Source organism: Lotus japonicus, chromosome 1 (assembly GCF_012489685.1).
Source record: "Lotus japonicus ecotype B-129 chromosome 1, LjGifu_v1.2".
Lineage (NCBI taxonomy): Eukaryota > Viridiplantae > Streptophyta > Magnoliopsida > Fabales > Fabaceae > Lotus > Lotus japonicus.
In genome coordinates this window covers 101,793,668-101,865,756 of record NC_080041.1, presented here as the reverse complement: position 1 = coordinate 101,865,756, position 72,089 = coordinate 101,793,668, and the positions used below count along the sequence as shown (strand labels likewise).

General features: G+C 39.2%; 3 protein-coding genes, 2 long non-coding RNA genes and 1 pseudogene across 5 annotated transcripts; 4 read left to right on the top strand and 2 right to left on the bottom strand.

The window, feature by feature from the left end:
* Positions 1-863: 863 nt before the first annotated feature.
* Positions 864-1,799, top strand: LOC130715404 (uncharacterized). Its single transcript, XM_057565505.1, has one exon. The coding sequence runs from the start codon at positions 864-866 to the stop codon at positions 1,797-1,799; it is 936 nt and encodes a 311-aa protein (XP_057421488.1).
* A 19,044-nt stretch (positions 1,800-20,843) lies between these two features.
* Positions 20,844-21,234, top strand: LOC130728506 (uncharacterized). The gene is made up of 2 exons (XR_009015696.1): positions 20,844-20,896; positions 21,065-21,234. It is a non-coding gene; the product is annotated as an uncharacterized LOC130728506 (long non-coding RNA).
* A 10,459-nt stretch (positions 21,235-31,693) lies between these two features.
* Positions 31,694-32,639, bottom strand: LOC130728505 (uncharacterized). The gene is made up of 2 exons (XR_009015695.1): positions 32,411-32,639; positions 31,694-32,083 (listed from the first exon to the last, which is right to left on the bottom strand). It is a non-coding gene; the product is annotated as an uncharacterized LOC130728505 (long non-coding RNA).
* A 527-nt stretch (positions 32,640-33,166) lies between these two features.
* LOC130728504 (homeobox-leucine zipper protein ATHB-20-like) lies at positions 33,167-58,499 on the top strand (annotated as a pseudogene).
* Positions 58,500-59,578: 1,079 nt separating this feature from the next.
* On the bottom strand, positions 59,579-65,753 carry LOC130728502 (MDIS1-interacting receptor like kinase 2-like). Its single transcript, XM_057580001.1, has 2 exons — positions 60,522-65,753; positions 59,579-60,303 (listed from the first exon to the last, which is right to left on the bottom strand). The coding sequence occupies exons 1-2, from the start codon at positions 61,759-61,761 to the stop codon at positions 59,939-59,941; spliced, it is 1,605 nt and encodes a 534-aa protein (XP_057435984.1). The 5' UTR covers positions 61,762-65,753; the 3' UTR covers positions 59,579-59,938.
* A 1,709-nt stretch (positions 65,754-67,462) lies between these two features.
* On the top strand, positions 67,463-68,389 carry LOC130715395 (uncharacterized). The gene has a single exon (XM_057565497.1). The coding sequence runs from the start codon at positions 67,463-67,465 to the stop codon at positions 68,387-68,389; it is 927 nt and encodes a 308-aa protein (XP_057421480.1).
* Positions 68,390-72,089: the final 3,700 nt, after the last annotated feature.

Sequence of the window (72,089 nt, the reverse complement as noted above, 5' to 3'; positions counted from 1 at the left end):
GATCAAAATAAATTATTGAGATAAAAAAAGTTCTTTAAAAAGCTCAAAGTGATGCTAGGGTTAACTCCAGAACGGCTGAAGAGCTGCTATCTCTAATATTCCAGTCCAATTTCACGTCCCCCCTTGATGTTATATATCTTGCAAATATATATATCCTTGATAAGGTTATGCCAAAATCCTTGTCTTTTAATGCTGCCACGTGTCACCTTGCAATTGGTGGAGATTTTATAAGGGTGGAATCTAGTATTACGCAACCTACGGTATTATCGTAGACCCTTGATAAGGTTATGCCACGTGGTAGGAAAGGAGACAGCAACAGTTCGATCTTCTGCGGGTGCATGGAAGCTCCGTGGACTCTCAGCGGCAGATCAGCTCTCGTTACCTGATTTTCTCTTTTCCTTTTATTCTGAAAATCCTAAATAAAATAAAATCAAAATAATAAAATAAATCAAAATAAAATACTAAAAAGATAATAACTCAAAATAAAACATATCAATTATAAATAAAATAACTTAAATCCGAATAAATCTAAATAAAAATCATAAAAATATATAAAAATACAAAAAACCACATAAAAATAGTAAAATGCATGGAATAATCATGGAGTGATCTAAAATGACCAAAATATCCTAAATAATATATCCAAATGCATGGAAATAAACAAGAAAAATAGCTTAAACACCCGGGTCATCATATATTCAGATAACATAATGTCAGTCGAATCCCCAAGGAATCCGCACCAGGCTTCAGTTTCCAATGTAGGAGGTCGAAACAATATTTACCCTCAGAGAATGGCGGGGGTGAATGTCAACCCTTTAGGGAATTCCTTGACGAATACCTCTGTTAATGTGTTGAGGCAATAAATGGATGATAGTAACCATGAAATGGTGAACATGTTGGCCCAACAAATAGGAACTGTGTTTAACCCTTTTATCCAAAACACAAACGAGTCTTATCAGCAGTTGACCAGACAAATGGGTCGAATTGCTGACGCATTTGGAGTCCCTCGAAACGAGGTGGCGAATCCTTTGGGTGCAGCGGTGAATAACACTGTTGAAATCAATGCAGTTCCTCAGAATGAACCGCTTCAAGCAAATGTCGAAGTAGCAGCATTGCAAGGTGGTCGAAACCAATTGGATAACCCTGGTGTCCAAGTGCCTCAAAATATTGAAAATCCTATTTTAATAAATCGAAATATAGACGCAGATAGGATAGTCGAGAGAGTTAGACAAAATAACATCTGGGGGCATCAAAATATAGCGGGCATAGTCGAAAAATTATTGAACCAACATGGGTTCAATGTGGGCTATGCGAACCGACCCCATTTTGCTTCGGCTTTCTCCGAGTTCGTCCTCCAGACCGAATTACCTAGAGGATGGAAGGTCCCAAAATTTACTAAGTTTTCAGGGGACACTGGAGAATCGACGGTCGAACACATTGCTAGGTACCAAACAGAAGCAGGGGATATAGCAAATAACGAGAACTTGAAAATGAAATATTTTCCTAGTTCTTTAACCAAAAATGCTTTTACCTGTTTTACCACTTTGTTGCCTAATTCGATCCATAATTGGACACAATTGGAAAGAGTTTTTCATGAACAGTTCTTTAGAGGTGAGTCGAAAGTTAGTCTGAAAGAACTGGCTAGCGTGAAAAGAAAGTTTAAGGAAACCATAGACGATTATTTGAATAGGTTTAGACAATGGAAGTCGAAGTGCTTCACTCAGGTACCAGAACATGAGTTTGTCGAAATGGCGGCTGGTGGCCTAGACTATTCAATTCGTAAGAAAATAGATACCTAACATCTTAGGGACATGGCTCAACTGGCTGATAGAGTCAGACAAATCGAGAACTTAAAGATTGAAAAAGAGAAATTCAATAAGGTCCCGAAGAAGGGTAAAGTTGCATTCGTCGAAAGTTGTGAATATGTAACGCCCCGAATTTCGGGTGTCACTTTAGTAACCTATCAAAGTAAATATGCAATATTTTCCAAATGAATTTATAAAGCGAGTAATTTGTTTTCCTTTTGAATTGTTTTCAAAACATGTAATGCCTACATCCAACAGTAAATAAAATCTACATCAAGCCTTGACCAAGGCAAGTTCCCGAATGTATGAACGAAAGAACACAACTACAAATCTAACGAATGAAATCAGATCCAACAAGGAATCTGTCATGCCACGACACCCTAATCCGACCTACTCCCTACGATCTCCACACCGGGGAACCGCAAGAAAGCAATGCATCGGAACCTACCCGAATCTCAAATGCAAATTCCTAAAAATTATTAGGCAAGCTTAAACCAATAACGGTAAGCTCTCTAACCCAAGGCTCTAACCTTAAACCCGACTTTACTCTTCATGTCTTCCACTAATCTTCAAGTCTTCAGCTCCGACTCGTACAAAGGTCAAGTTTCATCGACAGTCCTCCATCGCCTAATAGCGTTAAGCGCCCAAACAACAAATAGCAAATAGAAAGGGTTAACTTCATGCAATTACCACGTATAAAAGGGAAAAGCATGCTATTAAAGTTTAAGTGCATAACATGACACATAAGCTAACAACTTAATTTCATAAAGATGACAACGTATATCCAACAACATAAAATCAAATCAGATATCAACACACAGAGATTTAATCAGATATCAGCAACATAATGATAGATTGAAATCAGTTATCAACAACCTCAACAATATAGCATCGAATCAGATATCAACCAAAACCATATAAGTGCCCTGTAGTACGACTAGGTGTTACTACCAAGACATATCAAATCAAAAGTGTCTCGCAAGACGGGACAATCACCTGGTACGAAACCCATTGACCTGTCACTTAATATGCCACGAAGGCCACTCAATACGCCACGAAGGCCACACAGTACGCCACGAAGGCCACACAGTACAACCCAACAACGCATGTGTACAAATATCAACACAGCATATAGCTACTTAGCACATGCTTAGTAGGTGATCCGTCCCAACATCAACCACGACAACAATCAAAACATCCACGCGAAAGCAGTAATGACAGAAACCAGTAAACGACCGAAGCCTCTCAGAAAATGGAGACACACGTCTCAATAAGTTCACTCGGCCGAAGCCTCCAGAAAACATTTTCCCAGTTCAGCACAACAGTCATAATCAAATGCCAATCAATTTAAACATCTTCATCTCAAGCGCAGGTAGTGCGATAAAAGCATGCAAGACTCAAAGACGCGCTAAAGCTGAGTTACCCTTACCTTCGTGAGTAGAAGTTGTGCATGGAAATTGCGAACCTAGAACAAGGAAACACAATCGTCAACACAAGCCCCACTAGAAACAACACTATCTAATAACACTAATCGAAATCATAAAGAAATCCTCTAAAGCTTCAGAGTTCCTATTTAGGCACAAATTGACAACGGAGACTTCGTTCGCTAAAACGAGCATAACTCGAGCTACAGAACTCGGAATGACACGAAACCAACGCCAAAATTTCGACAATCGAAAGAGCTACGATATAGCTCAGGTCATAGGGACCCAAAAATTATTTTTGGACACGGTACCCTAACAAATAGGTTTCGGCCACTCTCAAAATTAGGGTTTCCGAACTTTTTCTTCGATCTAAATCGATTCCTAGGTATTCTTAGGCGATATCTAGACCAGGGAAACTCTCAGAAAAATTATCGGGTCGAAAAATGTCGCAGGGGTATTTTGGTCAATATTTTTAGCTCGGAAACTCAAAATCAGAATTTCGAAAAACAAATTCGATGGGGTCGACACCAACGACGATTATGACGACTAATCCTACTAACGCTAAGCTCAGTCGAGAGTTTTAAGCCCAAAGAACGGAACTTTAGCCCAAAATGGGTATTTTGAGCAGAATCGAAACTCGGCGGCCTTTCGGCGACATTTGGCAAAATGTAATCCGCTAAACATGCTCAGGAGCACGCAGGGAATAAGTTTAGATAGAGAAATCAAGTTATTTGGACAGTTTTACAAAAAGCTCAAAACTTTGAGCACAGAAAAACATAGAGAAAAGCTGTCGAATTTACGATCAGAGGTAAGGAAAAGCATCAGTACCTCGAGGCCTACGCGTAGCAACGAACTGTGGGACGATCAGGCAATAATCGGCAAAAATCACTTCTCCTCCTCTCCTCCTCCTTGCTCACGGCCGTGTGTGTGTGTTTTGTGATGTTTTTGATTTTTCAAGCTATTTATAGGTTTTGGAAAATGCGGAAAAATGAAAATTTCGCGATTCCGATTTTTCCTGCGCATTCCTCTGTGAATTCTAAGATAGGTTCTGGCGACAGAAGTCCAAAACTCAAAGGAGGTTTCTTGGAATTAAATCAAACGATCCAAAGTCGGTGTAAATCGAGTTTACCCGAAAAACTACTTTTTGCAGTTGATGTCGGATGAGAAAACTTCCTTCTGAAGAAAGGTTGGAAACATCAAGAGAAATAGGTGTGCGCGTGTGGAATCTTCATTTGAAGCTCCGAATAGAAAAAGTCTTCATCGTCGGTTGATTTTAGGTTTCTTGAACTATCAGTGATTTAGTTTCGGCAAACCTCCGAGGATTAGAATCGGACGTTCGTACATTCCAGAGTTTCGTATCGAAACGCCTGTCATGGAAGGATTAAGAGAAGTTCTAACATTTCTCTGAAGATTTTTGGAATTAGTTTCCATCGTGTCTTTAAGTGTAAATTAGTCGTTTACTAACGTTTTCTTCTTCATAATACTAATCCAACCATCAAGTACAAGTCAAGTTCCTCTCACGCTTACACATAATCCTATGCGTGAGTTGGAAATTAATTATTTATTTAATTCTAAAATCCTGGGTCTTACAATACTACCCCCCAAAAAGAAAGTTTCGTCCTCGAAACTTAAGGTTTAACGAGAAGCTACGGACATCGTCCATTGGTCTTCTCCTTCAACTTAAAATATCATTTCTCAAACCACACACTATGCCACGCAGGCCACAACATCACGGCACAAAGCCCACATAGTATGCCACACAGGCTCCACACAACGGCACAAAGCCCACACAGTATGCCACAAAGGCTCCACTCAACGACACAAAGCCCACATAGTATGCCACACAGGCTTCCCACAACGGCACAAAGCCCACACAATATGCCACACAGGCTCCCCACAACGGCACAAAGCCCAGACAGTATGCCACACAGGCTCCACACAACGGCACAAAGCCGACACAATATGCTACACAGGCTTCCCACAACGGCACAAAGCCCACACAGTATGCCACACAGGCTCCCCACAACGGCACAAAGCCCACACAGTATGTCACACAGGCTCCCCACAACGGCACAAAGCCCACACAGTATGCCACACAGGCTTCCCACAACGCTCATCGTCCCCCACAAGCTAGGATTCTGAATACCACTCCCCAATATTAAGTTGATCAGGCTTAATATCTAGAAGAAGGAAATTTAGAAAATAGCTGGGAAGACCAATGAGCCACCCTCACAACAAACCAAATCTTAATCTCTTAATCTAAACCTGACAAGACTCCAAGTCTTACACATACCAGACGATAACTCATAAGCCCAAATTCTATACACCCGCCAAGAAGCCAAGTACTTAACATAACTTATCTCCCAATCTAGGCTAACAACTTTTATGTCAGAGTCAAACCTTCCCAACTTGCTATCACCGAACGTATAACCTGAGGTTAAATCCAGCCTATCCCACTACGACGAGTTCCTAGGTCTAGACAGTTCCTTTACCCCTACAGTGAAGCTATTACTACATCGAAATAATAATTAGGCACAAGTAAGGTATATCGCGATAATGAACACTAAAGGAAAATTCGAAAGAAACTTATGATATAGCTTGATACTTCGAGTAGTTAAGTAGAATAAGATTGTAGTATGAGACTTTAACAACCAAAGTAGTTAGCATACGACAAAACATAGAAACTCCAAAAGAATATCGCATCAGTTCGTAAGTCAACCAAAAGATCAGAATCCCGGCGACATCATGCTCTCCTCAGCCTGTGTTGGTAAATCCGCAAGTGTACGGAATCCACCCAGTTTTAAATATCGAACCACAGGGATTGTGAGTGAATAGATTCGGTTCAAGCTTTGAGTTTGAAGGCTTGTTTTATTGAGGCAAACAATGACGAAGTAGTAATAAGGAAAAAGAAAATATAAATTCAGAAATGAAACAGAGAAGGAAAAGAAAGAGTGATTTACTTTGGGTTCTTGCTCAACTAATCAATTCAAGCACATCATTCTAAGCACATGTTCTCATGAATCTCTCCTTGATGTTATATGTAAGATCAAGTTTTGATCTAGTAGTACAACTCTATGTTTTGATGATTACAAGTTAACCTTTTGATATGAACAATTGTGGTACTCTAACGTGTTTTTCTGAGTGTGCTATTTACAGGCTCTGACCTCAACTCAATCTCACACAAATCAGAAGCACTGTGTATAAAGGGTAACCCAAGCAACGCTTTCGCATTCACCATGTTCAGTATGAACAGTGGAAAAGCTTCAGAAGTTCTGAAGCTATACAAACTCTGATGTGGACTCAGTCGCTAGAAGCTCTGAAGATCCAGAAGTTCTGATAACCAAGAAACACTGAAGGTTCAGATGTTCTGATGGTGTAGAAGACTCTGAAGATCCAGAAGCTGAATAGTGGAAACTCTGAAGTCCAGAAGCAAGAAACTCTGAAGGCCATGTTCTTCCCTCTGAGTTCAGAATCAGAAGATACAATGGTCAGAGGATCTGTGCTTTCCCTCTGACTCTGATCAACCGGCTTCACAAGTTCCAATATGAAGTATTCCCCTGATCAGAAGTCTCCTAGGTTAAAAGGTCAAGTCTCTATCCAAGTACAAAAGCAAGTGTACCTTCCTGACGACCTACCTAACGTTCTCAGCCACAGTAGAAGCTGGATTTTCCAGAACTGCCCTCCAACGGTAGCATTTCCCATGCAACGCTCAACCCTAATCCTTGGAGTATATATAGAGGCTGAAGATTGAAAGAAGCGGCTAGAAGCAATACACACACGCAAGACATATTCAAAATATTCTAAGCTTTCTTTCATCTGAAATTCATTGTGTTTACTATTAGCTTTTTAGAAGCAAATCTCTTGTAAACAATTCTTTGATAAACAGTTTGTTTAGTTCCTTTAGGAGATCAAGGTTGATCGGATCCTAGAGAAGACTAAGAGAGTGAATCTTAGTGTGAGCTAAGTCAGTGTAATTGTTAGTCACTTGTAGGTTTCAAGTGCAGTTGTAACTCTTACCTGATTAGTGGATTGCCTTCATTCTAAGAAGGAAGAAATCACCTTAACGGGTGGACTGGAGTAGCTTGAGTGATTTATCAAGTGAACCAGGATAAAATTCTTGTGTGCTTTTCTATCTCTTATCTTTAGCACTTAAGTTCTCGAAAGATTTGTCAAAATCTTTAAGGTGGAAGTTTTGTTCTGAAAACGTTATTCAAACCCCCCCTTTCTACCGTTTTTCATACCTTCAATTGGTATCAGAGCGCAAGTTCTGATTACCACACCTAACAGTGTTCAGTGATCCGGGCCGGTATGAAAAACAATGGCTGCCACCACCAGTGAAACTCAAAGAGATGGTTACAACGCAAAGCCTCCTATGTTCGATGGTCAAAGGTTCGAATATTGGAAAGATAGACTGGAAAGTTTCTTTCTGGGTTTCGATGCAGATCTCTGGGATATTATTGTGGATGGCTATGAGCGTCCAGTTGATGCAGATGGCAAGAAGATCCCAAGGTCAGAGATGACTGCAGATCAAAAGAAGCTGTACTCACAACATCACAAAGCAAGAGCAATTCTTCTAAGTGCTATTTCCTATGAGGAGTACCAGAAGATTACAGATCGTGAGTTTGCTAAAGGCATTTTTTATTCTCTGAAGATGTCTCATGAAGGAAACAAGAAAGTCAAAGAATCAAAGGCATTGTCTTTGATCCAAAAGTATGAATCCTTCATCATGGAGCCAAATGAGTCCATTGAAGAAATGTTCTCCAGATTTCAATTGCTTGTAGCTGGCATACGACCTCTCAACAAGAGCTACACAACAAAAGATCATGTCATAAGGGTCATCAGGTGTCTTCCTGAAAGTTGGATGCCTTTGGTGACTTCAATAGAGCTCACGAGAGACGTTGAGAATATGAGTTTAGAAGAACTCATCAGCATTTTGAAATGCCATGAGCTGAAGCGCTCAGAGATGCAAGATCTGAGGAAAAAGTCCATAGCCTTGAAATCCAAATCTGAAAAGGCTAAGGTTGAGAAGTCAAAGGCTCTTCAAGCTGAAGAAGAAGAATCTGAAGAAGCATCAGAAGATTCTGATGAAGATGAGCTGACTCTGATCTCCAAGAGACTCAACCGCATCTGGAAGCACAGGCAGAGCAAGTTCAAAGGCTCTGGAAAGGCAAAAGGAAAGTATGAGTCCTCAGGCCAGAAGAAGTCTTCAATCAAGGAAGTCACATGTTTTGAGTGCAAAGAATCTGGGCACTACAAAAGTGATTGTCCAAAGTTGAAGAAAGACAAGAAGCCAAAGAAGCACTTCAAGACCAAGAAGAGTCTGATGGTGACATTCGATGAATCAGAGTCAGAGGATGTTGACTCTGATGGTGAAGTCCAAGGACTCATGGCCATTGTCAAAGACAAAGGATCAGAGTCAAAGGAAGCTGTTGACTCTGACTCAGAATCAGAAGGAGATCCTAACTCAGACGATGAAAATGAGGTATTTGCTTCTTTCTCTACCTCTGAACTGAAACATGCTTTGTCTGATATCATGGATAAGTATAACTCTTTATTGTCTAAGCATAAAAAGTTGAAAAAGAACTTATCTGCTGTCTCCAAGACTCCTTCTGAACATGAGAAAATTATTTCTGATTTGAAAAATGAAAATCATGCTTTGGTAAATTCTAACTCTGTGCTTAAGAACCAGATTGCTAAGTTAGAAGAAATTGTTGCATGTGATGCCTCTGATTGTAGAAATGAATCTAAGTATGAAAAGTCTTTTCAAAGATTCCTAGCTAAAAGCGTGGATAGAAGCTTAATGGCTTCAATGATCTATGGCGTAAGCAGAAATGGAATGCATGGCATTGGCTATTCTAAACCAATTAGAAATGAGCCTTCTGTGTCTAAAGCTAAATCCTTGTATGAATGCTTTGTTCCCTCTGGTACCATATTGCCTGATCCTGTACCTGCTAAAATTGCTAAAAACCCTCTTAAAAAGGGATCTTTCTCTATGACTAAATATCATGCAAATATTCCTTTAAAATATTATGTTGAGACACCCAAGGTGATCAGAACCTCTGGGGTAACTAACAAAAGAGGACCCAGAAAGTGGGTACCTAAGGACAAGATTATCTATGTTGCAGATATCCTTGATAGCTCCACTGAAACACCAATCATGGTATCTGGACAGTGGATGCTCGCGTCACATGACGGGAGAAAAGCGTATGTTCCGAGAGCTGAAACTTAAGCCTGGAGGCGAAGTTGGCTTCGGAGGAAATGAAAAGGGTAAAATTGTTGGTACTGGTACTATTTGTGTAGATAGTAGTCCATGCATTGATAATGTTTTATTGGTAGACGGCTTAACACATAACTTATTGTCTATAAGTCAATTAGCTGACAAGGGTTATGATGTTATATTCAATCAAAAGTCCTGCCGGGCTGTAAGTCAGATCGATGGCTCTGTTCTGTTTAACAGCAAGAGGAAGAACAACATTTATAAGATCAGATTATCTGAGTTGGAGGCTCAGAATGTGAAGTGCCTTCTGTCTGTTAATGAAGAGCAGTGGGTATGGCATAGACGGTTAGGGCATGCCAGTATGAGAAAGATTTCTCAGCTGAGCAAGCTAAACCTTGTCAGGGGCTTACCCAATCTGAAGTTCGCTTCAGACGCTCTTTGTGAAGCATGTCAGAAAGGCAAATTCACAAAAGTCCCTTTCAAGGCAAAGAATGTTGTCTCAACCTCAAGGCCGTTAGAACTTCTGCATATCGACCTGTTTGGACCAGTGAAAACTGAGTCTATAGGTGGAAAGAGATATGGGATGGTTATCGTTGATGACTATAGCCGCTGGACATGGGTAAAGTTTCTAACCCGCAAGGATGAGTCTCATGCTGTGTTCTCTACCTTCATTGCTCAAGTGCAAAACGAGAAGGCTTGTAGGATTGTGCGTGTCAGAAGTGACCATGGTGGAGAGTTTGAGAATGACAAGTTTGAGAGTCTGTTTGATTCCTATGGAATTGCACATGATTTCTCTTGTCCCAGAACTCCTCAACAAAATGGTGTTGTTGAGAGGAAGAACAGAACTCTTCAGGAGATGGCTAGAACCATGCTCCAAGAAACTGGCATGGCTAAGCACTTTTGGGCAGAGGCAGTAAATACAGCATGTTACATTCAGAACAGAATCTCTGTGAGACCAATTCTGAATAAGACTCCTTATGAATTGTGGAAGAACATAAAACCCAACATTTCTTATTTTCATCCTTTTGGCTGTGTTTGTTATGTTCTCAATACTAAGGATAGATTGCATAAATTTGATGCTAAGTCTTCTAAGTGTCTATTACTTGGTTATTCTGATAGATCTAAAGGTTTTAGATTTTATAATACTGATGCTAAGACTATTGAAGAATCTATTCATGTTAGATTTGATGATAAGCTTGACTCTGACCAGTCAAAGCTAGTTGAAAAGTTTGCAGATTTAAGCATTAATGTTTCTGACAAAGGCAAAGCTCCAGAGGAAGTTGAGCCAGAGGAAGATGAACCAGAGGAAGAAGCTGGTCCCTCTAACTCACAAACTCTGAAGAAGAGCAGAATCACTGCAGCTCACCCTAAGGAATTGATTCTGGGCAACAAAGATGAACCAGTCAGAACCAGATCTGCCTTCAGACCCTCTGAAGAGACCTTGCTGAGTCTGAAAGGATTGGTGTCCTTAATTGAACCCAAGTCCATAGATGAAGCTCTTCAGGACAAGGATTGGATTCTGGCCATGGAAGAAGAATTAAATCAATTTTCCAAGAACGATGTTTGGAGCTTAGTGAAGAAGCCTGAGAATGTTCATGTTATTGGAACGAAATGGGTATTCAGAAACAAGCTAAATGAGAAAGGAGATGTAGTCAGAAACAAGGCAAGGCTAGTTGCTCAAGGCTACAGCCAGCAGGAAGGAATAGACTACACTGAAACATTTGCTCCGGTAGCAAGACTGGAGGCAATTAGACTGTTGATCTCCTTCTCAGTAAATCACAACATAGTTCTACATCAGATGGACGTAAAGAGTGCCTTCCTAAATGGTTATATCTCAGAGGAAGTCTATGTTCATCAACCCCCAGGTTTTGAAGATGAAAAGAAACCAGACCATGTGTTCAAATTGAAGAAATCACTCTACGGTCTGAAGCAAGCTCCCAGAGCATGGTATGAGAGACTTAGCTCATTCCTTCTGGAGAATGAGTTTGTAAGGGGTAAAGTAGATACAACTCTTTTTTGCAAGACTTATAAAGATGATATCTTAATTGTGCAAATTTATGTTGATGATATTATATTTGGTTCTGCTAATCAATCTCTATGCAAAGAATTTTCTGAGATGATGCAGGCTGAATTTGAGATGAGTATGATGGGAGAATTAAAGTACTTTCTGGGAATACAAGTTGATCAAACACCAGAAGGAACATATATCCATCAGAGCAAGTACACTAAAGAACTTCTGAAGAAGTTCAATATGCTGGAATCTACAGTGGCCAAGACTCCAATGCATCCTACATGCATTCTGGAGAAAGAAGATAAAAGTGGTAAAGTATGTCAGAAGCTCTATCGTGGCATGATAGGTTCACTTCTATACTTAACTGCATCTAGGCCAGACATACTATTTAGTGTTCACTTATGTGCTCGCTTCCAATCAGATCCAAGGGAAACCCACTTAACTGCTGTTAAGAGGATCCTAAGGTATCTGAAAGGCACCACTAACCTTGGCTTGATGTATAAGAAAACATCAGAGTATAAGCTTTCAGGTTATTGTGATGCTGATTATGCTGGAGATAGAACAGAGAGAAAAAGTACTTCTGGAAATTGTCAATTTCTGGGAAGCAATCTAGTCTCATGGGCAAGCAAGAGGCAATCAACCATTGCACTATCAACTGCAGAGGCAGAATATATCTCAGCAGCAATATGCAGCACTCAGATGCTCTGGATGAAACATCAGCTGGAGGATTATCAGATCCTTGAGAGCAATATCCCAATCTATTGTGATAACACTGCTGCAATCTCATTGAGTAAGAATCCTATCTTGCATTCAAGGGCAAAGCACATTGAGGTAAAGTATCACTTTATTAGAGATTATGTACAGAAGGGCGTACTTCTTCTGAAGTTTGTTGATACTGACCATCAATGGGCAGATATCTTTACAAAGCCCTTAGCAGAGCATAGATTTAATTTTATTCTGAAAAATCTAAACATGGACTTTTGTCCAGAGTGAAGATGGATCAGAACCTCTGACTATGATACTTCTTGATCAGAAGATGTCTAGTCCAGAAGGTAACTCAATCAGAGTGTGTGTGCCCACTGGTACTGACTCTGAAGCTGAGACAACAACACGTGTGTCAGAATTTCTGATGCATAATTCCTTGTGCCCGTGTGACAGTCTGTTATGATTGCGTGTAGATATGCTTATCTCCTGTGTGTGATTGTGTATTTTACTGTTACTATCTATCTTTAATTTTCAACCGTTGATCTTAAAGTGCTTTTTGAATCAACAACGGTTATTTGATAAAACCCACTATACACACACGTTCTCGTTCACTTCCGGTTTTCACTCTCGCACTCTCTGCTTTTCAAAACCGCTCTTCTCGATTTCTCTCTCGATCTCTCTTCATCTTTCAAACTTCATCTTCTACCTCAAACCTTCAACCTCTTCAAGATGGTGAAACAAACCAGAAGATCTGCTGCAGATGCACCTCAGTTCCCTCACATGGTAGTCGGTTTGGCAACGGGTCAAAGGGGCTCTGAGAACCCGGCACAAGAACAAGTTCAAGCTCAAGAGCAGATTGTTCCTATTGCAGAACGGGGCTGTGCCGTTCACTGCGTATTTCCTCCTGAGGAACTCCAAGTCCTGGCAGAATGGAGATTCAACCTCGATAACTTGGCTGCAAATGGGTATGATCTTCGTCCTGAAGTCCAAGCTCAAGGTTGGGGAAACTATTTCAACCGACTTCGAGGACCAGTGTATGAGAAACTGGTAAAGGAATTCTGGAAGCACGCCGACTGCGATGATACTCAGGTGGTCTCTCACATTCTTGGCAGGAAGATCATCATCACTGAGAAGTCATTCGTGAATCTGCTAGGAGCAGAAACTGCTTATGGGTATCGGTTCCAACTGACGGAATCGAAGCTGAAACCTAGCACCAAAGACAAAGTCAACCAGGCCCTGTACACCACTTTCAAACCGGGCAAGACGAGTTACAAAGTGATGGATCTTCACCCCAAACTCAGAATCTGGCACAAGATCCTGCTCAACTGCATCAATCAGAGACCGAAGGGCAGTTCCCCAGATTACATCAACTTCAACCAGAAGGCGATGCTGTTCTTCATTCAAGACAAGGAGAAGATCTGCCTTCCCTACTTCCTGTTCTCCTACTTAAAGGAATGCATCCGGAAGTCTCGCACCACCGCCTCCATCAAGTCTGCAATCAAATATATCCCTTTTGGGAGGCTGCTCTCAGACTTTCTCATTGAAAGCAACTTGGTGCAAGATTTGATCAATGCTGGTTGCACAGAGGATTTGAGCACAATTGTCAGTGATGTCTTCACTGCAAACTCCTTGAAGAAGATGGGCTTAATCCAGAAGAAAATTGCTCCTGCTCATGAAGACACATCTTCTGAGATCAGAGGAAGAAGAATGCCTCTGAATGACTACCCTCTGTGGACTCAAGCGGACAATCCTGACGCCATCAGATGCTATGTTGAAGACCTCAGGGCTCAAGGTTTCGAAATTGACCTTGATGATTTCGTCAGCAGACTACCGCCAGCTCCAGAGTTTCCTTCTCCTCCCAAGAGGAAAGCTCAGAGGAAGATGGTTCTGGAAGAATCCTCTGAAGAATCTGATGTCCCTCTGGTTAAGAAGACAAAGAGAAAGCCTGATGATGGTGATGATAGTGATAGTGAGGATGGTCCTCCAAAGAAGAAGCAGAAAAAGGTCAGAATCGTGGTGAAGCCTACTCGGGTGGAACCAGCTGCCGCAGTGGTCAGAAGGACTGAACCTCCTGCCAGAGTGACTCGATCATCAGCACATTCAAGTAAGCCTGCACTTGCTTCTGATGATGATTTGAATTTATTTGATGCACTCCCTATTTCTGCCTTGCTCCAACACTCCTCAAATCCCCTCACTCCTATTCCTGAATCCCAGCCAGCTTAACAAACCACCTCTCCACCACATTCCCCAAGATCTTCCTTCTTTCAACCTTCTCCTACTGAAGCACCCCTCTGGAATTTGCTTCAGAATCAACCCTCTAGGTCAGAAGAACCAACATCTCTCCTCACCATTCCATACGACCCATTATCCTCTGAACCAATCATCCATGAACAACCCGAGCCCAACCAAACAGAACCACAACCCAGAACGTCTGATCACTCTGCTCCCAGAGCATCAGCACGTCCTGCTGCCAGAACCACGGATACAGACTCTTCAACAGCCTTCACACCTGTATCCTTCCCAATCAATGTTATTGACTCTCCTCCCTCCAATACCTCTGAATCAATTAGAAAATTCATGGAGGTTAGAAAAGAAAAGGTATCTGCCTTGGAAGAGTATTACCTTACCTGTCCAAGCCCTAGGAGATATCCTGGCCCTAGACCTGAACGTCTAGTTGACCCAGATGAACCTATCTTGGCCAATCCTATCCAAGAGGCAGATCCCTTAATTCAACAAGCTCACCCTGTCCCTGACCAACAAGAGCCCATTCAACCAGACCCTGAACCTGAACAATCAGTGTCTAACCAATCCTCGGTTAGATCACCTCACCCTCTGGTTGACACTTCAGACCCTCACCTTGGAACCTCTGAACCCAACGCTCCCATGATTAACATTGGTTCTCCACAAGGTGCCTCTGAAGCCCATAGCAGCAATCACCCAGCCTCTCCTGAACCCAACCTCTCCATAATTCCCTATACTCACCTTCAACCCACATCTCTCTCTGAGTGCATCAATATCTTCTATCATGAAGCCTCCTTGAGGCTCCGCAATGTGCACGGTCAGACTGATCTCAGTGAGAATGCTGAAAATGTGGCTGATGAGTGGAACAATCTGAGCACTTGGCTAGTGGCTCAAGTTCCAATTATGATGCAGCTCCTGCATGCAGAGGGCAGTCAGAGCATTGAGGCTGCAAAGCAAAGGCTTGCTAGGAGGGTGGCTCTTCACGAACTAGAACAGAGAAATAAGCTTCTTGAAGCTATTGAAGAAGCCAAGAGAAAGAAAGAACAAGCAGAAGAAGCTGCACGTCAAGCAGCAGCTCAGGCTGAACAAGCCAGACTTGAGGCAGAGCGTCTTGAAGCTGAGGCTGAGGCAGAGCGACTTGCACCGGTTGTGTTTACTCCTGCTGCTTCTGCTTCCATTCCAGATCCTCAAGCTGCTCAGAATGTTCCTTCCAGTTCTTCTCAGCCAAGCTCTTCCAGACTCGACATCATGGAACAACGTCTTGACACTCATGAATCCATGCTGATTGAGATGAAGCAAATGATGATAGAACTTCTGAGACGCACTGACAAACCTTAGTTTTTAGGATCTCTTCTTTTTCTTCTTTTTCGTTAACTTTGTTTTCCCTTTGTTAAACTCTGTTTCTTTTTATTTATTTATTCTCTTTTGTTCGTTTGTGATTATATATGCATATATATCTATATACTTATGTCACATATGTTTGCAAAAGTCTTTTTTATTCATAATTCTATGTTTACATCATATTTCTTTACATCATATAATCTAGAATGGAGGATCCCTCCTCATTCTTCTGCACTCCTGGCGCTGCTCTGACCTATCCTTCTCCAGACGCTCCAGTACATGCTGGATGTTGCTGAGCCTGATCTTTAGCTCATCCCTCTCCAGAATCTCTTCTGAAGTCTTGAGCTTCTCTTCCAAACTCTCTTTCTCTTCCAGCAGCTTGAGTTCAAGCCGGCTGAGTTCTTGCACCTCCTCCACGAAGGCAAGAAATTCCTTCAGGTCTCTCTCCAACTCTGGACGCAGGTCCTCTTCCAGCAGTGTCCGTGTCAGCTCCGCGATGGTAGTTGCACCCTCTGGATGCCTGATGTTCAGGAACAAGTCCTCTTCAAAGGCCTTCTTCCTCAGCTCTTCTAGTGCTACGTTGTATGATGCCATTCTTTTTTAATGAAACTTGTTCGAGGTGTGAAGCTTACCTTTCTCTTCAACGCTTTATATAGGCTTCACTTTCTCTCTGAAAGTTAATGCTCTTACGGTTTCTCGAGGTTAAGTTCTTGGTAACTGACCCTTCTATTTACTCACTTGACCGGTGGTAAACGTTCATCCCTTACATTAACTCTTTTTTTTTTTTTTATCTCACCTGACTCTGATTCTTACATCTTTTTCATTTTCTTTAAACTTAGACCTTCTCTAAGGGGGAGTCCCTTGTACTTCAAGCTAAGTTTTTCACACCCCAAGCTTTTTGCTTATGACAAAAAGGGGGAGTAAACCCAGTTTTTTGATGTGTAAGATGTGTTAGTGTGATTTATTTTTCTTTTGGAGAATTTAAGAGTTCCACCTTCATGACCATAGATGTGTCACTGGGCAAATACAAGGAATACATTTCACTTCTTCTGAAGTGATTATAAGTTGACTCTGATACCCAAGACTCTGATACCTTGTCCATGACTCTGATCACTTATGCGCTCTGATTATTCGTTTTTCATCTATGTCATAAGTTTTTCACTCTGAACTCTTACATCATTTAGCTCAGAATCTAGACTTTACTAACGTTTTCATCAAGTATTAGATTCAGGGGGAGCTAAGCTCAGAATCAAGCAGTGACTTGAATTCAGAATGAGCAAGATAAACTATTCACATCAGGATAAGTATTATTCTATATCTCTAAACTCTGAGTGAATTCAGTTTAATGTTTAAGAATTTTTCATAAAAAATCTTAGTTTTGTCATCATCAAAAAGGGGGAGATTGTAAGATCAAGTTTTGATCTAGTAGTACAACTCTATGTTTTGATGATTACAAGTTAACCTTTTGATATGAACAATTGTGGTACTCTAACGTGTTTTTCTGAGTGTGCTATTTACAGGCTCTGACCTCAACTCAATCTCACACAAATCAGAAGCACTGTGTATAAAGGGTAACCCAAGCAACACTTTCGCATTCACCATGTTCAGTATGAACAGTGGAAAAGCTTCAGAAGTTCTGAAGCTATACAAACTCTGATGTGGACTCAGTCGCTAGAAGCTCTGAAGATCCAGAAGTTCTGATAACCAAGAAACACTGAAGGTTCAGATGTTCTGATGGTGTAGAAGACTCTGAAGATCCAGAAGCTGAATAGTGGAAACTCTGAAGTCCAGAAGCAAGAAACTCTGAAGGCCATGTTCTTCCCTCTGAGTTCAGAATCAGAAGATACAATGGTCAGAGGATCTGTGCTTTCCCTCTGACTCTGATCAACCGGCTTCACAAGTTCCAATATGAAGTATTCCCCTGATCAGAAGTCTCCTAGGTTAAAAGGTCAAGTCGCTATCCAAGTACAAAAGCAAGTGTACCTTCCTGACGACCTACCTAACGTTCTCAGCCACAGCAGAAGCTGGATTTTCCAGAACTGCCCTCCAACGGTAGCATTTCCCATGCAACGCTCAACCCTAATCCTTGGAGTATATATAGAGGCTGAAGATTGAAAGAAGCGGCTAGAAGCAATACACACGCGCAAGACATATTCAAAATATTCTAAGCTTTCTTTCATCTGAAATTCATTGTGTTTACTATTAGCTTTTTAGAAGCAAATCTCTTGTAAACAATTCTTTGATAAACAGTTTGTTTAGTTCCTTTAGGAGATCAAGGTTGATCGGATCCTAGAGAAGACTAAGAGAGTGAATCTTAGTGTGAGCTAAGTCAGTGTAATTGTTAGTCACTTGTAGGTTTCAAGTGCAGTTGTAACTCTTACCTGATTAGTGGATTGCCTTCATTCTAAGAAGGAAGAAATCACCTTAACGGGTGGACTGGAGTAGCTTGAGTGATTTATCAAGTGAACCAGGATAAAATTCTTGTGTGCTTTTCTATCTCTTATCTTTAGCACTTAAGTTCTCGAAAGATTTGTCAAAATCTTTAAGGTGGAAGTTTTGTTCTGAAAACGTTATTCAAACCCCCCCTTTCTACCGTTTTTCATACCTTCATTATAGCCTAAGCAACTACCTATCGATGCCTCGCATAGATAATTCTTTCAAACCAAAAGATAAGCCCAATTCCTTGCGTACTTAAACATTTGTTTGAAGCATAAAAATTATAAAGTTCAGGCCAACAAACCCCAACCCTTCCTCTATTCCTAGTAGCAAGTATAGAAGAGGTAATCCCAAATCAGTTCCCTAATCTATAACAAACTTCCGTTCTAATTATAGAAAAGTATAAAGCTAGCACATGTTCTAACTTGAAACATAAAGCATGGATATGGGATTCAAGGGAAGAAGAAGAACATGTGGGAAAGAACTTAAGATTATAACTCAAATACAAAAAGTCTTACAAAGAAATCCAAAGCAAAAGAAGAGAGATTAGCCAAGCAAGAGCCATGCTTGGCTAAGAACCTGAATTACAAGCTTAGAAGCCCTCTCACACTCTCCTAGATGCTCCTCTACCTCTGAGTTTATGTAAAAATGAAAGTAGTATCAAAGATTCCAAAAGAAAATGACTAAAATCCTATTTATAGGCAAAAATCACGAGTCTGGGCAGTTCCTAGCGCTCAGGCGCCAATTCAGAGCGCCTGAGCGCCAATTGCATGCCCAAAACATGCTCTCTGGAGCTAATTGGCGCCTAGGCGCCAATTCCCAGCGCCTGGGCGCCAATTCCAAAAGCTTCAGGAAATTGCACTAGCACCTAGGCGCCAATTCCCAACGCCTAGGCGCTCAAGCTCGCTTGGAAAAGACTCTTTGGCTACTGTAACTCCTCTTTCAATCCTCTTTAAGTCCTCCTTCAATTCCATGCTTCTTGGCTTTCTTTCTCCTTCAGTTTCTGCTCTCCAAACCTAACCAACAAGTCAAGGAAGATTCTAGAAGCTCAAAGAGCTCATTAGCACAAGAGGTCCTTCATAAAACACAAGAAAATCATGCAAGTCCTAAACTTTCTTAAAATGCAAGAAAAGTCCCTATAAAACTACAAAATTACTAAACTAATGCAAATGCACAAATAAAAGTTAAAATGCATGAGAATGCATGAAACACTACATGAGACACAAGAAAAAGACTCAAAACCTACAAGGAAAAACCATAAAAACATCATATAAACCCGGGTCATCAGCCTGCTTCCCTGCACTCGCAACTCTTCCTGAAGTGGTTGCACAAGATCCCCCAGTCTTCTCGCGGTCGGCTCAATATTTTGTTCCTCACAGTCCTTAGCTGAATGCCCTGGCTTCCTGCAGTTGTAGCAACATCTTGCGCATGCCTTGGCGCAGTGTCCAGCTTGTCCACGCTTGAAGCACAGTGAACTAAACCTAGCCACTGTAAAAAGCAACAATTTATGTTTGAAAGAAAGCTTGCCTTTCTTTTTAACCAGTAAATTTTCCCTTTTTTAATTGAAAAGTCTTAACTTTGTGCCAATAATCATCATCAAAACGTAAGGTTCTGTTGGGAATTGGTTTCTTAAATGCAGCAAGAAATTATGGGTGCTTGCTGAAGTGCCATGGTCATGGGGCTTTTTTTATTTGGCATAGCAAACAAGAAAGATATCAGTTTGGTCCAAAGCTGAAGAGATATTGACTTCCCCTTCCCTAAATATAATATTGTTCCTGAGTGACCAAATGTAACAGATTGTGCTTAGCCAAATAAAGCTCACTCCATGGTTCTCTTACTCCCCTTTTGAATGGTCTTCAAATGCTCTCCTTTGCTTGGGAATGCGGTAATTCTACTATGTTTAGGCCCTCTTCCTATTTGCTGTACTGTTTGGATTGATTGGGGCTTTGTAGCTAAATCTTATACTTGATATTATTATGTGTCTAAGCCTTGTAGCTACCAGCAATCTTGGTTACCCCTGTTGCTCGCTGTCAAGGGACTGAGTTAGTGTTTGCTTTAGGATTCTTTTCTTTTGGAACACTTTTGGTTAGTTCCTTTGCTCTGTTTTTCTTTTTCTTTTTGTTCTAGGGTCTAGCACCCCTTGTGCTAGCTATTTTTATCAATATACTTTGCTTATCAAAAAAAAAAAAGCTATCAGTTCTCAACACCTCTCTTTTTCTTTAGTTTTCAGTAAAAAGCATGCCAACTTTAAGATTAGTTATAAAAACCAAAACAAATTTATCATGTTTTCACTGAGCTAGAGTGTTATTCTGCAAAAACACACTTTGTCAAATATAATGAGTTTTCATGCAATTAAACTCTGGAAAATCATAGGACTACTCAAGTCACATGTATGTACATACATGTACAATGTATGTACATACATGTACATGTACATGCTTTCTTTTGTTTTTTGCTGCACTAGTTCCCCTGTCTGTACAACTTGGTCGGTTTTTTCTCTTTTTGTTTTTTCTCCCCTTTGTATTTGGGATTGAAGTACCCTTGTACTTCCTTTCAATGAATTTGTTCTTTCGCTGATAAAAAAAAAGTAAATCCTATTTCTCCATGTTCGAATGGCAAGTAACTCCTATTTATTGCCTTGATTGTTTGTAACAGGCTTGTGTGGAATGTAGAGTTGTTATAGCATCTTGGTTGCTGGTTTTTTTGCTGCAAGAAGGTACAACATAATTCACTAATTTCAGTAAGAGAAAATTGTACTAATAATTTATTTTTCCCCTCTTAAAGGTAACCCCTGAATATGTATCAAGTGGTAAAGTGACTGCAGTAAAATTTCACTAATCTGGTTTTTGGGGCTTATAAAAAAAACTAATATAAGTGTTTACAGGTTTTTGGTGGTCACTTGTTGATGCTCTTAAGTCAAATACTTTGATCTTTTGCCTAAGGTATGTTATTTAATTTCTTAACATTGGATGTTTAATGCTAGTTTGTTTGTGTTGTCATGGATTGAATGTTGTATGAACTAATGTCATCAATGGTTGTTAGTTGGAGTGTAAATATGTTGTATATAATATTCAATGCTTGATTATATGACAGAATATGGACATCCGTCAAATTCGCAGTTGGATGTATAATAGAACCATACCTAGCCAAAGGGAGCATACAAGTGCATTTTTGAATGGACTAAATGAATTTATTGCTCTTGCATGCCAAAAATCAGCAGACTTGACTAGTGGAGAGATTAGATGTCCTTGCACTAGATGTAGAAATCTCAAGTACTTAGATCCCATAGAGGTTGAAGTTCATCTTTGTAGGTGGGGATTTATATTAGATTATTGGTATTGGACATGTCATGGAGAAAGTGATCCAACTTTATGCACACCATTTAATACTTGTCCAAGTACTAGTGGCACTGCACAAGAGGGTAATAGATTTGAAAACATGGTTTACGATGCGTTTGATCCACAATTTAGAATGCATCCTAATCAACAAATAGAGGAGTCTCCAAATAAAGATGCTCAAGAGTTTTATGATTTACTACATGCAGCCCAAAAGCCATTGTGGCCAGGTTGTACTAATCATACAGAATTGTCTACTGCTGTTAGATTATTGACAATCAAATCAGATGGAAACATTTCCCAACGATCTTTCAATGAGTATATGGCTCTCATGAAAGAGACACATCCTGAAGGTAATGTTATTCCTGAAGATTATTATAGGGCAAAGAAGATAGTGTCCAAGCTTGGTCTTACAGCAAAAAAAATAGATTGTTGCGACAAAGGTTGTATGTTGTTCTACACTGATGAAGATATGAAATTAAAGCATTGCAAGTTTTGTGGCGGATCTCGTTATCATAGAAAAAAGGTTGGTAGAGATAATTACAAAGAAGTTCCTGTGAAGAGAATGCACTATTTACCCCTCATTCCCAGGCTTAAGAGATTGTATGCTTCAATGAGTTCTGCTCCACACATGAGGTGGCATTATGAAAATAAACGACACCCAGGAGTGATATGTCATCCATCAGATGGAAAAGCATGGAAATACTTTGATGGTAAGCATCTAGATCAGTTATTACACCACTTAGCATGGGGTCCTAAGAAAAAGGTGGAGACTTGGCCTATTTACTTTGTCAATGGTTTTAAGTTTCATACAGAAGAGTGGACTGTCAATAAGAAAACCATCAATTCTGGAGTTTGTGTTGAGGGTGATGATGAAGAGGATGAACACTATTATTATGGTGTTCTTAAAGAGATTTTGCGGCTAGAGTACCCAGGTGAACCAATCAAACAATTAGTGTTATTTAACTGTGAATGGTTTGATTCTGTCATCAATCGTGGGATGAAGGTTAATAAAGAATATGACATTGTGGAGGTTCATCGTTCTAGAAGGTATTCAAAATATGACCCTTTCATATTTGCAACAAATGCGATTCAAGTGTACTACATGCCTTACCCAAAACACATAAAAGAAAAGGTTGATTGGTGGGTTGTTACTAAAACCAAACCAATGGGTACAGTTGATGATCGGTATGCATTGGAGGTTGCATTTCAAGATACAACAACTCATGTGGACCCGGTTTCAAATGAAGAGCTAGATGGTCACTTGAGAGATGATGAAGCTTTATATGAGGAAGTGGATGAGGATGAGGATGAGGATGAGGATGAGGATGAGGATGAGGATGAGAATGAATACTCATGTCCCACCAAGTCAATCAACTTCTTCTACATATGTCCCACCAACTCAATCAACTCCTTCCACCAATGTCCCACCAACTCCTAATGTGGTACAAGATTGCACTAATGTCTCACCAACTCAATCAACTCCTTCCACCAATGTACAAGATTCCACCAATGTCTCACCATCTGAAAATGAATCAAATGATTGCAAACCTACATTCAACCTTGATGGCGAAGGGTATGCATTATTTTGTATAAGTTATTTTGAGTACTTTTAGTATACCTTTAATTGTTTACATGTCGTGTTTTTAGGTTTTTACCTTCGCATCCTGCTGCTAATGCCATCACTGATATCTTTCGAAGTTATTATAATGAACCATGCCCAACATGGAGGAAGATACCAGAAAATAGGAGAACTATGATGTTTGGAGAGTTCATGGTATATTTCAATGTAAATTATCAAGTTTGATCTACTATCACTATGTATGCAATTTTATCTAACTTTACTTGTATTTATTGTAGAAGAAATACTTTGTTTGTCCACCTGATGCTATATGGGCTAGAAATAACTTTGAATCTCGAGGTAAAAAACTGATGAAAGATAGTTTGAGTAAGGCTCATAGAGATAAGAAGAAGCCAAGGTGGCTTGGAGATCATGTATGGAATGGGCTATGTGAGCATTGGGAAACTCCGAAGTTCAAGGAGAAAAGTGTCAAAGCAAAGGCAAATCGGGCATCTGATCGTGAAGGATTTGGAGGGACCCTTCACATTGGTGGCTCTATCACAACATCTCAACATAGAGACAATTTGGTAAAGATTCTTCTCTTGTAGTGTATTCTCTTAATTTAGATATAAATGATATTGTCCTAATTTTTTGGTACTTGTTTTAGATGAAGAAAAATGGATTCAACCCTTCTCCACTAGACTTTTTTCGCTCTACACATCAACGCAAGGATGGTACATTTGTGGACAAGAAATCAGAGCATGTAGATGTATGATATGCTAAACTCTTCTTTAATTTAGTATACATGAATTGCATTAGACTAGTCTATAGGACAAATATTTATGGATTGGTTGGGCTCTTGTGACATTTTTAGTGTTTTTGTCTTTGTTTCTCATACAAGGTTGTGCTTGAAATTATGGTAAATGTAGGTTAGGTATTGTAAAAGAGAATTCATGGTTGATTTTATTGTAACTAATTCTTGCTAACAGGGTGCATATGTGCGTGAAATGGAAGATAGGACGCAAATAGCATCTGAGCAAAATCTTCCTCCGCCAAATGAGCTAGATGTGTGGCGTGATGTGGCTGGCATGAAAAAGGGTAGAATATATGGGTTGGGATTGGAGTCCACTGTTATCAATAAACAATATCATGGCTCATGTTCTTCATCATCTGAATGGGTAAGAAGATCAGAATTTGATCAATTGAGAAACACAATTATGGAGGAGACTAAAAGAATGGTAAAACAAATGATGGAAGAAAGGATGCAACAACCACCAATGCCAACCCCAAATCAAGAGGAGTTAGAAACTGATGAGTCAGAGAATGAGGAGGATCTTGGTGCTTTTCCATGAAAACTTTGTCAAGCTTTGTTTCTATATTTAATGTAATAGACTATGTTTAATGTAATAGTGATCTACTAGACTAGTTTAAGTAGTTAATGGTATACTTTTTGTGATGATTCAGTGATGAATTTAGGTGGATATGTTAAGATTGTGTGTTTTGTGATGATTCAATGATGATTATGGTTATATTCATATTTTTAACACTAAAAAAATCTGTCACAAAACTGATTATTTTTGTTAATTTTATATTTATTACCGTCACTGAACTCATCACTAACTTTTTAAATCTGTCGCTAATTCCGTCGCTATATTATAGCTGAAACCGTCGCTAATTCCGTCGCTATATTCCGTCGCTAAATTCTGTCGCTAATGCAGTCGCTAAATTCCGTCGCTAATGCAGTCGCTAAATTCTGTCGCTAAATCAGTCGCTAAATTTCGTCGCTACATCGGTTGCTACAAGTCCGTCGCTATATCGGTCGCTAAATCGGTCGCAACATTTAGCGACGAGTGAAATACCAACCAGCAAAAATCAGTCGCAAAATCGGTCGCTAACGGTTTTAGCGACCGATTTAGCCCATTTAGCGACCGATTTGGTCCGTCGCTAAATGACTGTTTTCTGGTAGTGAGAGTAGCTATAGCTCATTTCATTCAATGTGTTATGAAGTACTTACATTAGGGTTATGAACTATATCTATTTATAGGACACTACTAACTCTAGTATTACAAGATAAGATAATCTAAACATCTTATATAAACCCATAAGATAAGATATAATCTTATCTAAACCCATTAAATAAGATAGAGTCTTATTTAAACCTATAAGATAAGATATAGTCTTATCTAAACCTATAAGATAAGATAGAATTCCTCTAACCCCATATCACAATCCCCTTAAATTAAATTCAAATAATTGATAAGATAATGAACCAATCCCAACAGTATAAAATCTAAGTTTTTTTAACATTTGACATTTAACAATAGTTAAGAACAGTCGTAAATACGTATACCGATCGGTGGTAATTTGTGTATCATTACTGATAATAAAATGTTTTTTGAAAAAAAATAGATATTCAGGTAAATAATTTTTTCTTTTACATAAATTTTCGAAAAAAAGTTTACATATTTAATAAACAAATGTTAAAGCTAAGCGACATGTGGGTTGGGTGGGGAAAGTTCAGGAATTAATCCCTGAAAGCTGCAATTTATCTTTCCGGTGTAAAAAAAAAAACTAGTTTCTAATTTTTTTTATTACAAACTATAATTTTTTTTTTCTTTTATTTGTATATGTATGAGATCGGGATTATGGGCCCCTTTGTTAATTTATTGTATGAACTTGAAATTTCTTCTATAACAAATATGAGAATTTAGAATCTGTTCTGTCAATCACATGTATAAGCCTTGTTTGTTTACCATGCATATTTGAGGATGAGGTTAGAAGTTTCTCCATCTCGATCAATTTAAAGAACTTTCATTATCATAAATGAGCAATAAAATACTGTAGTAGTGATCATATATGTATTATATTCCAAAATTACAGAATGAGATTATTTGTTGGTGTATATAGTAATAAGGAAGCTAGAACCTAATAAAAGTAATAAGAAAATTTCAATTTCTAAGAAAATTATTTGTTGATAAATTATTACAATTTTCTAAATAGGTTGAGAGATAAACAAATATAAAAAGGTTAAATATGCTTTTGTCCCTTTAAAATAGTGAATTTTTTTATTTTAATCCCTTTAATTTTTCATTGATTTTAATCTCCATTTATATAAATGATCAGGTTTTAATCCTTTTATCTATTTTAGTGTTGACGTGGTGCATTTTGTGATGGTTTGAATAGCCTAATGCACAAAACAGCCTCAAAGTGTACGTGTTAGTGGCAATTGAAACTGCCACAAATCCACAAAAATCGCCACAAAATGCATACTTAAATGGATAGAGAGACTAAAACCTGATCATTTTCATAAATGAAGACCAAAATTAATAATTCGATCATTATTTCAGAGGAAAAATATATTTAACCCTAGCTAGAAAAAAATTCCAGAATGAGTATCTTCAATACAAAATAGCCAAATATATCCAGCCAATGCCAGCATCATTGATGAATTTATTCTTATAAAATGGCTGCTTGAGACTTGCATCTTGATATTTACTATTATATGTTTCTCCTTGGATTCTGGATTTAATTTCATGCTGCGGCAGCCTAATGCCAACTTCATCTTGTCACACATGGCCAACACAGAGAGTGTGTAATGTGCTTGCATTGCTTTGAATCCCACCATTAGTCATGTTCTAGAAAGTTTTGTACGATATAAGAAGTTGCTGGCGGTGATGGTTTTCACAACGATTACTATTGGTAAGTTAGACAATAATTAATATATCAATCTTATAACTTATTTAACATTTACATACGAGCATTGCTATATCCTCCCACTCTATCCTCCTATAAATTCTCTTACATGCTAAATTGAGAAATAATTAAATGTACTTCACATTTCCAAGATACCAAATGCAATAACTTCTTGTCTCATTTAGTATGTACGAGGATTAGTAGGAGGATAAATTATTTTCCCGTACATAAATAATGCAAACATTCAATTTTTCTCCTTATCTGTCACTCCTTAATATATTTATAACATGTTATTCATTGCTTCTTTCTATTTTAATCTCTGCATCGATTTTCACTGTGTGTTTACATTAAGAATTTCTTTTTTCTCTATTTCTATCGTTCTATTCAATCATACTTAGATTTTAACCCGTCTTCGTGCGATGCACGGACGAGCAGTTCTTCAATTTATCATATTTATTCAATCAATTTATTTAACTTCATCTATTTAAATCACGTACCAATTATTGTAACTTTTACTAATCACAATACAAAATATGGCTTAACCGAAACATAGACATTAACGACTAATTATAAACATTAATATCTATAACAAAAGTTGTATTTTCATTTATCTTTGTCAAAATAACTTGAACACAATTACAATGTTAAAGTTTCTGTTATAAATATACGAAGCCTCAGAGTGAAAATGATGAAAATCTCTTCACAACAGGGTATGGTCAACAATATACATATATTCAGAAAGAAATTTCAGTGTCAAATACACATTTAAAAAAACAGAAAGTACTAATTTTCTTGTACAAATTGACTCAAGCAATTGGCCTACTTACACAAGAAAATTGCCCCACGCTAGTCATGTAAACAAATGATGATCAAGTGAAAAAAATATTTTAATCTACTCTCAAGTATGATTACCTTTGAGAGCAGTTGGGGGGTACATGAAAATCATTATTGTTGTTACTTTTGTACTACTAATTAGTACATACATAAGTAAATATCTTACCTGAATGCACAAAGAAGAAAGATTAGAAAATAAAATCTGTCAAATACCTACTTGTCACATGATAGAAGATATACAAAGAGACAGAGCTGGACGTCTCTTCTCCATGTTCGGCAATTAGCAGCAACTACGACGCTGACGCGAAGCCTAACTGCTGCACAAAGTGGGACGAACACAAATTTGTCCATTGTTGAACAGGAAACGAAACAAGGCTCAGATCACAAACAATGGAAGGCTGAAAAGGAAAGCAGAGAAAGTGAATCCAAACTAAAAGGGAGAGAATAGAAAATTAATTTTATTATGACAAATTCACGTCTCTGGGAAAAGAAAAACAAAGATCATCAACTTGCACTAACATTTAACAAAAAAAGTAAATTTCCTCATTCAACAAAAAATATTGGGCCGCCCAGAGTTTTAGAAAATTAATTGGCCCACAAAGCTAATTTCTAGTTAACAAAAAAAATAACATACTTACCCAAAAAAAAAACACAAGTTTCATAAAAAAACTCTACACAATTAGGAAAAATGAAAAAAATATGCCCCACTCAATCCACATGAAATAAGTGGACCATCACAACATTCATGTAAAACAACTATCTTACATTTTTTTTAGAAATATCCTAGTTATCAAATAATGTTAATACATAATTCATTCACAAGTTTCGAACCCTGTACCATTCACACTTAACCCTTCTAATCCCCTACGTCAAATTAGTCATATCACTTCGGCTAACATTCGAAGAAAAACCTAACTTTCACTTCATATTGAATTCCAAAGTTAAATAATATCAACTCTAAAATACTATGACATATAATAAGAAATATATTACAATTTTCAAAGTGAATCTAAAATATACTCTTAATAGATCTATTTGTAACAGTGTTTCATCCACAAGCTTCGAACCATACACCATTCACACTCAACCCTTTCGATCCCCTACGTCAAATTAGTCCTATCACTTCGGCTAAAATTCCCAAAGAACCCTAACTTTCACTTCAAATTTGAACACCAAAGCTAAATAATATTGACTCTAAAATACTAAGACATATAACAGGAAATATATTCCAATCTTCATAATGAATCAAAAATATCCTTAAAAATAATAGTTAAACTATTTCAATTTAATAAGTTCAAATGATAACCTAGCTTTACAAATAACTTACTCACATCCACAAGCTTTGAACCCTGTCCCCTTCACGCTTAACCCTTCTCATCCCCTACGCGAAATTAGTTGTATCATTTCGGCTAACATTCCCAAAAAAACCCTAACTTTTACTTCAAATTTGAACTCCAAAGCTAAATAATATCAACTCAAAAATAGTAAGACATAATAGTTAAACTATTCCAATCTTCAAAATGAATCAAAAATATCCTTAAAAATAATAGTTAAACTATTTCAATCTAATAAGTTCAAATGATAGCCTAGCTTTACAAATAACTTACTCACATTCACAAGCTTCGAACCCTGTCCCCTTCACACTTAACCCTTCCCACCCCCTACGCGAAATTAGTCCTATCACTTCGGCTAACATTCGAAGAAAAACCTAACTTTCAATTCATATTAACCAAAGCTAAATAATATCAACTCTAAAATACTATGACATATAATAAGAAATATATTACAATCTTCAAAGTGAATAAAAAATATACTCTTAATAGATCTATTTGTAACAGTGTTTCATCTACAAGCTTCGAACCATGTATCGTTCACACTTAACCATTCCGATCCCCTACGTCAAATTAGTCCTATCACTTCAGCTAACATTCGAAGAAAAACCTAACTTTCAATTCATATTGAATTCCAAAGCTAAATAATATCAACTCTAAAATACTATGACATATAATAAGAAATAGATTCCAATCTTCAAAGTAAATAAAAAATATACTCTTAATAGATCTATTTGTAACAATGTTTCATCCACAAGCTTCGAACCCTGTACCGTTCACACTTAACCCTTTTGATCCCCTACGTCAAATTAGTCCTACCACTTCGGCTAACATTCGAAGAAAAAACTAACTTTCACTTCATATTAAATTCCAAAGCTAAATAATATCAACTCTAAAATACCATGACATGTAGAAAATACCATGGCCAAAAGTATGTAAAAACATACATATATAAAAATCAATGAAGCTAACTTTCTCCATCTCTAGAGTCCTTTGCAAATCAACGGTCGTCACACCACATTGTCTTGAAAATGCTCTCTACCGTTCAGACTTCGCCAAGAAAAAGGTGATCTTTTTTTCTTAAACTAATAACATCCAGTGAATCATACCCCAAAAACAAAAAACCAAGAAAAAAAAAAGAGAGAGAAGAAAATGGTCAGGAAATCAGCTGCAAGCCCGCAACCCAAAATGAAACACTTAATTGAGGAGGAAATGGAAAATCAGTTTGCTACTGTATACAAAATTTTGGACCAAGCAACAACTGAATTATGGGAGTGCAAAGATAACCCACATTGACCTTTTATATTCAGACAACCAATACACAGGAGGACTCGATTAGAAAAGTAGGAAACCTAGACACCTATAATATATTTTACCAATAAACAATTACCATTGAAAATTTTGCTATAAAAACGTAGATTCAGCCGTCAAAAAGTAAAATCAAAATTGCAATATGAAAAAAAACATGAACACATTTCATTTAATCACAACCTGTTACATAGGTGGGCTGCTAAATAAGTTAGCTTAAAAAGTCATTCCCAAATATAAAAAATATCTCTTGTGACTCAGAAGTATTGGTATTGGGAAAGCTGACTTTTAGCATAACATCTTCTTGGGATTAATTTGCAGGTCTTTGACTCATCAAACTCCAACAATTGCGCAAGTAAAAGCGAAAAAAGTTGTGAGAAATTAGCATTTTAGAATCTGCTATCTCTGCATGCATTCCTCAAAGCCAAGTATGTTGCAGCCTTTATTTCTTCCTTGCGTTGATTACTTCCACCTGAACCATTGAAGCTGCTTATGTCGTCTCAAACAAATTTTCAGATTCCTTGATTTTTCCACTTAGAGATGCAAACTCCTCAACTGTCAGTATCATTTGAATCTGAAACTGAGACTTCTACCTTTTTCATGTGAGGCAACATTCTCAATGGCTTTTTGCTCTACCGCTTTTGCTTTTACAGCTTGTTTGCAAAAAAAAAAGGCTTTGGCCCGATATTATAACGAAATCAGACTTACTTTAGGGTTTAGTACTTTAGTTACATACCCAATATTATAAGAAAACTCTAATTTTTATACCACTTTATATTTAATTAAACAAACCAAATGAATATTAAGGGACATACAAAACTAATCGAGCCTTAAAAAAAATCCATGGCCCAATCCACAAAAAATTGATTACCATATATCTTTTTTTTCAAATCATATCTCATACATACACTTTTTTTTTTGTTGATAATTTGACGGGCTGAAGCTTGTTCTCAAATCATATCTCATACATACACTTTAAAACAATATATATACCTCTGATCAATAAAGAATAAAAACAAAGTGTCAATTAAGTGTCTCTAAAAACCAAGACAAAGGGCAAGGAAGATATCATTTTCAATCACTTCTCTTTTTATTTCTCTTTACAAAATAATTTATTATATATCTCTTTTTTCTCTACTCTTCTTATATCTCATAGGTTGAGGTGTATTTGGATTGTGAATCCCTTCCATCCTTCAACCAAAACCATGTGCACCAGGAAAATTTGTTTGTGGAAATAGACATAAACATTAGACATGCTTGCAATGAGAATACAAACCCTTGAAAGCTACAAAGGATAATATGATGGACTATTCTCACCCAAATTAGTGGTACTCCTAACTGATGGACAATACGATTAAACATGGAATTCTTTATCTAGATTTATCCAACATAGAATTATCCTCCTAACAGATCAAGGGTGCCATTAAAAATGCAGGAATCAAGAACAGTCCTGAAAGAAAATAATCATCTTCAGTTTCCTATCATATAGATTTACACTTAGGTAGGCAGTTCATAAACATAACAATGTTGTGGGAACTTTAGATCCCTGGTAAGAAAAACATACTCGAAACACATATTGAGGAATGGAGACAGAAAATATAATGATTCTTCAACAATATCCAGAGAAAGGGCAAAACAAATTCAGAATTGTACTGTAAAATTACTTAGTTGGAAAGGTTAAAAGTAAAAGGACCAAATTAAATAACAGCTTTTACATATACAGTTATGCTAGCAAGTAAATAGAATACTACATACTGAAAATCCAGTGAGCTTGACTTCAAGTTGCTCAAGTTCTTTACTGGTTTGCTGTTTTAGGGGCCCAAGTTTCATGTAGAAGGTTTCTGCAGCAAGCAACAAAAATATATTGATAACAATGAATAAGTGAGATGCTAAATCACTGGAAAAAAAAATCAACAACAGTGACTAACTTGTAGAGGCATAAGCTAGACATCATGCAGTTAACTTAAGCATTTTTTTTTGAACGTAACTTAAGCATTTAAACCGTCTTTATATTTAATAGTAAGAGGTCAATTCAAGATCAAGCAGCATTACAAATACCATTTAGAGCCAATTGCATTCAAGAATTGGCTGCAAATATGATTTTGAAATGTACCAAGTTCAACAAATATTATATCTTAAAAAGAAAGAAAAGTCCCTTAGGGCCTTACCCCTCTCATCTGTTACTAACACGAGAAATTCATCCTTTTCAGTAAGGTGGTGATATGAGAAATCTGGAACAGCAATGAGTTCATAGTCCTTAAGGAAAAATCTCTAAAAGCTCGTGCCATTCCTGGGAAATCAGAGTTGCACAGCCAAACGCGAGCCACCTCAAGCTTATTATGAAGGGGAAAGACCTTTCCTTTACTAAGCTTTACCCTCTCTTCTTCCACTACTTTATTTTCTGGACTGGGCGAGCCCCTAGAGGGGCAACGCCCAGTGTGTAGCTCGCCCCGAGGCGAGGGCTTGGCCTTAGGTTGGGCCTCAGCTTCGGAGGCCCAATTGGCCCAATAGGTAGTACCCAAACTCTATAAATAGGAGGTAGTTACCAATTGTAAGGGACTTTTTTTGGCTCATTGGATAGAATTACACATGAAATTCAGCATTCTCACTCTCATTTTCATTCTCTCTCTAGAACAATTCTCTACTCTCTAGGTACTATACCTACCCTCAATGTTCATTCCTAGAACATTTGGCGCCGTCTGTGGGAAGTGTAAACTTTCTACTCCCATTCACGTGGATTGATTGTGCAAGAAGCTATCTCTGATTACGATTAGGCAGTTCTCGAGTTTTCCTATTCTGATTCTGTGACCGGCGTTCTCATTTCACAATTTCGTCTTCCTTTATCTATATAGGTTTGTAGCAAACATTTTTATACACAACGTTTACTTCAATTTTCTCTCACTTTAAGTCTGCGTAGCCTAAAAATTGTTGTCCTTGTGTCTCTGCATCCATCATCATCACCCTATCTGAAACTTTTGTCACCATAAGAGTGAGAGCCAAACCCCAGTGATCATTAACACCCCCTTAAATTACAACAATGAGATAATCAGAGAGAGAGAGTGACCAATTTGCATGAATGATATCATAGTTCTTCTACCATGGACTTCCCATCATCTCACCCTTTCATGTTTAACACCACTGAAGATCACGACCACCACCTACCTTCAATCTCTCTCAACAACTTTTCCTCTTTGCCACCCCAACACTTTCAAGGTATTACACTTTTTTGTCACAAAGGGTATCAAATTCCTCCCCTTATGCTGCCTTTTAATATTATTTGACATGAAAAAAAAGGGTATTTAATTCAAACAATCAAATTTAACAAGTTTTTGATAAATGACAACACTAGTATTCTGTTTTATGTCTTGTGTTTTTCCAGGGGGTGCACCTTTTCTGTTGAAGCGATCCATGTCATTTTCCGGCATCGAAAACAAGTGCAATGAAGTTCATGGAGATCAAGATGAGTTATCTGATGATGGATTGTACCAGAGTGGGGAGAAGAAAAAGAGGCTGAACTTGGAGCAGGTGAAGGCCCTTGAGAAGAGTTTTGAGTTGGGGAACAAACTTGAGGCAGAAAGGAAAGTGCAGCTAGCTAAGGCTCTTGGGTTGAAGCCAAGACAGATTGCAATATGGTTTCAGAATAGGAGGGCAAGGTGAAAAACAAAGCACTTGGAGAAGGAATTTGTTGTCCTCAAGAAGCAGTTTGATGCAGCCAAGGCTGACAATGATGAACTTAAACTTCAGAATTAGAAGCTATACACAGAGGTAATTAATATTTATACGTTTGGAAATCATTCGATAATTGATTCTTGAGTAAAAGACAATTATGAGTAGAAATACATGTATGTGAGTAGCTTCTCAATTTTAAAATTGATTTTGAGACCGGAGAAATTGATCCAAACACATTGTATGTTGATAATTGATATGTTGTCGCTATGGTTCATGTTGGGTTTAATTTGTGTATGATACATTGTGTTATAATGTCATATGTTAAGAATTGCTTATTGTCTAAATACTTAGCTTTTAGCATCGTTCTTGCTCATATCATATTCTGTGCATCTTTGGAAATTGATTCTAATAGGTTTCAGAATTGATTATGGGGAAAGAGAAGTTGATCCAAATGTACTAATAGTATTGGATCACTTAGTTTTCCATCATCTAGTTCCTTTATAGATCAAAATAATAAAGTTTTGGGAGAAATGGATATCTTGATGATATATATTTGAGGAAAGCACGGACGTTTAAGCTTTTAGAGGTTGATATAATATATAGTCTTGGATCACTGAATTTTCCATACTCTAGTGCCGTTTTGGATCAAAATCATAAGGTTTGGAAGAAATGAATACATATCTGGGGATTGGTATTATTAAACTGGTGTTTCTGAATCTTGATCTTGATTCATGTATTCAATATTCATTAAATGACCATTTGTTTATATATATGTGGAGCATATGATAGAAGAGTATGATTCCAGTTCAAGAAAAGGGTTTTCTAATTCCTCTATGTTAATTGCTTTTTTAATTTTAAATTTGTTCCTCTGTCTTTTCTTCCCTGACTTGCTGGAATTGAATTTATTTTATTCTGTTCCTACTACTCATTGTTCTATTTCTATACGAAGTTTCATTGCTCTCTCATTTGTACACTAATGGCTCTAAATTGGTATTTTCATGAAAGAGAGCAAGCACACCCTTGTTTATTTTACTTCTCAGAAGAGGAAAACCTTTTACTTCTTTGAGTTAAGTACTTGTTATTCACTTTTGAAACTCCATTTCAATTCTTATTGTAATTGCCATCCCTCATGTATTAGTGACTTATAAAGTGACCAATAACCACATTAATTATCTGCCTGATTTTATTAGGTCATTACTCATTCTTATGAAGAGTCACTGTCACTTAAGACCCCATAACTGCAAATTAGTAATGTTTTTCCATTAGATCCGATTAATGCACATGAAGCAAAAGACACGAATATGATTTTTGGATCAGCTTCTCTTTAATCATAATCAAACATGACACCGAGAAGCAAATTACAAAAACTTTTCCGCATAATTGATTATGACTTTAGAATTGACTGTAGAATGATTTTCGAGCACCCATGAAATGGCTAGATACTTCATACTAGAGTAACCTGGTCTTGTTTAACATTTTTTTACTGTATGGTTTTTGCAGTTACAAGCTTTGAAAAGAAGGGATTGGTGTGAAGCTCGAACAATCAGCTTTAAGAAAGAAACTGAAGGTACTTGGAGCAATGGAAGTGAAAACAGCTCAGACATAAATTTAGATCTCTCAAGAACATCAATTTCAAATAGTCCTGTATCTCCCCAGAACAATAAAAACCTTATGACCACTTCAATAAAAAACCCAGCATAACCCAACTCCTTCAATTCTCATCAAGGCCAAATCTCCAAGATGAAGGCTTGTGCAACATGTTTCACAACATTGATGAGCACCAGAACTTTTGGCCCTAGCCTGAGCAGCACCATTTTCATTGACCTTATTAATGACTTTTCAACAACAATGTTCAATGATATGAGGGCCAAAGTTAACAAAAATGATTGGTAAACACAAAAAGTGGCGACACCTCGACACCTAGATCGCCACAAACTGCAGAGTTTAAATAAACTGTGCAGTTTGTGGCGAATTTTGGCCACCACAAACTCCAGGTGTCGAGGTGTTCTCCATTGTTTGTGAGTTTATTAATCACCATTGCAAATTTAATTATGCATTATACAACCTTTTTATATCAGCTTTTCAATTCATGTTGTAGAAAACAAATTAATCTTCTTCAGGCATGAGGAGTTGGTGGACTTTTGAGTAGTGCAATTTCTTCTCCAATGCAATTTATTGTATTCCATTGTATAAAATAATGTTTTTGTTGGCTTTAGATAAAAAGAGTTACAAGTTCTTCTCTGTGGTACAAGTTCACCATAAGTGGCCTTTTAGCCTTTAAAATTTTAAATACAGTGATGTAGTCATGTAGTAGCATTGAAGGAGTAAACAGTAATAGTTCACAACTTCATCTAACCTTTTCAGAGTATCTAACCAAACTTTGTTCTGCTGAATATAATATATGCTGTCGAAAATGCAGTGATTAAGCTGCTATATCTTGCTAGAGGACTTCTGTAACCATATTATTTAGTTTTGATTTTTGAATTATCCCTCTCACAATCATGTCCAAGGCAATGTTTCTAGATTTTTTTTTTGGTTTAGCTATCCTTTGAATCCAGAGATTTATCAGAGAATACTACACATATAATAACTAAGAAGAAAGATAATCCTAAGGTTGTCTGCCACCCAAGGTTTAAGTCTCATTGTATGTGACCAAGACAGTAATTAGTTTTGTCTACTATGTAGATCATGCTTTATAAGAAAATAAAAACTTTGTAAAATCACTAATGTCAACATATTCTAAGTGAAAAGATTTAGTTTTACATGGATTTTGATAAAGATATAAGAGACAAGTAAAAAGCCTCAAAATGAGAATGAAGGTTCCAAGTGTAAAGTGGCCTAATAAGAGGGGAAAAAAATAAGTAACAAGGAACCCTCATGAGAGTTAGGGAGATAACTAAGGAGGTACCCTCATGAAAGCTACGGCACAATGAGTCGTTCACAAAATCCTGAATGGTAATAGAGCCTTGAAATTAGAAAATTACATCTAGTTGTTCCATTTTTGAGTCATTCACCTCCATTAGAGGATAAACTAGATTCATTCCATCCGTTCAAATTTTGTCTAGTCTTTGAGAGAAATCATCAAACAAACATTCTGAACAGTTTTGTCCAACACATGAATACACAAATGATCTGGTGATACTAATCCCAATGGAGTGTTTACCAATGATACATAAGTGATAAATATAACTTTATGAAGCAACATAATAATTAGATAAACCTGGTCATAAGTTTGCACTAAATTCTGATAACACCAACATCAGTTTGAAGTTTCAATTTCAAGGGTTCAGAGTTTTAAGTCATGCTGAGTTCTTGACTCATGAGCTGGTGCAGTGAAATTCCACGGGCAGGAATGTGTAGTGGTGCTAGTGGTCTGAGGAAGTATTGAGACACACATTTCATTGTTGGTCTCGAGCAAGGATTTGGATTTAAGCATGATAATGTCACTATTGCAACCTGAAGTATGTCAAGCAAAACAGCCCTGCCTGGAAACAGAAGGCGCGGGTCCAATATTTCACATAATTTGATGTCTTCAGTTGATGCTGATTGAAGTGATGACAGTATTTCCTTAGGATGGCTTCCCACTAAAGTTTCAAGTGCCACAACTCCAAAGCTATAAACATCACACTTTTCACTCACAACCATAGTGTATGCAAGCTCTGCATTGATCGATTCCACAAGGTCAAGTTAAATGATCCAAAGGAAAACTGGCTGAAAATTAAATGGATTAAAGGAAGTATAAAATTTGCATAAACTAGTATTATTAACTAATGCACCTACCTGATATATGTATGGATTATGCATCCAAAGCTGGAACCTCTGCTTCAAAGCCATGGAGCTTCTTCAAGGCAACGACCTTGCCACTAGGTAATTGTGCTTTATAAACACTCCCATATGCTCCTGTCCCAATGCAAAATTTCAAGTCAAAGTCTTCTGTTGCTCTAGTAATGTCTTCATATGCCATATTTCCGTCGAAATTCCATATGCAAAACAAATCCCCACTCTTAGCTGTCGTAGTGTTTGCACGTTTGTTATGATTTGTAGTGATATGATGTTTACTAAGACACAAAAGTAGTGAGAAGGCCAAGATTAAAACACCGAGGATTGGAAGAACTATGACTAGTTTGTGCTTTACTTTGTCACTTATCTTGCTTATTTTGTCACTGGTGTGTTTGTCATGTGGACAAGGTTGGAATTTAAAGTTAATTTGGTAATCCAAAAGATCACTGCACACATCCTTGTTCCCTAATAGATCGTATCCTGTGAATCCAATCGGAATAGGACCCTTCAAATAATTGTAGGACACGTTCACGAAAATGATCTGAGGGAGAGAACCGGGAATGGTTCCATTGAGGTTATTGTGGCTTAGATCCAAATAGACTAAGTTACGCAAATATCCAAGCTGTGGTGGTATATCACCAGTTATGAAGTTACTTCTTAGTTGCAACCTCTGCAAGTTGTTTAATTGGCCAAAATTAGGAGGAAGGGAACCAACCAGTAGATTTTGGGAAATGTCAAGGTCTACCAACAGGGTGAGATTTGTAAGGGAAGAAGGCAATGTCCCATTGATGGAGTTGTTATGAAGCCACAACTCTTGCAAGTTGGTTAACTGGCCAAAATTAGAAGGAAGGGAGCCAACCAGTAGATTGTTGGAAATGTCAAGGTGTTCCAACAGGGTGGGATTTGAAAGAAAAGTAGGCAATGTCCCATTGATAGAGTTGCTACCTAGTTGCAACCATTGCAAGTTGGTTAATTGGCCAAAATAAGAAGGAAGTGAACCAACTAGTAGATTGTTGGAAATGTCAAGATATTCTAATTGAGTGAGATTTGCAAGTGAAGCAGGCATGGTCCCGTTGATTCTGTTTCTAGATAGAGACAATGTTTTTAGATTTTTGAGGGAACCTAACTCCCAAGGAATGGAGCCTTCAAGAGAATTGTTTGACAAAACAAGATAAGTGAGTTTGGAGAGAATACCAATTTGTGGTGGGATACTCCCTCGCTGATTACTTCCACGAACAACAAGCCTTTCTAAGTTCGGGAAAGCAGAGAGGTTGAGTTTTGCGAAATGAAGCTCTCCTCCCGGAAAGTAGGGAGAGTAAATTCCTGTTATGCTCCCAGCCTTGTTGCAATCGATGCTATACCACTGACAGCGACGGGTCCATAAAAATCATGATCACACAAGAAATAATGAGGAGGAGGACCGGTCCATAAAAATTACTAGAAAGAAAAGAGTACTGCATTATTATTATTTTTTGATGAATGCAATCAATCAGAGAAATGTGCAGACTGCACTACTGCAGAGATGTCTGATATGAAACCCAACTTATTAAGTAATGTAAGTACTCACGAACCACACTTCATTACAAGTCAACTAAGGCCAGTACCTTATCAAATGGGTGGATTTTAGTACCTTCAAATTATTTAGCATTGTGTAAAATAAGTTAGTGACTACTAAAGATGGCATCGAAAAAAATATCAATTTAATTCAAAAGGGTACATAAACCACTTTATTTTTTTTGTAACAGAGAAAAATTCTTAATTTAAAGTTTAATTCTCTAGATACATACATACAACTAATTTGGAGGTTGCAGCTTGCAAGTTTTTCTTAGTTGTATATTCCACGAAAGTAAGGGGATAACTCTTTTTGTGGACTTTGAAAACTTGGTTGGAAGTTTGTTAAAGAGGTGCAAGTTTTTCTTGGTAGTATGCCCCACGAAATTAAAAGGGTATATGTCAGGGGAACCTTACGAGGGAAATTTACATTACCAAAAATGTAAGTTTTTTTTTAAAGGCAAAAATGTAAGTTGGTACACTAGAATTTGATAAAAAAATCAATTGTTGAAAAAATATTAAATAACGAACTAAACCAATTAAAATCAAATAAATTAGTTCGAATCCTATTTTACCATAAACTCAAACCGACTCAACTTATGAACACACCTAACGACAATATATAATACGAGTTAACAATTGTTAAATATAAGTTTAAAATACTTTCGAACTAAATGGTATGATTCGATTATGATGTATGGAAGTCGGATATATGAGGATTTGTATATATAAAATTGTTAAGTGTCAGATGTGGTTGACAAATTCATTTTCGACCTAACAGTTGTATTTCAAAATACAAGGAGACATGTTATTAAAAGCCAGGTATCAGGAATATGACGCAAGAAGGGCACGTGTAAGACGAAAGGACACGTGTAAGATGAGAAGACGCCTAGAAGACAGTTGTAATTGTCTTGTCAATTGACCGTTGGGAGATAGTTGTATTTTGGGTCTATAAATAGCAGATTCTTACATAGAATAGGGGTTCACGAATTTATCTACTCAAATGTACTCAAAACGCTTACAGTCGAACGCAATGACTACAAGCAGACTTAGAGGAAAAAAAGTAGGAACTTCGTGCAACTCTTGTATTTTTAGATTTAATTGTTATACAGAAAGTTTCAACATTTGTTCATTTACTTCGGTCGAGTTTACTTGTTTCATTTACATTTCTTTATAAATTTTCTAGTTTTATCAATTAATATTCAAGATATTTTCACCAAAGAACCCAAGAGACTTGAATCCAGTCCCTAGATTGATCATTGGATTCTCTTATTTGTTTACCAAAATTTAGTGTGAACAAATTGGCACACCTGGTGGGACATCTTTGTGAAAATAGTTGTTGAATCTGGTTACCATTCAAACTTACTTGGTCCACGTTTATGCATTTAAGAAGTGAAAGATTAGTGAGTATGGCGAATGGTAGATCAGGAAGTCGCAATTCCCATCCTGCGAATTTTGGGCCTTCGGCAAATCAAGCCGGAAATCCCAATGCTGGAGCGAATATTGAGGGAAATGCTTTGAATTCTGGAACGACACAGGCAACGACAACTAATGTGGCCGAAAATGTGATGCCTGTGGCATCACATGCGGCTACAGTGCCTTCTCTGACAACTCCAGTGGTGTCACAAATGGCTGCCGGGGCCTCTCGCCCCCAACCGGTAAACATGTCGGTGAACCCGCCATTTGGAATGCCTCCAGGATTGATGGTTGGAGTGGGGACATTCCCTGCCGTATATTCAGATAACATAATGTCAGTCGGATCCCCAAGGAATCCGCACCAGGCTTCGGCTTCCAATGTAGGAGGTCGAAACAATATTTACCCTCAGAATGGAGGGGGTGAATGTCAACCCTTTAGGGAATTCCTTGACGAATACCTCTGTTAATGTGTTGAGGCAACAAATGGATGATAGTAACCATGAAATGGTGAACATGTTGGCCCAACAAATAGGAACTGTGTTTAACCCTTTTATCCAAAACACAAACGAGTCTTATCAGCAGTTGACCAGACAAATGGGTCGAATTGCTGACGCATTTGGAGTCCCTCGAAACGAGGTGGCGAATCCTTTGGGTGCAGCGGTGAATAACGCTGTTGAAATCAATGCAGATCCTCAGAATGAACCGCTTCAAGCAAATGTCGAAGTAGCGGCATTGCAAGGTGGTCGAAACAAATTGGATAACCCTGGTGTCCAAGTGCCTCAAAATATTGAAAATCCTATTTTAATAAATTGAAATATGGACGCAGATAGGATAGTCGAGAGAGTTAGACAAAATAACATCGGGGGGCATCAAAATATAGCGGGCATAGTCGAAAAATTATTGAACCAACATGGGTTCAATGTAGGCTATGCGAACCGACCCCATTTTGCTTCGGCTTTCTCCGAGTTCGTCCTCCAGACCGAATTACCTAGAGGATGGAAGGTCCCAAAATTTACTAAGTTTTCAGGGGACACTGGAGAATCGACGGTCGAACACATTGCTAGGTACCAAATAGAAGCGGGGGATATAGCAAATAACGAGAACTTGAAAATGAAATATTTTCCTAGTTCTTTAACCAAAAATGCTTTTACCTGGTTTACCACTTTGTTGCCTAATTCGATCCATAATTGGACACAATTGGAAAGAGTTTTTCATGAACATTTCTTTAGAGGTGAGTCGAAAGTTAGTTTGAAAGAACTGGCTAGGGTGAAAAGAAAGTTTAAGGAAACCATAGACGATTATTTGAATAGGTTTAGACAATGGAAGTCGAAGTGCTTCACTCAGGTACCAGAACATGAGTTAGTCAAAATGGCGGCTGGTGGCCTAGATTATTCAATTCGTAAGAAAATAGATACCCAGCATCTTAGGGACATGGCTCAACTGGCTGATAGAGTCAGACAAATCGAGAACTTAAAGATTGAAAAAGAGAAATTCAATAAGGTCCTGAAGAAGGGTAAAGTTGCATTCATCGAAAGTTGTGAATATGAAGTCGATTATGACTCTTATCAAGGCAACTATGACGATGTCGAACAACAGGAGGTAGATGTAGCCGAATTGGTGTCAGGGCCTCCTTATGTTTGTAAGATGTTGAAACCTTATGAGTCTAAAACCACTGAGACAAATAAGAGCGTTAGTAAATTCCCTGTGAAACTATATAATTTCGATGTGACTAAATGTGATGTGATTTATGATATTTTGTTGAAGGATGGACAAATCAAAGTCCCTCCTAATCAGAAAGAAGTACCTTTCGACCAAAGGAAAGGGAAAAAGTTTTGTAAGTTTCATAATGTATTTAGTCATTGGACTAATAATTGTGTACGTTTCAGGGATTTGGTGCAAACTCCTATCAAGGAAGGACGACTGGAATTCAAAGAAAAAGATAAGGCTGCAATGAAAATTGACTCTGGCCCGATGCAGATTGGCAGTGCCAATTATGTTGAACCAGCTGGAATCATGATGGTCGAATTGTCTGACTTGAACTAGGTTGCTACCGGTGATGATGACGTGGAAGCTATGGGACCTACTCCAAGAATGGAGAAGGTCGAACTCTTTGAAGCAGATATGGAACCTCCATCTGCCGAGGAGGAAGTTGAAACTGCTAAGAAAATGGTGTATCCTCGATCAGAGGAGAGCCTGCTGGAATTCTTGCAACGCTGCAAGAAGTCATACTCTGAAGTAATGTTATGCCCAAGGTGTAGCGCAATATTCGACAAGGTAGCCGCTGTAAGATCAAGTTTTGATCAGTGGTTGCATCTTTATATTTTGATGATTACAATTAAGGTTTGTGATGATGAACAATTGTGGTACCCTAACATTTGTCTTTTTAGTTGTGACAAACAGGTTCTGAATCTGATCCAAGCCTATTTATTCAGAAGAAGAAGAACCAAGGGATACTGGAAAGAGAGCTCTAAAGCATACCATGTTCGTTCAGAACAGTGGCATATCCTTCAAAGTTCTAAAGATGCAAGCTCTCAAGAGGTTCTGAAGAACCAGAGTCAGAAGTTCTGAAGACCAGATGTTCCAGTGGAACGGTCCAGAAGCAGAAGACTCAAGTTCTGAAGACCTGCAAGAAGTTGGTTCTGAAGACTCAAGCTATTCTAGCTCTGTCGATCAGAAGTTCTGAGGAACTTGTTCAGAAGCAGAAGTTGCAAGGTCAGAAGAATCCAAGCTTCAGTCTGACGATGATCAGAAGCTTCACCAACGTTCATCTGAAGCCTTCAAGATCTTAAGTCAACTGGTGAAAGGACAGGTCGCTATCATAGTACAACATCGTACAAGTCTCAGTCTGTCGCCACCTACCTCGTGCAGCCTAGCAGTCTGATTTTACAAGATTGTCACTCCAACGGACAAAACCCTAGCAACGGCTACATCACAAGTCTTGGAGTATATAAAGGCTGAAGAAAGAAGAAAGAGACTAAGAAACTTTGCTGAAATCATTCAACACTTACAAACCAATCTCTTAGCAATATTTCTTCACTGTTCTTAAACATCTGAGTTTACCATTAGCTTTTTAGAAGCACTCATTGTAAACCCGAAACCTTTTACACTTCATTGTAAAGTTCCTTAAGAGACCAAGGTTGGTCGGATCTTGAGAGGACTGAATCAAGGTTGATTCAGTGTTTAGCTAGTCTTAAGAGGATCGGTAGATCAGCTTCTTAAGAGGATACTAGTGAGAAAATCAGTGTATTGTTAGTCACTTAGCAGGTAGCAAAGTGCAGTTGTAACACTCATTGATTTTAGTGAATTGCCTTCATCAGAAGAAGGAAGAAATCACCTTCACAGGTGGACTGGATTAGCTTGAGCTTTTATCTCAAGTGAACCAGGATAAAATACTTGCGTGCTTTACTTCTTATCCTTCAGCACTTAGTTCTTATCCTTGAGTTTTGAAAATTTCTAAAAGTATACCCTTTATTCAAAAACTCTATTCAAACCCCCCCCCCTTTCTAGTGTTTTTCGCACCTTCAATTGGCATCAGAGCTCCGGTTCTGATTTAAACACCTAACAGTGTTCAGTGATCCAGAACCTTGTGTGAAAAACAAACAATGGCCCAAGCCAATACTTCCGCTGACAACAACAACAACAACAATCAACTCAGAGCACCAATCTTTGATGGTGAAAAGTTTGAGTACTGGAAAGATAGAATAGAATGTTATTTCCTTGGCACTGACCCAGATCTCTGGGATATGGTCATTGAAGGCTATACTGATCCAGTAGATGCTTCAGGAGTGAAGATCCCTCGTTCTGAAATGACTGACGCTCAGAAGAAGCGTTTCAAGGATCATCACAAGGCGAAGTCTATGCTATTTAGCTCAATAACATATATTGAGTATGAGAAGATCTCTGACAAAGAAACAGCAAAATCCATCTTTGACTCCTTGGTCATGACGCATGAAGGAAATGAAGAGGTCAAGGAAACCAAGGCTCTTGCTCTCATACAACAATATGAGCAGTTTAAGATGGAATCTGGTGAAACCATTGAGGAGATGTACTCAAGGTTTCAAACTCTGATTGCTGGAATCAGAGTGCTAAACAAGGGCTACTCTGCTGGTGATCATGTCAAGAAGATCATCAGAAGTTTGCCCAAGGAGTGGAGAGCTTTTGTCACTGCACTGAAACTCTCCAGGAATCTGAACTCGTTGAAGTTAGAAGAACTCGTGAGTCATCTCAGAAGCCATGAGATTGAACTCAAAGAGGACAAGCCCCAAAAGAAAGACAAATCTATTGCTCTTAAGTCAAAGTCTGACAAAGCAAAAGCCTATCAGGCAGAAGAGGAAGATTCCTCTGAAGAGCTATCAGATGCGTCTGGTGATGAAGAGCTATCTCTTTTCACAAAGAGATTAAGAAAACTCTGGAAGAATAGACATAGCAAAGGCAAAGGACCAAAGAAGAGTTCAGGAAGATATGAATCTTCATCTGGTCAGAAGAAATCATCTGGAAAGGAAGTCACTTGCTTCGAGTGCAAGGAATCTGGGCACTACAAGAGTGACTGTCCCAAGCTAAAGAAGGACAAGAGACCAAGAAAAGTCTTCAAGAAGAAAGCTCTCATAACCTTTAATGCAACTGATTCTGATGAAGCTGAGTCAGAAGAAGATGAAGTTGTGGAGGCTCTGATGGCCACCACCAGCAGAGGTGCTGAAGCTTCAGAAGATGATTCAGACTCTGAGAATGATGATGAGGTATTCTCTAATTTTTCTCCATCTGAGCTAAGAACTGCTTTATCTGAAATAATGGAGAAACATGATGTTCTAGTAAGTAAATATAAAGAGCTTAAGAGAAAGTATGCTGTTAAAACTAGTTCATCAGAAGTTCATGAGAAGTCAGTCTCTGAACTCATGGAAGAAAACTATACTCTTGTTATGACAACACTGTTCTTCGTGCTAAAAATGATGTGCTAGAAGACCAACTTGCATCATCTGATGTTAAGTATGAGACAAAATATGAGAAAGCGTTTCAAAAGTTCCTTGCAAAGGGCATAGACAGAAGTCTTATGGCTTCAATGATCTATGGCATGAGCAGAAATGGGAACAGTGGCCTTGGCTACTTTCAATCCATGAGAGATAAGTCATCTGAGCCCAAACGCGAACCTTTGCATAAGCATTTCGTTCCCGCTGGCACTGTCATTCCAGAAAAGGTTACACCAAAGGTGGTGAAACCAAAGGGAAAGTCCAAACTTGACTTATTTAGATACTATACTCAGGTTCCTATGTATTATCCTCCTGTTGCACCCAAAGTTCCAAGAACTTCTGGGAAAACTAACAAGAAAGGACCCAAGATATGGGTACCTAAGACAAAAATTATTCCTGTTGCAGACATCTTATGCAGCTCAGTTAAGACACTTGTCATGGTACCTGGACAGTGGATGCTCGCGACACATGACGGGCACAAGGTCTATATTCCAAGAACTGACACCGCTTAAGTCAGGAGGAGACGTTGGCTTTGGAGGAAACCAGAAGGGAAAAATTATTGGAAAAGGTTCCATAGGAGATGGAAAAATTCCAGTTATCAATGATGTACTTTTGGTGGAAGGATTATTTCATAACTTGCTCTCCATAAGCCAAATTGCTGACAAAGGTTACGATGTGATCTTCAATCAAACCGGATGCAGAGCTGTTAGTCAAACAAATGGATCTCTTTTGTTTTCTGGGAAGAGGAAAAATGATATTTACAAAATCAAATCTTCTGAACTACTATCTCAGAAGGTCAAGTGTCTCATGTCAGTTAATGATGAGCAATGGATCTGGCACAGACGCCTAGGGCATGCCAGCCTCAGGAAAATTTCTCAACTTAGCAAGCTAAATCTCGTCAGAGGTTTGCCTCGTCTGAAGTACTCATCAGAGGCTCTATGTGAAGCTTGTCAGAAGGGAAAATTCACCAAGAAACCCTTTAAAGCAAAGAATGTGGTATCTACAACAAGACCCCTTGAGCTACTTCACATTGATCTTTTTGGACCAGTGAAAACTGAATCCATTGGAGGAAAGAAGTATGGGTTAGTCATTGTAGATGACTATAGCAGGTGGACATGGGTAAAGTTCCTAAGGCACAAAGATGAAACACACACTGTGTTTACCAACTTCATTACCCTTGTTCAGAAGGAGTTTCAATCTTCTGTGATTACTGTCAGAAGTGACCATGGTGGAGAATTTGAGAACAAAGCTTTTGAAGAATTATTCAACTCCCAAGGAATCTCTCATAACTTCTCCTGTCCTCGTACTCCTCAACAAAATGGAGTAGTTGAAAGAAAGAATAGAACTCTTCAGGAGATGGCTCGCACCATGATGCAAGAATCAAGTATGACCAAGCACTTCTGGGCAGAAGCAATCAACACTGCATGCTACATCCAGAACAGAATCTCCATTAGACCAATTCTGGAGAAGACTCCTTATGAGCTATGCAAAGGAAGAAAACCTGATATCTCTTACTTCCATCCTTTTGGAAGCTGTTGCTACATGCTCAACACTAAGGAGCAATTGGGTAAATTCGACTCTAAAGCTTTAAAATGTTATTTTCTTGGTTACTCTGAAATATCTAAAGGTTTTAGAATTTATAATATTATTCATCAAACTGTTGAGGAATCTATCCAGATTAGATTTGATGATAAGCTTGGCTTAGAAAAGTCAAAGCTGTTTGAAAGATTTGCAGATTTAAGCATTGATTATTCAGAAGCAAATCAACCAAAGAACAGCTCAGAGGATGTTGCTCCAGAGGCAGAAGCATCTGAAGCTGCTCCAACAACTTCTGATCAGCTTCAGAAGAAGAAAAGAATAGCTGTCTCTCATCCAGAAGAACTGATTATTGGCAACAAAGATGCTCCAGTCAGAACCAGGTCAATGCTCAAACCTTCAGAAGAGACTTTTCTGAGTCTGAAGGGACTTGTTTCTCTCATTGAGCCCAAATCAGTTGATGAAGCTCTTGAAGACAAAGGCTGGATTCTGGCAATGCAAGAAGAGCTAGATCAGTTCACCAAGAATGATGTATGGACCTTAATGCCTAAACCCAAGGGTTTCCATGTCATAGGAACCAAATGGGTATTCAGAAACAAGCTGAATGAAAAAGGAGAAGTAACAAGAAACAAGGCAAGACTGGTGGCTCAAGGCTACAGTCAACAAGAGGGAATTGATTACACTGAGACCTTTGCTCCTGTAGCAAGGCTTGAAGCTATAAGGCTACTGATTTCCTTCTCAGTAAATCACAACATCATTCTCCATCAGATGGACGTCAAGAGTGCCTTCCTAAATGACTACATTTCAGAAGAAGTGTATGTCAAGCAACCTCCTGGCTTTGAAGATGACAAATATCCAGATCATGTCTACAAGCTCAAGAAGTCACTCTATGGACTGAAACAAGCTCCCAGAGCGTGGTACGAAAGGCTCAGCTCCTTTCTTCTACAGAATGAGTTTGTAAGTGGTAAAGGTGACAATACTCTTTTCTGCAGAACCTATAAGAATGACATTCTTATAGTTCAGATTTATGTTGATGACATCATTTTTGGTTCTGCTAATCCCTCCTTGTGCAAGGAATTTTCTAAGTTGATGCAGGCTGAATTCGAAATGAGCATGATGGGAGAACTCAAATACTTCCTGGGAATTCAAATAGATCAACGACCAGGAGTCACATACATCCATCAGAAGAAGTATACCTTGGAACTTCTGAAGAAGTTCAACATGAGTGATTGCAACATCTCTAAGACTCCAATGCATCCAACATGCATTCTTGAGAAAGAGGAAGTTTCCTCTAAGGTTTGTCAGAAGCTCTATCGTGGGATGATAGGCTCTCTTCTTTACTTAACTGCCTCCAGACCTGATATATTATTTAGTGTGCATCTCTGTGCTAGATTCCAATCAGATCCTAGAGAGACTCACTTAACTGCTGTTAAGAGGATCCTCAAATATCTGAAAGGAACCACTAACCTTGGCTTGATGTATAGAAAAACATCAGAGTTTACACTTTCAGGTTTTTGTGATGCTGACTTTGCTGGAGATAGAGTGGAAAGGAAAAACACTTCTGGAAGCTGCCACTTCCTTGGAGCAAATCTTGTCACATGGTCAAGCAAGAGGCAGAACACAATTGCTCTATCAACTGCAGAAGCAGAATATGTCTCAGCTGCCACTTGCTGTACACAAACCATATGGATGAAGAATCATCTGGAGGACTATGGTTTGTCTTTGAAGAAGGTTCCTATCTACTGTAACAACACAACTGCTATCTCACTCAGCAAGAATCTCATTCTACATTCAAGAGCAAAGCATATAGAGGTAAAGTATCATTATATTCGTGATCATGTTCAGAAGGGCACTCTATCATTAGAGTATGTTGATACTGACCATCAGTGGGCAGATATTTTTACTAAGCCCTTAGCAGAAGATAGGTTTTTATTTATTCTTGAAAACCTGAACATGGATTTTTGTCCAGAGTAAGTTTTCTTCAGAACTTCTGACCTTGGTACCTCTGAAGTCATCAGATGTTACCTCTTTCAGAAGTTACCCGGTCAGAAGCACTTAACCCACTGGTTAAACTTCTGTGGTTGGCAACAATACACGTGTCACTTCATTTGTGACATAGTTCCTTGATTCGCGTGGTATATCTGTTATAATGATGATGCCTACTCTCCTCTACTATGCTATTTTCAGACTATCTATCTTATAACCGTTGATTTTGCCTTTAATTTCTTAAAACTGTCAACGGTTACCATTAAACCCACTATATGCATTGTCACACACGGTCTTCCACTCACTTACACTAACGGTTTTGAAACTCTTCGTGTGCATTGCATTCATTCATACTCCTCCTCCAACATTTCCCCTTTCTCTCTGAACCCTAAACCTCATTCTCTGAGAATCATGGGCAAATCGAGGAAACCCAAGGTAAATGTTTCTGATTCTTCCAAACAAACTACCGAAGAACAAGAGAATCAAAGATTTGAAGAAGCACAGAAGATTCTAAATGCGCCAAATGTAGTCACATGTGTCAAGAAAGTAGAAGAACTAAATGTGTGCTGTGAAGCAAGAGTTGATTTTGACAATCTAGCTGAACATGGGTTCGACATCAGGGATCAAGTCAACTTGCAAGGGTGGTCTGGCTACTTCAATAGGCTCTGTGGTCCGATCTATCACAAATTGGTTGTAGAGTTCTGGAAAAACGCAGTTTGCAACGACTATTACGTCGTCTCTCATGTGCTGGACAAGAAAATTGTGATTTCAGAAGAATCCATTGCAAAGCTGCTGGGTATGGAGTTCCAGCAAGGAAAAAGGATTAAAAACGTTGATGCAAATGTTCCTGGGATGAGGAACGTAGTCAACAAGGCGATTTATGACAACTGGTCTCTGGAGAAAACCAAGTACAACATAAAGGATTTGAAGCCTCAGATGAAGATTTGGCAGAAGATCTTCATTACCTGCATTCACCCCAGAACTGGAGGAACTGATTACCTGAATGCAACTCAAAAGGTAATCATGTACTATATCTCTAAAGGTGAACCTATATGTATGCCATTCCTGCTCTTCAATTATCTGAAGGAATGCGTTGAGAAATCAAGGACCACAGCTTCGGAGAACAAGAGGTTCATTTCTTACATTCCGTATGGAAGGTTGCTGTCAGATATCTTTGTCCAGAATAAGCTTGTCAAGACCCTGTCAGACATTGGACTTCATGAAGATCTGGCCATGTCTATTGGCGATGCTCTCAATGGAACAAAGCTGAAGAAAATGCAGATCATTGAGAAAGTACAAGTTGTTCCCACAGAAGACACTTCTGATGAAGTTCGTCAGAGGAACTACCCTATTGATGATTTTCCTCTTTGGTCCAAAAAGGACAACCCAGCATGCATTCTGGAGTATGTAAGGATGCTCAGAAGACAAGGAGATCCTATTACTCTTGAGGAGTTTGTCAGAACTCTTCCTGAGAGCCCTCCTAAGATGCCAACGAGGAGAGGAAAGAAAACAACCAGCAAGCCTTCAGATCCCAAGGGCAAAGGGATTCTGACAGAGGAACCTACAAAGAAGAAAGCTGCATCCAAGACAGTGGTCATCAGGGAACCCTCTCCTGAAAGACCTCCTAAGAGAACCTCAGTTCAATCACGTCAAGTATCTGAATCTGAAAGCTCTGAAGACTCATGGGAAGACTCTTCAAGTGAGGAGACTGAAGATGATGATGTTCCTCTAGCCAAGAGGAGAAAAGTTATTTTTGAGGAAGAAGATGAGCAGGATGACCATGAGATCATCCAGAATGTGCTTCAGGTTATAAGGGAATCTTCAGAAGCTGAAGAATCCACAGATTCTGATGAAGTACACTTGGTGAAGAGAAGGAAACTGCCTCTGAAAGGTCTACTTCAGCAGAAAGAGGCAGAATCACAGCAAACATCTGACCCTGCTTTAGAAGCACAAAGGGAAAGAAGATCCAAAAGCACCTCAGATCCTGCAAGGGCTGCAAATCTCACCAGAACCACTTCCATCAGAAGTCCACGTAAGGTAATTACTGAAGGCATTAACTCTGATTCTGCTTTAGTAATTATTCCTGAACAACCCCTGCCTATATCTACCTCCATGCCTACTCCAACCCAAACAGCATCCACTCAGCCAGAAACACAAGCTGAAACACAACCTGAAACACAAGCTGAAGCACAAGCTCCTAAATCAACCATCCAAACAGCTACCACTGTCATCCCTTCCATTCCAATTCACACCTTTTCCACATCTACCACAACTGAACCTGTACCTCCTTTCAATCCCTTCATCCAAGGCATTGTTCAAAGTGAGGCCACTCTCAGAACCTTGGTTCAACAATTCAATCCCAAGCCTTCATCCACTTCACACACCCTCCTCATAACCCAAACTGGTGAGATCCCTGCTGAGGCAGAAAGAGAGGATGATGATGTTCAGATCCTTGAACCGCCCTTCAATGTCAAGCCTCTTCAACAGGTAGCTTCCAACTTTGAAGACCAGCTTCAAGATGTGCCTGAAACCTCCTATGTGTCTTTGTCCAACTATTCTGCAGTCAACTCACAGGATCTGAGTTTCACTTCACCTGAGAAGACTGTTACCTCAAGGCAAAGACCTGTAACGATCTCTGAAGCTGAGCACATGGATGAATCAGATCACTCAGGCATAGAGAAGGATCATGAGATTGATTTTATTCCTTCAGAACAACTCATACCTGATAGCTCCAATGCTTCAAGCTCCAATGCTGCCAGAACTTCTCAGCCTGTTCTAACCTTGGCAACCTCCTTCCAACCTCAGAATCTTACTCAACTCATTCAGGAGTTTTCTGAAGAGGCCACCAGAAGACTGAAATGGTTATATCAGGTGACTGATAATCAGTTTGATGCCTCTCTTGTTGATGGTCTATGGTCTGCCTTTGAAAGATGGTCAGAAGGCAAAGCTCATGAACTTCAGAAGCAGCTTAGCAGGGAGAAACGACTAAGAGTTCATGATGCATCTGAGAGAGCCTATGAGCAGAGGCAGAGAGTGCTGCACAGAGTCTGTGCACCTCTGAGAAGAGCTATGGCTGAAAGACAATATGTTGTCTCTGAATGTACCTCAGAAGATGCTGAGATGATTCCAGCAGAGGTTGCAGAGGACAGCTCTGAAGGCATTGTCATTCTGGAAGATGCAGATGCTCATGAAGTTGAGAAGCAAGGGCCACTTCAAGTTGATACTGCAATGTCATCAGAGGCTGAAGTTGCTACACATGCTCAAGCTCCAGAAGTTCCTACTTCAGCTCCATCTCCAGAAGTTACTTCTCTTGCTGCCAGAATTGACCGCATTCAAGATGATCAGCAGAGACTGTTTCAGATGGTTGAGCAGCAAGGCCTGGTTCAGATTGAACAGAGCAGGCAGATTCAGGACTCCTCTCGCAGAATGGAAGACATGATGAAATTTCTGATTGAGCACCTTCCCTCCTCTTCCAAGCCTTGAAACCCCTCTCATATATCTTGCATGCATGTATTTGCTTTGAATGCATTTATTCTATGTTGACTGTGTTAATTTCTCATTTTATGATTCAATGCACCGTCCTCTTCGTAACTTACATGCTTTTATGATTTGATAAGTTTTATGCATGTTTTTCTGTTACTTTTCCTCCTTATATTCTCTGCAATCCTTCTTCTCCATCATACCGCAATTTACTTCACATCAATCATTTTACTCTCCTCTTGCTTCTAGTTTAAAAATGACTTCTGTCGACTTAATTTCTGAACTCAAGACTATGGTATTTGACCAAGTATTTCCATGGAGCGTTGATCTTTCTTCTTCTCAGATTTCTCAAGCTCTTGAGAAAATTGAGAATCTTCTGACATGTTGGCTCACATCTCACCAGACTCTCTGTCTTCAGAATCTTCAAGAAGTTCTGAATGACCTCCTTCGTCTGACCACTCGTCGGAAGGACGTTGAAGCTCAGTTCCAGGGCATTTGTATGCTTCTGGAATATGAAGACGATCACAATGAAGCGGATCAAGAGCTGTCCAGGAGAATGCTGCTTTGAAGGAAGAACTGGCTACCCAGTTAGCCTCAATTGATCAGGACATGCGTCCCCTACACCTTCAACTTCTCTCCATGAAGAATTCTCGAGCTTTCCTATGTATCTAGGATTAGTTTTCTTCATTTCCCTCTATCCTCTGTACTCTTTCTTCGCTCCACAATAATAACAGCTTCCCTTGCATCTTTTACTTGTTTGTTATTGTTGTTTGTGATTCTGTTTTTCACTCTTTTTGATTATGACAAAAAGGGGGAGTACATAAAATGGTTTTGATAAATTTTTTTTCATATTATATATAAAACCAGTAGAGGATAATAAGTATCAAATACTTATAACACATAGATATTGTCAAGCGTCTCAAATATGGAATACATTTTGTTCATACTCTGAACTAATCTTGCTTCTGACGCCTTATTCCAACTATATCTGGACAAGACTCTATGTTCTTATGTGATATACGCAAAGTTCTGAACCATCACTTCTGATGAGTATATATCCTCATACGCGTATCTTCTGATCACATCACCAAGACTCCGAATCTAGACTCTTCATCATCTCATCAAGTCATAGATTCAGGGGGAGTCAGGGGGAGACCCCAGCTCAGAATCAGGTGTTATTCCAGATTCAGAATGAGCATTACTAACCGTTACACAAGGATAAGTTTAATTTCTGATCTCTTCTCTCTTGTGTATTCAGTTTATTGTTTAGAAATTGTTCATCAAAATACTTGTTTTGTCATCATCAAAAAGGGGGAGATTGTAAGATCAAGTTTTGATCAGTGGTTGCATCTCTATATTTTGATGATTACAATTAAGGTTTGTGATGATGAACAATTGTGGTAACCTAACGTTTGTCTTTTTAGTTGTGACAAACAGGTTCTGAATCTGATCCAAGCCTATTTATTCAGAAGAAGAAGAACCAAGGGATACTGGAAAGAGAGCTCTAAAGCATACCATGTTCGTTCAGAACAGTGGCATATCCTTCAGAAGTTCTGAAGATGCAAGCTCTCAAGAGGTTCTGAAGAACCAGAGTCAGAAGTTCTGAAGACCAGATGTTCCAGTGGAACGGTCCAGAAGCAGAAGACTCAAGTTCTGAAGACCTGCAAGAAGTTGGTTCTGAAGACCCAAGCTATTCTAGCTCTGTCGATCAGAAGTTCTGAGGAACTTGTTCAGAAGCAGAAGTTGCAAGGTCAGAAGAATCCAAGCTTCAGTCTGACGATGATCAGAAGCTTCACCAACGTTCATCTGAAGCCTTCAAGATCTTAAGTCAACTGGTGAAAGGACAGGTCGCTATCATAGTACAACATCGTACAAGTCTCAGTCTGTCGCCACCTACCTCGTGCAGCCTAGCAGTCTGATTTTACAAGATTGCCACTCCAACGGACAAAACCCTAGCAACGGCTACATCACAAGTCTTGGAGTATATAAAGGCTGAAGAAAGAAGAAAGAGACTAAGAAACTTTGCTGAAATCATTCAACACTTACAAACCAATCTCTTAGCAATATTTCTTCACTGTTCTTAAACATCTGAGTTTACCATTAGCTTTTTAGAAGCACTCATTGTAAACCCGAAACCTTTTACACTTCATTGTAAAGTTCCTTAAGAGACCAAGGTTGGTCGGATCTTGAGAGGACTGAATCAAGGTTGATTCAGTGTTTAGCTAGTCTTAAGAGGATCGGTAGATCAGCTTCTTAAGAGGATACTAGTGAGAAAATCAGTGTATTGTTAGTCACTTAGCAGGTAGCAAAGTGCAGTTGTAACACTCATTGATTTTAGTGAATTGCCTTCATCAGAAGAAGGAAGAAATCACCTTCACAGGTGGACTGGATTAGCTTGAGCTTTTATCTCAAGTGAACCAGGATAAAATACTTGCGTGCTTTACTTCTTATCCTTCAGCACTTAGTTCTTATCCTTGAGTTTTGAAAAGTTCTAAAAGTATACCCTTTATTCAAAAACTCCATTCAAACCCCCCCTTTCTAGTGTTTTTCGCACCTTCAGCCGCTCAAACCATGGAAGATGCTGAGGCCAAGAAGCGCCGTCAGGGGATGGTGCCTGAAAGGACTTTTGGATCGGGATCCAGAGGACAATCTAACTTTCCCTTCATGGGAGGTAGAGGATCATTCGGCTTCGGAAGAGGACGTGGTCGAACATATGTGCCACCAAGTCGAGTGTCGTTTAACAGATGGATGACAAGGAACCAAGCACCTCACCCTAAAGTGAAAGTGGTCGATTTGGAAAATGGGTCTGCCTATATGGATAATTCTAGGAATTCCAAGAATTATATCTATGTCCCAAGGCCATATCTGGGTCGAAACCCGATGACAAAAACACAGTGGAGACGCCACCAAAGGGAGAGGTCAGCCCTTGAAGTGGGTCAGCCTAGCTTTGAGAAGCCTGTCCAGTTTCAACTTTTAGGGCAAAGTGGAGGGGCTCCAATGGTGCCCATTCAAGTGATTAAGCAGAGTATGAAGAATGCAGGAAATTGGGTGAAGACTAATCAGACGAAGGGAAAGGAAAAGCAAGTTGAAGATGTCGAAATGAAAGACAATTTCGAGATGCTTGACTCCGAGTTTGAATCTATGTGTAGCTTGGTCTCGATCCTGCATGAGGAATTCGATGTGAAGACTGAAATCACCGATGATGAGGAAGATTACTACGTCGAAGAAGATGATGATAAGCCGTTGTGTTACTATGTGATGACCAAAGGAGGCATCGAGGATGAATGTGCTGTCTTCAAGAAGCTAGATATGGAGATGAAGAAGCATCTGAAGCCCCTTTTTCTATGGGCCTGCATCGAAGGAGTTGGTGTTAATAAAGTTCTGGTTGACGGCGGGGCCGCGATCAATTTGATGCCGAAGTTCTTGCTTAAGAAAATTGGAAAGACTGTCGAAGACTTACAGCCTCATAATATGATGTTGACTGATTACGAAGAAAAAACCTCTTAGTCACCAGGTATGCTGCTGGTGGAGGCTACAATTGGTACTGTCTCTCAACCGACATTGTTTGTGGTAGTGCCATCGAAAGCAGATTATAATTTGCTATTGCGACGAGAATGGATTCATGGAGTGGGAGCTGTGCCATCCTCCTTGCACCAAAAGCTATCTATCTAGAGGCCCGATGGAGTGGTCGAAAATGTTGATGCCGATCAGAGTTACTATAAGGCTGAAGTGGAGTTTGTCGACAAAAAGAATTTCGAGAAGCGAATGGCGAGTATTGCTCCATATGTTTCAGAAGGGAAAGATCACATGGAAGGTTCAACTAATTATGCAATGAACCTTCACCCTGAGTACGAATTTCTTTGGAACAAGAACTTTCGCACTCAAGATGCCACTGAAGAGTGGCAAGTCGTCGAATTAAATGATTGAGTCGAGCATAGCTCGAATATCGGCTTATGCAGCCGAGACAAGAATAAAAACGGTCTTGGAGGCCGAGCAATATGCAGAAGCGGGAAGATAAGCCGAATATGAGAAATTTCGCAAACCAGAGGAATGCCTAGACTTGGTTCATTTCACAGAAGACAGGTCAGAACCAGTGCTTGATTGTATATACGATGACGAACCTCTCGGATTCGAGCAGTCTTTAGACCCTATGTTAAAAATGCAAGCTCAGGATCCGTTAGAAGAGGTCGATTTGGGGAATGAAACCAAGAAAAGGCCAACATACGTAAGTTCATTGATTGACTCTAACTTTAAGAGTCGAATTGTTAGTTTGTTGCAGGAATACAAAGATTGCTTCGCATGGGACTATGACGAAATGCCAGGTTTAAGCCGGGATTTAGTTGAGTTGAAGTTACCAATTCGACCTGGCAAGAAGCCCGTAAAGCAGACTCCGAGGAGGTTTGCCCCAGAGGTTTTCTTGAAAATTAAAGAGGAGGTCGAACGTCTACTTGGAGCAATGTTCATACGAACGGCCAGGTATGTTGATTGGTTAGCTAATGTAGTTCCTGTACTTAAGAAAAATGGTAAAATGAGGGTTTGCATAGATTACAGAGATTTAAATTCGGCTACGCCGAAGGATGAGTATCTTCTGCAGGGAATGAATATTTAAGTTTGTTAGATGGATACTCAGGGTATAACCAAATTTACATTGCAGAGGATGATGTGTCGAAGACTGCGTTTCGGTGCCCAGGAGCACTAGGAACATATGAATGGGTGGTGATGCCTTTCGGCCTTAAAAATGCTGGTGCAACTTACCAAAGGGTAATGAACACCATTTTCCATGAGTATATTGAGAAATTTATGCAAGTCTATATTGATGATATTGTTGTGAAGTTGAAATCTCAGGATATTCATATGGAACATCTTAGGTTGTCATTTGAAAAGATGATAAAATATGGTTTGAAGATGAACCCACTCAAATGTGCTTTCGGTGTAATTGCAGGACAATTTCTGGGATTCATTGTCCACAAAAAAGGCATTGAGATAGACCAGAATAAGGCGAAAGCAATCTTCGATACTCAACCGCCGCCAAACAAAAAGCAGTTACAATCATTGTTGGGCAAGGTTAATTTCTTGAGAAGATTCATTATGGATCTAAGTGGGAAAACTAAAGTATTCTCCACATTACTTCGACTCAAGAAAGAACAAGAGTTTCACTGGGAAGAAGAGCATCAAAGGGCGTTCGAGGAAATAAAAGCTAGTCTGACGACAGCACCGGGCATGGCTCCCCTCATTCGAGGAAAACCCATGAAACTTTACATTTCGGCATATGAAGAAACAATCGGCAGTGTGCTAGCCCAAGATGATGAAAATGGAGTCGAGAGGGCCATTTATTATTTAAGTCGAATCCTCAACGATGCTGAAACTAGATATAGTTTGGTAGAAAAATTATGTTTATGTTTGTATTTTTCAAACATGACACCGAGAAGCAAATTACAAAAACTTTTCCGCATAATTGATTATGACTTTAGAATTGACTGTAGAATGATTTTCGAGCACCCATGAAATGGCTAGATACTTCATACTAGAGTAACCTGGTCTTGTTTAACATTTTTTTACTGTATGGCTTTTGCAGTTACAAGCTTTAAAAAGAAGGGATTGGTGTGAAGCTCGAACAATCAGCTTTAAGAAAGAAACTGAGGGTACTTGGAGCAATGGAAGTGAAAACAGCTCAGACATAAATTTAGATCTCTCAAGAACATCAATTTCAAATAGTCCTGTATCTCCCCAGAACAATAAAAACCTTATGACCACTTCAATAAAAACCCCCAGCATAACCCAACTCCTGCAATTCTCATCAAGGCCAAATCTCCAAGATGAAGGCTTGTGCAACATGTTTCACAACATTGATGAGCACCAGAACTTTTGGCCCTAGCCTGAGCAGCACCATTTTCATTGACCTTATTAATGACTTTTCAACAACAATGTTCAATGATATGAGGGCCAAAGTTAACAAAAATGATTGGTAAACACAAACAGTGGCAACACCTCAACACCTCGATCGCCACAAACTCCAGGTGTCGAGGTGTTCGCCATTGTTTGTGAGTTTATTAATCACCATTGCAAATTTAATTATGCATTATACAACCTTTTTATATCAGCTTTTCAATTCATGTTGTAGACTTGGTGTAGAAAACAAATTAATCTTCTTCAGGCATGAGGAGTTGGTGGACTTTTGAGTAGTGCAATTTCTTCTCCAATTTAATTTATTGTATTCCATTGTATAAAATAATGTTTTTGTTGGCTTTAGATAAAAAGAGTTACAAGTTCTTCTCTGTGGTACAATTTCACCATAAGTGGCCTTTTAGGCTTTAAAATTTTAAATACAGTAGTAGCATTTAAGGAGTAAACAGTAATAGTTCACAACTTCATCTAACCTTTTCAGAGTATCTAACCAAACTTTGTTCTGCTGAAGATAATATATGCTGTCGAAAATGCAGTGATTAAGTTGCTATATTGCTAGAGGACTTCTGTAACCAAATTATTTAGTTTTGATTTTTGAATTATCCCTCTCACAAACATGTCCAAGGCAATGTTTCTAGATTTTTTTTTTGGTTTAGCTATCTTTTGAATCCAGAGATTTATCAGAGAATACTACACATATAATAACTAAGAAGAAAGATAAACCTAAGGTTGTCTGCCACCAAAGGTTTAAGTCTCATTTTATGTGACCAAGACAGTAATTAGTTTTGTCTACTATGTAGATCATGCTTTATAAGAAAATAAAAACTTTGTAAAATCACTAATGTCAACATATTCTAAGTGAAAAGATTTAGTTTTACATGGATTTTGATAAAGATATAAGAGACAAGTAAAAAGCATCAAAATGAGAATGAAGGTTCCAAGTGTAAAGTGGCCTAATAAGAGGGGGAAAAAAATAAGTAACAAGGAACCATCATGAGAGTTAGGGAGATAACTAAGGAGGTACCCTCATGAAAGCTACGGCACAATCAGTCGTTCACAAAATCCTGAATGGTAATAGAGCCTTGAAATTAGAAAATTACATCTAGTTGTTCCATTTTTGAGTCATTCACCTCCATTAGAGGATAAACTAGATTCATTCCATCAGTTCAAATTTTGTCTAGTCTTTGAGAGAAATCATCAAACAAACATTCTGAACAGTTTTGTCCAACACATGAATACACAAATGATCTGGTGATACTAATCCCAATGGAGTGTTTACCAATGATACATAAGTGATAAATATAACTTTATGAAGCAACATAATAATTAGATAAACCTGGTCATAAGTTTGCACTAAATTCTGATAACACCAACATCAGTTTGAAGTTTCAATTTCAAGGGTTCAGAGTTTTAAGTCATGCTGAGTTCTTGACTCATGAGCTGGTGCAGTGAAATTTCACGGGCAGAAATGTGTAGTGGTGCTAGTGGTCTGAGGAAGTATTGAGACACACATTTCATTGTTGGTCTCGAGCAAGGATTTGGATTTAAGCATGATAATGTCACTATTGCAACCTGAAGTATGTCAAGCAAAACAGCCCTGCCTGGAAACAGAAGGCGCGGGTCCAATATTTCACATAATTTGATGTCTTCAGTTGATGCTGATTGAAGTGATGACAGTATTTCCTTAGGATGGCTTCCCACTAAAGTTTCAAGTGCCACAACTCCAAAGCTATAAACATCACACTTTTCACTCACAACCATAGTGTATGCAAGCTCTGCATTGATCGATTCCACAAGGTCAAGTTAAATGATCCAAAGGAAAACTGGCTGAAAATTAAATGGATTAAAGGAAGTATACAATTTTCATGAACTAGTACTATAAACTAATGGAGCTACCTGATATATGTATGGATTATGCATGCTCTACATTGAATCATATGAATAAGGGAAAAGCAAAAGGAGCTAAAAGTGTGAAAGAAAATGAAAAATTTACCTGGAGCTATATATCCAATGGTTCCAGCAACTATAGTTCGATTGGATGAATCATGCTGGAGGATTCGGGCTGTGCCAAAGTCAGAAACACTAGGCTGCCACTCTGTGTTAAGTAAGATATTGCTGGAAGATATGTCTCTATGAACTATTGGAGGGATGCAGTCATGATGAAGATATGACAAAGCATGAGCAACACCTTTAACAATGTCAGCCCTCTTTTTCCAATCCAATTCCATTGCTTCCGCGTCATCATACAAGACAGAAAACAAGCTTCCTCTCTCCATGTATTGATAGATTAAAAACATGATTCTTCTGTGCAAGCAGAATCCATAAAGCTTCACAATATGTCGATGCTTTATTTCTGATAATACCTTGATTTCATTTCTAAAACTCGCATCTAAAGCTGGCACCTCAGCTTCGAAACCATGGAGCTTCTTCAAGGCAACAACCTTGCCACTAGGTAGCTGTGCCTTATAAACACTCCCATATGCTCCTGTTCCAATGCAATATCTGAAGTCAAAGTCTTCTGTTCCTCTAATGATGTCTTCATATGCCATATTGCCATCATAATTCCAAATGCAAAACTCATCCCCATTCTTAGTTGTGGTAGTGTGTGCATGTTTGTTCTTAATTGCAGTGATATGATGCGTAAGACACATGAGTAGTGAGAAGGCCAAGATTAAAGCACCGAGGATTGGAAGAACTATGCGTAGAATGTGCATTGTCTGATTGTGAGGTGGACAAGGTTTCATTTGGAATCCCTTTTGGTAGTAAAAAATGTCAGTACAAACATCCTTGTTCCCTTTTAGAGCATAAGGAGAGATACTATCTGGAATGGGACCCTTCAAATAATTGTAGGACATGTTCACATATTCAAGAATATAGGGCAATCGAGGAATTGTTCCAGTAAGGTTATTGCAGCTTAGGTCCAAATAGAGTAAGTTGGTTAATTGGCCAAAATAAGAAGGAAGTGAACCAACTAGTAGATTGTTGGAAATGTCAAGGTGTTCCAACAGGGTGAGATTTGAAAGTGAAGTAGGCAATGTCCCATTGATAGAGTTGCTACCTAGTTGCAACCATCGCAAGTTGGTTAATTGGCCAAAATAAGAAGGAAGTGAACCAACCAGTCGATTGTTGGAAATGTCAAGGTGTTCCAAGTTGCTACCTAGTTGCAACCATTGCAAGTTGGTTAATTGGCCAAAATAAGAAGGAAGTGAACCAACTAGTACGTTGTAGGACATGTCAAGATATTCTAATTGAGTGAGATTTGCAAGGGAAGTGTTGGAAGATATCCCTCCCAACCAAGGTGGTCAGAAATGGAGGCCAAATCAGTTCACACAACCATTGAGATTGTGTTTTTGCATAATGGCAGAACGTGTTTTTGGGTTATTTTGGGCTATTTTTGACCGTTTTGAGCCCATGAATAGTCGATCCTAAGGTTTTCGACCGTCCCGGATGCAACGGTGGTGTCCGTTTGCTGAAATTCCGCTCCTATTTTCGTGAATGATCAGGTCAAAGCTTATTATATCCATTTTGAGTCAGACAGGATATGTCCTAAGGATTTAGGACCATTCTGGACTCAATGGTGGTTCTCATTTGTTGTGATTCCGCTCTGTACAGTGAGAAAAGTTACACTGGAGGTGTAGATTGAGGCTGAATCATTTGAGGATTCAGAATCCAGAGCGTTGACAAGGTGACGACAACATAGAGGCTTGTTTTGAATGATCTGCGATGAGGATCAGGTGGATCCGATCGGTGAAAGAGGCAGGAGGCCAGCGGAGAAAACGAGACAGAGTGGTGGAATTTTGTTAAACTCCCACTCGGTGCCGACGCGACAAAAGGTGGCACGTGGACCCCATGTGATGAGATGCGGTGAGGATATGAGCCATCGCAGAATCTGTGGCACGAGAGACTCAGAGTCACATGGGGAGTAGGGTTGTTGAAATTTGTCAATCCTTGTAATTTTTATTTCTGGAGTCTCAGTCCATCTGTAAAATCAGAGGTGTCAAAACCTGGTACACTCTGATTGTTGTAGGCCTTAGAGGGATGTGGTAACAATGATAGTGCTTCATGTGTGTGTGAGTGTAACATTTGAAGAGGTAGAATTCCTCCACTCCACAACGCAATGGTATAAGGAGAATACCTGACCATTGTGAGCTATTTCCAGAAGTGGATCGGGCATGAGCAAGGTTGCCTAGATCATACAGAGGTGAAGCAGTTTGTGAATTTTGTTACCAAGACCACCGTCCGAAAGTGTGAAGCCCCTGGATGGTGAGCTCAGGCCACAAGAAGGTGCAAAGGTTTGCACGTGTATCCAAGAATTAGGGGCGTATACTTGATATTAAGTTCCTCTGTGTAGAAGGCATGCACACAGAGATGATGTAGCGGATACAGGGATCCTGAAGCCAAGATGGTCATCAACAAATGTCGTGTTCCAACATCAGATGCTTCAGTTGATCCAGAAAGCCAGGTTGAGGTGCTAAGAGAGATTCCTATGCCATTTTCAGTTTGCCACAGATACTGAAAAGAGTGCAAGGAGGAGCAGCGAAGAAGATCCTTGGAATGCAAAGGTGTTGAGCAAGGAGAGCTCCACCAGAAGCTGCATAACCCCATCAAGGTGATGATGGTGATCTTCCTGTAGATGCAAAAGGTGTTGAGCAAGGAGAGCTCCACCAGAAGCTGCATAACCCCATCAAGGTGATGATGGTGATCTTCCGGTAGATGCAAAGGTGTTGAGCAAGGAGAGCTCCACCAGAAGCTGCATAACAACCATCAAGGTGATGATGGTGATCTTCTTGTAGTTAAAAAGTCTCAGCAGAATTTTCTTGGTGATTCCGTGTAGAGGTATCCGGAGTCAGCCTGAAGAGATATGAGGGAGCCTGAGAGTCCTTGTAGAAGCTTCTCATGCGCGCAGATGAAGATTTCCTTGCAGGAGAGAAATACGCATGGTGTAGTAAAGCTTACAAAGGAAAGCACCGAGGAACACATAAATGTTCAAGTTAAAGAGAATGAGGAAGACAAGCAGATGAAGTGTAATGCCTGCTTGATTGTCAAAAGAGTTGACGTGATATTCTCGCCGGTAGAGATGATGACCTCAATCCGAGAGAGACTTGGATTGGTAGCCGGTTTAAGGGAGAGCTTGAACATATGATGGTGAAGATGGCGTTCTTCACAGTGATACCTCAAGGAGGAACATGAGCAATCAGAGGGTTCTGAAGTCTCAGGAAAAGGTTCTGGCTAGGAAAGACTTGGTACTTAAGTAGTCCGTTGTGACTCACCTCTCTTTCCTGGGAACCATACCTAATGAACTGCATACAAGCTGAAGAGAGCCGATGGTTAGTGCGACCATGGTGTAACGGCTCCTTGTGTCGAAAGTCTTCTTGGCAATGTGATAGCCAAGCGGCGTGACCCGTTGATGTGCAACGGCGGTACAAGTACAGATGTGGGTAAGTCTCCTACTAGAATGTATGGAGTAGTCCCTTATTGTTCAGCATTACGAAGCAGTGGCATCGATTCTCATGTACCAGGAGGGTACACCAAAGACGTGCTTTGGAGAGATGATCTAGCTAGAGAACCTGATGGTAGAAAATCTAAATCAGGGGGAGCTTTGTCATGTAGTCAAGATTGCAAGCTTACCATTAACTGAAGCTAAGCATCGGCTGATGCAGAAGCTGGAAAAGAGATGTTGTGGTTGAAGCAGGTTTTCTTCAAGAGCTAAGGTTCATCATAGAAGGAGAATCCAGATGAAGACGTGAAGACAGTCCCTCGTGAAGAAGCTCAGAGCTGTGCAGAAGCATAGCCAGTATGTCACTCTCTTGGTTGGTATGGAAGGGGAGATTGTTGGAAGATATCCCTCCCAACCAAGGTGGTCAGAAATGGAGGCCAAATCAGTTCACACAACCATTGAGATTGTCAACAATGGTGGCCACCGTCCATGACACCAAAGTCAAGATTTCAGCAACTACCACCAACCCTTTGGACCTTGCTGCTCATGAAGCCTTATAAATGGAGGTGCTGATGAAGAAGGAAATTGTGCAAGTGCAAGTGCAAGTGTAGTGCACCAGAGTGTGCCAGTGAGAGAGCACCAGAGGGTGCCTCTAGGCACCAGAGTGTGGTGAGGTTGTGAGAGCAATTGTATGAGAGCTCTGAGTGTGTGTGAGGCCAGAGATAGAGAGTTGAGTGATTGTAATGTTTGTATTAATGAGAATACAGTGTTCCTCCTCCGTGGACGTAGGCATTCAGGCCGAACCACGTAAAATCTTTGCCACCTTTATGTTCCTCGTCTCGCACCGGTCCCAACAGGAAGCAGGCATGGTCCCGTTGATTCTAGATTTTTGAGGGAACCTAACTCCCAAGGAATGGAGCCTTCAAGAGAATTGGAGGACATAACAAGATAAGTGAGTTTGGAGAGAATACCAATTTGTGGTGGGATACTCCCTCGCAGATTACTTCCCCTAACATCAAGACTTTCTAAATTCCGGAAAGCAGTGAGGTTGAATTTTGCGAAATGAATCTCGACTTCAGGATAATAAGCCCAATAGTTGATTTCTGTTATGCTTCCAGCCTTGTTGCAAGTGATGTCATACCACTGACAGCGACGGGAGATATTGATGCCTGGAACAGAAGTGTCCCACCATCCACTGTTCAATATAGCATTTGCTTCCAGCTGAAGCTGTGATGATGCAGACACAGATTGAGTCTCCATAATCATGATCACACAAGAAATAATGAGGAGGAGGACCGGGCCATAAAAATTACTAGAAAGAAAAGAGTACTGCATTATTATTATTTTTTGATGAATGCAATCAATCAGAGAAATGTGCAGACTGCACTACTGCAGAGATGTCTGATATGAAACCCAACTTATTAAGTAATGTAAGTACTCACGAACCACACTTCATTACAAGTCAACTAAGGCTCAGTCAAGTCAACTAACGTCCCCATTCACTGCACCAACATGCACGACAACACGGCATTGCTTTAATTTGCGACTAATTAGCCCATGGGTAGGACCATCACCCTCAAACTGCATTCAATTTAGAAGAAATGTGGTTAATGATTATACAGGACTCCCGTCATGGATATTACTCCAGTACCTTATCAAATGGGTGGATTTTAGTACCTTCAAATTATTTAGCATTGTGTAAAATAAGTTAGTGACTACTAAAGATGGCATCGAAAAAAATATCAATTTAATTCAAAAGGGTACATAAACCACTTTATTTTTTTTGTAACAGAGAAAAATTCTTAATTTAAAGTTTAATTCTCTAGATACATACATACAACTAATTTGGAGGTTGCAGCTTGCAAGTTTTTCTTAGTTGTATATTCCACGAAAGTAAGGGGATAACTCTTTTTGTGGACTTTGAAAACTTGGTTGGAAGTTTGTTAAAGAGGTGCAAGTTTTTCTTGGTAGTATGCCCCACGAAATTAAAAGGGTATATGTCAGGGGAACCTTACGAGGGAAATTTACATTACCAAAAATGTAAGTTTTTTTTTAAAGGCAAAAATGTAAGTTGGTACACTAGAATTTGATAAAAAAATCAATTGTTGAAAAAATATTAAATAACGAACTAAACCAATTAAAATCAAATAAATTAGTTCGAATCCTATTTTACCATAAACTCAAACCGACTCAACTTATGAACACACCTAACGACAATATATAATACGGGTTAACAATTGTTAAATATAAGTTTAAAATACTTTCGACCTAAATGGTATGATTCGATTATGATGTATGGAAGTCGGATATATGAGGATTTGTATATATAAAATTGTTAAGTGTCAGATGTGGTTGACAAATTCATTTTCGACCTAACAGTTGTATTTCAAAATACAAGGAGACATGTTATTAAAAGCCAGGTATCAGGAATATGACGCAAGAAGGGCACGTGTAAGACGAAAGGACACGTGTAAGACGAGAAGACGCCTAGAAGACAGTTGTAATTGTCTTGTCAATTGACCGTTGGGAGATAGTTGTATTTTGGGTCTATAGATAGCAGATTCTTACATAGAATAGGGGTTCACGAATTTATCTACTCAAATGTACTCAAAACGCTTACAGTCGAACACAATGACTACAAGCAGACTTAGAGGAAAAAAGTAGGAACTTCGTGCAACTCTTGTATTTTAAGATTTAATTGTTATACAGAAAGTTTCAACATTTGTTCATTTACTTCGGTCGAGTTTACTTGTTTCATTTACATTTCTTTATAAATTTTCTAGTTTTATCAATTAATATTCAAGATATTTTCACCAAAGAACCCAAGAGGACTTGAATCCAGTCCCTAGATTGATCATTGGATTCTCTTATTTGTTTACCAAAATTTAGTGTGAACAAATTGGCACACCTGGTGGGACATCTTTGTGAAAATAGTTGTTGAATCTGGTTACCATTCAAACTTACTTGGTCCACGTTTATGCATTTAAGAAGTGAAAGATTAGTGAGTATGGCGAATGGTAGATCAGGAAGTCGCAATTCCCATCCTGCGAATTTTGGGCCTTCGGCAAATCAAGCCGGAAATCCCAATGCTGGAGCGAATATTGAGGGAAATGCTTTGAATTATGGAACGACACAGGCAACGACAACTAATGTGGTCGAAAATGTGATGCCTGTGGCATCACATGCGGCTACAGTGCCTTCTCCGACAACTCCAGTGGTGTCACAAATGGCTGCCGGGGCCTCTCGCCCCCAACCGGTAAACATGCCGGTGAACCCGCCATTTGGAATGCCTCTAGGATTGATGGCTGGAGTGGGGACATTCCCTGTCATATATTCAGATAACATAATGTCAGTCGGATCCCCAAGGAATCCGCACCAGGCTTCGGCTTCCAATGTAGGAGGTCGAAACAATATTTACCCTCAGAATGGCGGGGGTGAATGTCAACCCTTTAGGGAATTCCTTGACGAATACCTCTGTTAATGTGTTGAGGCAACAAATGGATGATAGTAACCATGAAATGGTGAACATGTTGGCCCAACAAATAGGAACTGTGTTTAACCCTTTTATCCAAAACACAAACGAGTCTTATCAGCAGGTGACCAGACAAATGGGTCGAATTGCTGACGCATTTGGAGTCCCTCGAAACGAGGTGGCGAATCCTTTGGGTGCAGCGGTGAATAACGCTGTTGAAATCAATGCAGATCCTCAGAATGAACCGCTTCAAGCAAATGTCGAAGTAGCGGTATTGCAAGGTGGTCGAAACCAATTGGATAACCCTGGTGTCCAAGTGCCTCAAAATATTGAAAATCCTATTTTAATAAATCGAAATATGGACGCAGATAGGATAGTCGAGAGAGTTATACAAAATAACATCGGGGGGCCTCAAAATATAGCGGGCATAGTCGAAAAATTATTGAACCAACATGGGTTCAATGTGGGCTATGCGAACCGACCCCATTTTGCTTCAGCTTTCTCCGAGTTCGTCCTCCAGACCGAATTACCTAGAGGATGGAAGGTCCCAAAATTTACTAAGTTTTCAGGGGACACTGGAGAATCGACGGTCGAACACATTGCTAGGTACCAAATAGAAGCGGGGGATATAGCAAATAACGAGAACTTGAAAATGAAATATTTTCCTAGTTCTTTAACCAAAAATGCTTTTACCTGGTTTACCACTTTGTTGCCTAATTCGATCCATAATTGGACACAATTGGAAAGAGTTTTTCATGAACATTTCTTTAGAGGTGAGTCGAAAGTTAGTCTGAAAGAACTGGCTAGGGTGAAAAGAAAGTTTAAGGAAACCATAGACGATTATTTGAATAGGTTTAGACAATGGAAGTCGAAGTGCTTCACTCAGGTACCAGAACATGAGTTAGTCAAAATGGCGGCTGGTGGCCTAGATTATTCAATTCGTAAGAAATAGATACCCAGCATCTTAGGGACATGGCTCAACTGGCTGATAGAGTCAGACAAATCGAGAACTTAAAGATTGAAAAAGAGAAATTCAATAAGGTCCTGAAGAAGGGTAAAGTTGCATTCGTCGAAAGTTGTGAATATGAAGTCGATTATGACTCTTATCAAGGCAACTATGACGATGTCAAACAACAGGAGGTAGATGTAGCCGAATTGGTGTCAGGGCCTCCTTATGTTTGTAAGATGTTGAAACCTTATGAGTCTAAAACCACTGAGACAAATAAGAGCGTTAGTAAATTCCCTGTGAAACTATATAATTTCGGTGTGACTTAATGTGATGTGATTTATGATATTTTGTTGAAGGATGGACAAATCAAAGTCCCTCCTGATCAGAAAGAAGTACCTTTCGACCAAAGGAAAGGGAAAAAGTTTTGTAAGTTTCATAATGTATTTAGTCATTGGACTAATAATTGTGTACGTTTCAGGGATTTGGTGCAAACTCCTATCAAGGAAGGACGGCTGGAATTCAAAGAAAAAGATAAGGCTGCAATGAAAATTGACTCTGGCCCAATGCAGATTGGCAGTGCCAATTATGTTTAACCAGCTGGAATCATGATGGTCGAATTGTCTGACTTGAACTAGGTTGCTACCGGTGATGATGACGTGGAAGCTATGGGACCTACTCCAGGAATGGAGAAGGTTGAACTCTTTGAAGCAGATATGGAACCTCCATTTGCCGAGGAGGAAGTTGAAACTGCTAAGAAAATGGTGTATCCTCGATCAGAGGAGAGCCTGCTGGAATTCTTGCAACGCTGCAAGAAGTCATACTCTGAAGTAATGTTATGCCCAAGGTGTAGCGCAATATTCGACAAGGTAGCCGCTCAAACCATGGAAGATGCTGAGGCCAAGAAGCGCCGTCAGGGGATGGTGCCTGAAAGGACTTTTGGATCGGGATCCAGAGGACAATCTAACTTTCCCTTCATGGGAGGTAGAGGATCATTCGGCTTCGGAAGAGGACGTGGTCGAACATATGTGCCACCAAGTCGAGTGTCGTTTAACAGATGGATGACAAGGAACCAAGCACCTCACCCTAAAGTGAAAGTGGTCGAACTGGAAAATGGGTCTGCCTATATGGATAATTCTAGGAATTCCAAGAATTATATCTATGTCCCAATGCCATATCTGGGTCGAAACCCGATGACAAAAACACAGTGGAGACGTCACCAAAGGGAGAGGTCAGCCCTTGAAGTGGGTCAGCCTAGCTTTGAGAAGCCTGTCCAGTTTTAACTTTTAGAGCAAAGGGGAGGGGCTCCAATGGTGCCCATTCAAGTGATTAAGCAGAGTATGAAGAATGCAGGAAATTGGGTGAAGACTAATCAGACGAAGGGAAAGGAAAAGCAAGTTGAAGATGTCGAAATGAAAGACAATTTCGAGATGCTTGACTCCGAGTTTGAATCTATGTGTAGCTTGGTCTCGATCCTGCATGAGGAATTCGATGTGAAGACTGAAATCACTGATGATGAGGAAGATTACTACGTCGAAGAAGATGATGATAAGCCGTTGTGTTACTATGTGATGACCAAAGGAGGCATCGAGGATGAATGTGCTGTCTTCAAGAAGCTAGATATGGAGATGAAGAAGCATCTGAAGCCCCTTTTTCTATGGGCCTGCATCGAAGGAGTTGGTGTTAATAAAGTTCTGGTTGACGGCGGGGCCGCGATCAATTTGATGCCGAAGTTCTTGCTTAAGAAAATTGGAAAGACTGTCGAAGACTTACAGCCTCATAATATGATGTTGACTGATTACTAAGGAAAAACCTCTAAGTCACCAGGTATGCTGCTGGTGGAGGCTACAATTGGTACTGTCTCTCAACCGACATTGTTTGTGGTAGTGCCATCGAAAGCAGATTATAATTTGCTATTGGGACGAGAATGGATTCATGGAGTGGGAGCTGTGCCATCCTCCTTGCACCAAAAACTATCTATCTAGAGGCCCGATGGAGTGGTCGAAAATGTTGATGCCGATCAGAGTTACTATAAGGCTGAAGTGGAGTTTGTCGACAAAAAGAATTTCGAGAAGCGAATGGCGAGTATTGCTCCATATGTTTCAGAAGGGAAAGATCACATGGAAGGTTCAACTAATTATGCAATGAACCTTCACCCAGAGTACGAATTTCTTTGGAACAAGAACTTTCGCACTCAAGATACCACTGAAGAGTGGCAAGTCGTCGAATTAAATGATTTAGTCGAGCATAGCTCGAATATCGGCTTATGCAGCCGAACAAGAATAAAAACGGCCTTGGAGGCCGAGCAATATGCAGAAGCGGCAAGAGATGCCGAATATGAGAAATTTCGCAAACCATAGGAATGCCTAGACTTGGTTCATTTCACAGAAGACAGGTCAGAACCAGTGCTTGATTGTATATACGATGACGAACCTCTCGGATTCGAGCAGTCTTTAGACCCTATGTTAAAAATGCAAGCTCAGGATCCGTTAGAAGAGGTTGATTTGGGGAATGAAACCAAGAAAAGGCCAACATACGTAAGTTCATTGATTGACTCTAACTTTAAGAGTCGAATTGTTAGTTTGTTGCAGGAATACAAAGATTGCTTCGCATGGGACTATGACGAAATGCCAGGTTTAAGCCGGGATTTAGTTGAGTTGAAGTTACCAATTCGACCTGGCAAGAAGCCCGTAAAGCAGACTCCGAGGAGGTTCGCCCCAGAGGTTTTCTCGAAAATTAAAGAGGAGGTCGAACGTCTACTTGGAGCAAAGTTCATACGAACGGCCAGGTATGTTGATTGGTTAGCTAATGTAGTTCATGTACTTAAGAAAAATGGTAAAATGAGGGTTTGCATAGATTACAAACATTTAAATTCGGCTACGCCGAAGGATGAGTATCCTATGCCTGTAACCGAAATGATGGTAGATTCTGCTGCAGGGAATGAATATTTAAGTTTGTTAGATGGATACCCAGGGTATAACCAAATTTACATTGCAGAGGATGATGTGTCGAAGACTGCGTTTCGGTGCCCAGGAGCACTAGGAACATATGAATGGGTGGTGATGCCTTTCGGCCTTAAAAATGCTGGTGCAACTTACCAAAGGGTAATGAACACCATTTTCCATGAGTATATTGAGAAATTTATGCAAGTCTATATTGATGATATTGTTGTGAAGTCGAAATCTCAGGATATTCATATGGAACATCTTAGGTTGTCATTTGAAAAGATGAGAAAATATGGTTTGAAGATGAATCCACTCAAATGTGCTTTCGGTGTAATTGCAGGACAATTTCTGGGATTCATTGTCCACAAAAAAAGGCATTGAGATAGACCAGCATAAGGCGAAAGCAATCTTCGATACTCAACCGCTGTCAAACAAAAAGCAGTTACAATCATTGTTGGGCAAGGTTAATTTCTTGAGAAGATTCATTATGGATCTAAGTGGGAAAACTAAAGTATTCTCCACATTACTTCGACTCAAGAAAGAACAAGAGTTTCACTGGGAAGAAGAGCATCAAAGGGCGTTCGAGGAAATAAAAGCTAGTCTGACGACAGCACCGGTCATGGCTCCCCTCATTCGAGGAAAACCCATGAAACTTTACATTTCGGCATATGAAGAAACAATCGGCAATGTGCTAGCCCAAGATTATGAAAATGGAGTCGAGAGGGCCATTTATTATTTAAGTCGAATCCTCAACGATGCTG

Bases quoted from the DNA above. Each gene is read 5' to 3' on its own strand.
- LOC130728502 (XM_057580001.1), bottom strand. From the start codon at position 61,761: ATGTCCTACAACGTACTAGTTGGTTCACTTCCTTCTTATTTTGGCCAA. The intron at 60,304-60,521 runs GTAAATTTTTCA...CGATCAATGCAG, and splicing joins CATTGGATATATAGCTCCAG to AGCTTGCATACACTATGGTT.
- LOC130715404 (XM_057565505.1), top strand. From the start codon at position 864: ATGGATGATAGTAACCATGAAATGGTGAACATGTTGGCCCAACAAATA.
- LOC130715395 (XM_057565497.1), top strand. From the start codon at position 67,463: ATGGATGATAGTAACCATGAAATGGTGAACATGTTGGCCCAACAAATA.